Source organism: Solanum tuberosum, unplaced genomic scaffold (genome assembly GCF_000226075.1).
Source record: "Solanum tuberosum cultivar DM 1-3 516 R44 unplaced genomic scaffold, SolTub_3.0 scf00160, whole genome shotgun sequence".
Lineage (NCBI taxonomy): Eukaryota > Viridiplantae > Streptophyta > Magnoliopsida > Solanales > Solanaceae > Solanum > Solanum tuberosum.
The window spans coordinates 919,628-981,437 of NW_006239085.1; the positions used below are offsets into that span (position 1 = coordinate 919,628).

The 61,810-nt window shown below is 34.0% G+C and overlaps 4 protein-coding genes across 5 annotated transcripts; 1 reads left to right on the forward strand and 3 right to left on the reverse strand.

Annotated features, from left to right (window-relative positions):
- Positions 1-23,174: 23,174 nt before the first annotated feature.
- Positions 23,175-25,478, forward strand: LOC102582658 (probable receptor-like protein kinase At1g67000). Its single transcript, XM_006353760.2, has 3 exons — positions 23,175-23,647; positions 23,765-24,084; positions 24,162-25,478. Exons 1-3 carry the CDS (start codon positions 23,232-23,234, stop codon positions 25,355-25,357), a joined length of 1,932 nt encoding a protein of 643 aa, XP_006353822.1. The 5' UTR covers positions 23,175-23,231; the 3' UTR covers positions 25,358-25,478.
- Positions 25,479-25,945: 467 nt separating this feature from the next.
- LOC102605656 (probable serine/threonine-protein kinase At1g18390) lies at positions 25,946-39,887 on the reverse strand. Of its 2 annotated transcripts, XM_015311486.1 has the most exons (5): positions 39,834-39,887; positions 36,981-37,733; positions 27,696-27,728; positions 27,339-27,602; positions 25,946-27,233 (listed from the first exon to the last, which is right to left on the reverse strand). In XM_015311486.1, the coding sequence occupies exons 2-5, from the start codon at positions 37,723-37,725 to the stop codon at positions 26,308-26,310; spliced, it is 1,968 nt and encodes a 655-aa protein (XP_015166972.1). In that variant the 5' UTR covers positions 37,726-37,733; positions 39,834-39,887; the 3' UTR covers positions 25,946-26,307. The 2 variants fall into 2 exon arrangements, with proteins under 2 accessions (XP_015166972.1, XP_006353811.2); XM_006353749.2 differs by lacking the exons at positions 36,981-37,733; positions 39,834-39,887 and adding an exon at positions 27,957-29,773.
- On the reverse strand, positions 39,049-39,825 carry LOC107061713 (probable receptor-like protein kinase At1g67000). The gene has a single exon (XM_015311477.1). It carries the CDS (start codon positions 39,823-39,825, stop codon positions 39,049-39,051), a length of 777 nt encoding a protein of 258 aa, XP_015166963.1.
- Positions 39,888-43,261: 3,374 nt separating the features above from the next.
- On the reverse strand, positions 43,262-48,656 carry LOC102582992 (probable receptor-like protein kinase At1g67000). The gene is made up of 3 exons (XM_006353761.2): positions 47,767-48,656; positions 44,583-44,615; positions 43,262-44,485 (listed from the first exon to the last, which is right to left on the reverse strand). The coding sequence occupies exons 1-3, from the start codon at positions 48,515-48,517 to the stop codon at positions 43,335-43,337; spliced, it is 1,935 nt and encodes a 644-aa protein (XP_006353823.1). The 5' UTR covers positions 48,518-48,656; the 3' UTR covers positions 43,262-43,334.
- Positions 48,657-61,810: the final 13,154 nt, after the last annotated feature.

Consider the following 61,810-nt stretch of genomic DNA (forward strand, 5'->3'; position numbering starts at 1 on the left):
GATTCCTTTCTTTTTCATCTCATTCACGAATTCTTGTTTCTTAGATTCCATGTTTAGGTCTCAGATTTTTCTAGCTCAATTTCATCAATCTCATGGATCAGAACACAGACGCTCCTCAGATCCAAACTCAGCAAGTTGTTGATTCCAGCCAACCACTGTACATGCATCCATCAGAAAGAGCTGGATCTGCGATCATTCTGGTGCTCTTCGATGGAACTGGAACTGGTTATAGATCTTGGTGACGCGGTGTCCTTCACGCCCTATCTGTGAAAAACAAAGTAGGTTTCATCAATGGAAAGTTCAGAAACTGGTTGTAAATTCACCCACATTCGCTCAATGGGAACGTTGCGATGACATGGTCAGGTCGTGGATTCTCAATTCTCTGTTGAAGGACTTAGTTGACAGCTTGCAGTATGTCAACAACGCAAAGGAATTGTGGGAGGAACTGCAAGACAGGTATGACCAAATCAATGGTGCGAAACTCTATTAGCTCCAACAGGAGATCAATGATCTCGCCCAAGGAAATCTGGACATTACAGGGTACTATTCCATGCTTCGAGGACTCTGGAAAGATCTTAATACCCTGGATCCCAACACTCAATGCACTTGTCTGTGCGATTGTGGTGGTAAGACCAAAATGCATAAGGCGGAGCAGGATCGAAAGCTCATCCAGTTCCTGATGGGACTTAACGAGGTCTACACTATAGTGCGAGGTAGCATTCTTATGATGAACCCACTGCTAACTATGGCACAGGCTTTTTCTATTTTAGTGAAAGAGGAGAAACAACGAGAAGTCAAACCATCCACTCGCATGAGTTTAGCCTCTACCTCACTTAGTGCTAGTTCTAGAGCCTCTACCTCACTTAGTGCTAGTTCTGGAAATGGCAATTTCAGAACAAACTACTCTTACAACAATCACAGAAATGGAAACAACATCTACAGAGGTCCTTTCAATCATTTTCAGCATGTCAACAGGAACACTTATCCCATTCCTAATATTAACAAAGAAAATTTGTTTTGTGATTACTGTAAGAAGGTTGGACACACAGAAGACAAGTGCTATAGGTTGCATGGTTTTCCCCAAAACCTCAAGTTCACAAGGGGAACTGGACCACATTCAGGGAACTCAAAGCTTAACCAAAGACCAATATGATCATCTGGTGAGATTGCTTGAAAATGTTCAGGTGCAAGGACCATCTAGCAGCACCAAGGACACTCTGGATAACATTATGACTGAATTACTGAAATATATTGGATAGCTCAAAAATGACATGCAAAATGAGAGCGCACATTTATATACTGACAATGACACATTCAAACTGAGACATGTACATCTGAAATACTAAAATATCTGACCTAGCATGTGTTAATCATTTAATCTATTGGGAGTAGCATAATACCGAGTTGGACTAGGGTAGTCACCCATATAGTCCCAGAACTACAAGCCACGTAGGTTGGAAGTCCCCTCTGTGGGCATCATTTTAGTGATCACGCCAGCATGCCTCTACACCTTTGGCCGGGTGTATTGGGTCCTCTTGATGGGGCGTATACATCGGACTCCACATTTAGCTCACGTGGTTTTATTATCGGTTATTAGTAGCTCCCACAGTTCAGTCAGACTCCATTGCATTGACCACATTTCAGTATAATCAGTATTCAGCATCAACATGTCTAAATTTGGTCATTGCATTTTGTTAGCTCAGTATTCAGTATCTATATCATGTTCAGATTATACTCTTGCTTCATTGCTTGTTCAGTTATATGTTTATTTTAGCTTTACTCTATCCTGCGTGCTCAGTACCTTTCAAGTACTGACGCATACTCTGCGCCACATCTTCTTGTGATGTAGTTTTAGATTCTCAGCATCCAGATCACGCTTAGATCGGTCCCCGATCTCCAGTTCAGCAGCATCAGTGGTGAGTCCTCATTCTTCGAGGACAATAGTCATGTTATCTTTCAGTTTTCATTGTTTTAGTTTCAGTTTTGCTAGACTTAGCTGGGCATGTCCCAACACTTCTAGTCAGTTAGAGGTTGTTTTTAGACATAGTTAGATTCAGCTTAGTATTTGAGTTTGATGTTTCTTTTGTATTAAACTCTCAGATTTGATATTCAGTTTTAGATACGGGTATTCCCCATCATTTCAGATTTATTTATGATTAGCTTCTGCAATTAGTTTTCTTTCTTAGTTTATCTTTAGTATGCTCATGATTATGCCAGCAGGGTTAGTGTGGGGTCACTTGTGATTCTAGGTCCCGTGTCCACATCTCGAGGGTAGCTCGGGGGTGACAGTAATTCTTTTGCTGCTCGCAAATGCATTTCAGTAGCACAATGCATAAATCTGGATAAAAGATCACTTACAACATTGTTGTGCTTGTTGCCTTGCAATTTTCCATGTGAAATTTCTTAAGTATCTCTCTTGGATACTTCTTTTGGTAGATAAATTTCATCACGACCTTGTTTGATTTCCATTCCCTGAAAGTATGTCATTAGCCCCAGGTAAGTCATCTCAAAGACTTGCATCATTTCCTTCTTAAACTCTTCAACCAGCCATAATTGCTTGTTCAGTTATATGTTTATTTTAGCTTTACTCTATCCTGCGTGCTCAGTACCTTTCAAGTACTGACGCATACTCTGCGCCACATCTTCTTGTGATGTAGTTTTAGATTCTCAGCATCCAGATCACGCTTAGATCGGTCCCCGATCTCCAGTTCAGCAGCATCAGTGGTGAGTCCTCATTCTTCGAGGACAATAGTCATGTTATCTTTCAGTTTTCATTGTTTTAGTTTCAGGTTTGCTAGACTTAGCTGGGCATGTCCCAACACTTCTAGTCAGTTAGAGGTTGTTTTTAGACATAGTTAGATTCAGCTTAGTATTTGAGTTTGATGTTTCTTTTGTATTAAACTCTCAGATTTGATATTCAGTTTTAGATACGGGTATTCCCCATCATTTCAGATTTATTTATGATTAGCTTCTGCAATTAGTTTTCTTTCTTAGTTTATCTTTAGTATGCTCATGATTATGCCAGCAGGGTTAGTGTGGGGTCACTTGTGATTCTAGGTCCCGTGTCCACATCTCGAGGGTAGCTCGGGGGTGACAGTAATTCTTTTGCTGCTCGCAAATGCATTTCAGTAGCACAATGCATAAATCTGGATAAAAGATCACTTACAACATTGTTGTGCTTGTTGCCTTGCAATTTTCCATGTGAAATTTCTTAAGTATCTCTCTTGGATACTTCTTTTGGTAGATAAATTTCATCACGACCTTGTTTGATTTCCATTCCCTGAAAGTATGTCATTAGCCCCAGGTAAGTCATCTCAAAGACTTGCATCATTTCCTTCTTAAACTCTTCAACCAGCCATACATTGTTTCCTGTCACCAAGAGATCATCAACATAAAGGGAAACAATGAGAAGATCAGTTCCTTCATGTTTGACATAAAAAGTAACTTCAAATACACTTCGTACAAACCCCAAAGAGTTGGATCATCAATCCTGCTATACCAAGCTCTTGGATCTTGTTTTAAGCCATAAAGAGTTTTTTTTTTAAGCAGACACACTTTTTCTTCTTTTCCTTGCTGAAAGAAACCCTCGGGTTGCTCTACATAGATTTTTTCTAGTAGTACACCATTTTAAAAAGCAGATTTCACATCTAGCTAGAACACTTTCAATCCCTTTTGTGCTGCTATTGCTAGCAACAATCTAATGGTATCCAATTGGGCTACTGTAGCAAAGGTGTCCGAGTAATCAACACCAAATATTTAGGCATATCCTTTGACAACAAGTCTAGCCTTGTATTTATTGATAGAACCATCAGAATTGAGCTTGGTTCTAAACACTCATTTTACTCCAATGACCTTCCTATCTTTTGGTCGGTCAACTAACTCCTAAGTTTAGTTTTTCTTGATGATTAGCATCTCCTACTTCATGGAGTTTCTCCAATTTTTATCTTGAAGTGCTCCCTCATGCCCTGCAGGCTCACAAACTGTTACATTACTTTGTTGGTAGATGTTAGAGAGTAGTCTTGTATATCTAATTGAAAGATAATCAACTAACTCATTTTGTGAGTGATCAGATGCCTGCTCCTCTAAAACTTGGACTGAAAGTTTATTGTCCTTCTGGTCACATTTCTCTTCCTTAGAAAAGTGCACATCCCTACTGACAATCATCTTCTGTCTTTGTGGATTATAAACTTTGTAGGTTTTGGAGGATGAGCTATAACCCACAAATATTCCAAGAAGTGCCTTCTTGTCAAGTTTGTCTCTTTTAACCTGTGGCACATGAAAGAAACAAACACAACCAAATACTTTAATGAAGCTTAGTGATGGTTTGATTCCATTCCAAGCCTCAAAGGGAGTTTTATCCAGCAATGCTTTAGTAGGAAGCCGATTTTGGAGAAATATTGTTGTATTAGCTGCCTCAGCCCAAAAACTTTTCGGCAACTCTTTTTCATGCAACATGCACCGCGTCATTGCCACTATATATATGTTCCTCCTTTCACTAACTGCATTTTGTTGCCGAGTATATGGAGCAGTAAGCTGATGAGTAATACCTACTTCCTCACAAAATTTGTTAAATTCTTCAGAATTATAATCTTTTTCATTGTCAGACCACAGGGATTGGATTTTGCAACCACTTTGACTTTCCACCATCTTCTTGAACTTCGAGAAAATTCATGCCACTTCTGATATATATTTCATAAAATAAATCCAACAGAATCTTGTATAATCGTCAATAAATATAACATAGTATAGACTACCATTAAGAGATGGTGTTTTTGAGGTCCTGCAACATCTGTGTGAATCAACTGCAACCTTTCAGAAGTTCGCCATGATGCTTTAGGAAATGACTTCCTTTTTTGCTTACCATATTGACAAGCTTGAAAACTTGGTAAGTGATCAACTAGAGTTGGTAGTCCTCTTGTCATATCTTCCTTCATCAGCAATAATAATGCTTGTAGATGACAATGACCAAGTCTCTTGTGCCAGATTTCTGTTACACTTACCTTCATGGAAAAAGCTAGTTGCTCCTTCTTTGTTTGATCAAAAGAAAAACTCCTTCCTCTCATCTTCACCCTGAAAATTTCATTTCCAGTAGTGTCACTAATTTGACAGTGATAATCTTTGAATTAAACTTTGAATCTTTTTTCCATCAGATGTCCTACACTTAGAAAATTTTGATCAATTTCAAGAACATAAAGAACTTCTAAAATTTTCTTTGTGCATGTGCTTATCTTGATAACAATAGTTCCAATTCCTTTGATAGGAAGGTGATCTCCATTTCCTATCCAAACCTTGGAAATTTCAATGGGCTTCAACTCCTTGAATGGACTTCGTCATGTGTCCTGTGGTTAGTGCACCCACAATCAATTAACCAAGAATCTATTGAGAACTTACTTGGAAAGCATGTTGCAACAAAAAGATGATCCTCTTCTTCTTAATCAACAACTTGAGCATTTCCTTCCTGTTGTGGGGTCTTATTCTTGCAAATCACTGCTTCGTGTCCAAGCTGATTGCATTTCATGCATTTAGCATCAGGTCTCCTCCAACACTTGAATGGTGGATGACCTTTTCTTCCACAGTGGTGACAAGGGGAATAACTTTTCTTTGAGCTTCCTCTCTTACTTTTGTTGTTGGCTGATGTTTCTCCTTCACACAATGCTTGATTCTTTTTATTCTTCTTAATTTTGTTAACATGATGCTTACTGACAAGAGCCCCTTCTGTTGTAACCTCTTGTCTCATGAGTCTTCTTTGCTCTTGAGCTTTCAGGGAATTGAGGAACTCTGTCAAACTATTTTTTGATAAATCCTTAGTATTTTCTAAGGTCGTAATTGTTGCTTCATACCTTTCAGGAACTATTACAAGAATCTTCTCAACAATTCTTGATTCTGAAAATGTAGAGCCGAGTAGATTCACTTTATTTGCAATATTAGAAGTCTATCTGAATACTCCTTCACTGTTTTAGATTCCTTCATTTTTCGCAATTCAAACTCCCTAATTAAGTTTAAAACTTGCATACCTTTTATTCTATCATCTCTATAATACTCTTCCTTGAGATAATCCCATATTTCTTTAGCAGTTTTCTCAGACATTATTTGGGTGAAAACTGTTGACGATACAACAACAAATAAGCATTCCTTGGCCTTCAATTTCTTTGTCTTCTTTTCTTTGTGTGTTTTAATCTGAGCAATGGTAGGATTATTTGGTAAGGCTGGGATATCGTAATCCTCTTCCACAACTTCCCAGAGATCCAAAGCATCCAAGTACATCTCCATTCGTACTTCCCAAATCTGATAATTATCTCTATCAAAGATCGGTAGAGTAATTGGTAAGAAACTTACTTCAGCATCCATGGCTTCTCCAACTCGATCATAGACCCCTTAAGATGAAACTCTGATACCAACAGTGAGTTTATAATAAGAAAATGGAAGATAACAGAATAAAGGCAGTGTTTAGTCTGTAATAGAAAAGAAGGAAGGAGAATAGAAGGAATATAAAGTGAAGAAGAAGACTAGAAAAGCTTATGTAGAGAGTTAAATTAATTCTGTAGAAAAATAGATCCATAAACATAAAGGAAAGAAACTGAAATAGGTCATGGTCCTACTTTTAATTCATGGTGCTAACCATGGTAACTACCTCCTAAAATAACTGAAAAGAGAAATACAGGAAACTCAGAAATAGACACTGCAATCCTAAAACAACTAACTAATAATACCTTTCCTTTTGTTCTCTCTTTTCCTAATTCTAGTTTTAGTTCTGTATTGAGAATTTTTAATGCTAATCCTAAATTGTTGAACTTCACAAATAGTACTTTGAATAATGCTCATGATTTGAATGAGAACAACTCAATTGTTGTCACATATAATATTGTTAATGCCAACTTACAACACATTGAGACCTCACTTGATGAAACAATTCCATCAGATAGCCCAGAAATATCTAATTCCCCACATACCACCATTTATACTTTTTCTTGTTCACAACACCAACCTCTTGCACCTAGAAGAACAAGTAGGACACACGTTGTACCAAAATACCTCAATGAATATACCTATAATCTTCCCAACCTGCAGGCTGAGTCATCACTTTACCATCCTCCTAATATCACCAATGACCAATATGTTTCACTCACTAGTTTTGACACTGAGAGTCAGCAGCTAGTAAGAAACATTACTCATGATAGTGAGCCAAACTCATATGAGGAGGCAACCATGAGCTCTGCTTGGCAATCAACAATGTCACCTGAATTTGAAGCTTTGGATACTAGCAATACCTGAAGTTTAGTTCATTTACCTGCAGACAAGAGGACAATTGGATGCAAGTGAGTTTACAAGATTAAACATAAGGCTGATGGAACAGTGGAGAGAATCAAAGTTAGACTAGTAGTCAAGGGATACACTCAACAGTCTAGTATTGATTACATTGAGACATTCTCCAGTAGTCAAGATGACTACTGTTAGGGCTCTGATCAGTTTAGTTGTTAAGAAAGGTTGGGATCTATTTCAGTTGGATGTGAATAATGCATTCCTGTATGGTGTTGAGAATATAGTGTACAGTGAAGTTAGTTAGAGTTAGTTGCAACAGTGTCAAGTTAGTTAGTTGCTTTTCATTATTCTAGAATTGAGTAGATGCTTCCAGATTTTATTAATTAGAAATTGTATATAAATATCACAGTGTAACACTTATTAGTTAGTTTTTATTCAATGAAAGTTCTTCCCTCTTCTCTTTCAATTCAGTTTCTCTGTACACAAACTTGACCTCCATTAATGGAGGAACAGAGCAAATTAACAGATTCATGCTGCTGATTTTATCATGGTATCAGAGCGCAGTTGATTGTTCATGTTCTTCCTCCATCTTCAATTTACTTTGTGAGTTTTTTTTCCGCTGTAATTGTGAATTTTTGTTGTTGTCTTCATTAGTTGTTTGAAGAATCTTTTATACTCATTAGATCTGCAATTTTACTTTTGCGATCTTCATTTGATTCATCCTCGTTGTTGAGTTCCCTAGTTTATTAGAAAAATTGAATTCTCATTTTGTGATTGAATCACTTCGCGAACAAATCAAACACCATGGTTAATCTCCAAGCTGATCCTGCTTCTAGTTCGTCCACAGTTCGAATGGATTTTACCAGCCCTTTTTACTTACATCCTTTAGAGAATACAGGTTCCTCTCTTTTGCCTGCAGTTTTTTATGGCACTGGGTATAGATCTTAGAGAAGGTCTATTTTTAGAGCTCTTTTAGTCAAGAGTAAAACATGTTTCATTAACGGAACAATTGTGCGACGTACTCACACTGATCCCAGTTTCATGCAATGGGAGAGGTATGATGACATGGTCACCTCTTGGATTCTGAATTCCCTGTCCCCGTGATTGCGTGATGGCCTGCAGTATGTGAATAATGCCAAGGAACTTTGGGCAGAGTTGGAAGATAGATACGATCAGACAAATGGTTACAAGATGTATCAATTGCAAAAGGAGATCAATGATCTTGTCCAAGGCACTCTGGACATTACTGGATATTACACAAAGATGAAGAAGTTGTGGGAGGAAATGAGTACCATCGATGTTAATTCTCAGTGCACTTGTGTGTGTTTGTGGTGGTAAGACCAAAATGCACAAGGCTGAACAAGACAGGAGACTCATACATTTTTTGATGGGACTAAATGAAATGTACACAACTGTTAGAGGCAATATTCTCATGATGAACATACTTCCAAGCATGGCTCAAGCCTTTGTCATCCTATCCCAAGAAGAAAAACAAAGAGAGGTGAGACCTCACAATCATACAACTTTGGATTCTACCTCACTCAATGCCTATGGCCAAACCAACAGTAGTGTGGGATACAAAGGGTTCAGAACTAATTACAGCTCATCTAGAGGGGGTGGAACCAGCTCTGCAAATACAAACACCAATGCTATATTTAGGGGAAATCCCAGTACTAACAGGTCATCTTTGTTTTGCGATTACTGTAAAAAATCAGGGCACACAAAGGATAGATGCTACAAGCTTCATGGGTACCCATCCAATCCAAAGTTTCAAAAGGGAAAAGGCACAGGTTCTGCAGCAAATGTGTGTTCATCTTATATGAATGGGCATCAGTCTGAGGAGGAACCTGAAATCAAGAGGCAAATGCCATTAAACTTGTCCAAAGATCAATATGAACAATTGCATAATCTTTTAGGGACTCTGCAGGTTGGAAATGAAGCATCTAACTCAGACAACTCAAACATTATGTTGAATGGAACTGTGAATCTGGCAGGTATACTTGCTTGTTACTCCTATATTACTGATATTAGTGATCTTTCTTGTAAATGTGTCAAACTAAATGATGGCTCTTGGATCATAGACTCAGGAGCATCACACCACATGACTTACAACAAAGCCAACCTCACAAACATTAGATCACTTCCATACCCTTTCCTAATTTTACTACCTAATGGTTATAAGGTCAAAGTGATTGAAATTGGTGATGTTTGCTTAAGTCCAGCATTGACTCTTAACAAAGTATTGTTTGTTCCTAGCTTCAAGTTTAATCTGATCTCTGTTAATTGCCTAGCACTACAACTCAATGGTATAGTCAGCTTTAACAAATCTTCTTGTTTACTGCAAGGTCCTTCTCTAAAGAGCCCTCTAGAACTTGGTAGAGCCAAGAATGGTCTGTACTTCCTGTGTCCAAAGTGCCACAACTGTTATGCATCTTCTGCTGAAAATAATTCACATGTTGCTTGTCATCTTGTTCCTTCTGTAGCCAATGTTGACAGGAAGAAAAATCCTAATGTGTGCACCACATCTTTTGTAAAATGTTCTTCTATCAATAACTAAGTTTGCAATGCTGTTAATTCTCATTCTTGTCTTATTGATTCTTTTTCCTCATTTGCTAATACCTCCACCCATACTCATGATGATGAATTATTATGGCATGCTAGATTAGGACATGTACCTTTGTGAAAATGAAAAACATTTCAACCATACCTATAATTTTTTCTAATAAACAACATTTTACTTGCACCATATGTCCTATGGCTAGGCAAACTAGGATGCCCTTTCCAGAAAGTACCATTACTACGACTGAAGTGTTTGAGTTACTACACATTGACTTATGGGGACCATACCACATTCCCACTCATGACGGTTATCATTACTTTCTCACTATGGTAGATGACCATAGTAGATCCACTTGGACACAATTACTAAGATGTAAGAGTAGTGCTCTACAAACCATCAAAGCCTTCATATCCCTCATAGAAAATCAGTTCCAAACCAAGTTGAAAGCCATAATGGTCTGGAGTTCACTTAAGCTGAGGCCACTTGTTTCTTTAAATCCAAATGCATCATACACCAAAAAACTTGTCCTTATACACCTCAACAAAATGGGGTAGTGGAATAAGGAAACATAAGTACCTTCTTGAAACAGCAAGAGCTCTTTTGTTCCAGTCAAAGTTACCTATGAGGTACTGGGGGAATGTGTATTGACTACCACATACCTCATAAATAGATTGCCCTCTCAACTCCTTCAAAATAAATCCCCATATGAACTATTATACCACAAAAAACCCACATATTCTCATCTTAAAAGCTTTGGTTGTCTTTGTTTTCCCACTACCTTGAAGACTCATAAGGACAAATTTGAACCAAGAACCACACCTCACATCTTTATTGGCTACCCTTTCAACACAAAAGGTTACAAGGTTCTGAATTTAGCTACCAAAAAGGTTCATTTATCTAGAGATGTCATTTTTCATGAAAAAGTATTTTCATTTGTCATTGTTCATGTTGGCTCTAGTTTTAATACTATCTTACAGATGCTAATTCATGCCACTGATATAACTTGCCTGCATGGAAAAACAAACACTTTTGTTAATGATTATTTGCTGGATAATTTCACACCACATGAGATCACTAATGACCAAGTAACAACTAATACCAATCTGACCTCAACACCACCTGAAGTCACACATGAACCTACAACACAACATACTTCGTTTGATCCCAATACCTCTACAAACAATAATACTTTACCAGCACTTAGAAGAACCACTAGAACAATTCATACTCCTAATTACCTCAAAGAATACAACTACACCTTGCCTAACCTACACTCCCTTACATCTTTTATATCCCAACATGATCATGTTTGTTTCAACAGTTTTTGTTCTGATAGTCAGCAGTTAGTGAAAACCATTTCACATGAATATGAACCTAATTCATTTGAGGATGCAATCTTGCATCCTGCCTGGCAATAGGCCATGATACATGAGTTTGAAGCGTTGTATACTAATGACACTTGGGAAATGGTCATATTACCTGAAGGGAAGAAAGCTATTGGTTGCAAGTGGGTGTACAAAATCAAACATAAGGCTGATAGGAGTGTGGAGAGTTTCAAGGCTAGATTGGTAGTCAAAGGCTACACATAACAAGTTGGGATAGATTACACTAAAACCTTTTCACCTGTGGTTAAAATGACTACTATTAGAACCTTGATTTCTTTAGCTGTCAAGAAAGGTTGGAACCTATACCAATTGGATGTCAACAATGCATTCTTGCATGGTGATTTAAATGAGGAAGTGTACATGGCACTTACACAAGGTCTAGATGTAGGTTGTGACAACATAGTGTGCAAATTGAAAAAATCCTTATATGGATTGAAGCAGGCCAGCAGACAATGGTATGATAAGTTGGCACACAATCTTTGTTCAAAAGGATATTCAGATAGTGACTATTCACTGTTCTATAAAAGGAAAGGATGTTCCTTGGTTTTTGTTGCCATATATATGAATGATATAATTATGACTGGGACTGATATTGATGAGATCAACTCTTTAAAGGTCTTCCTGAATGATCAGTTCAAGATAAAGAATTTGGGTAAACTACACCACTTTATGGGCTGGAAATTTTATACAGGCATGATGGTGTTCTTGTTTCACAAAGAAAATTTACTTTTGATCTCTTGAAAGACTTTGATGCACTAAACTACAAGGCCACCACATCACCACTTGATTGCACTGAGAAGTTGAAGGCTACAAATGGCAAGCTCTTGTCTAATCCTACTCAATACAGGAAGTTGGTTGGTAAACTAAACTTTCTTACAAACACCGGAATGGACATAGCCTACAGTATACAACACTTAAGTCAATTCATGCAAACACCTAGGGAGACACATTTGAGAGCATCTTATCATGTACTGAGATACTTAAAGAAGGACCCTACAATGGGGATATTTATTTCAAACAAACTTGATCTCACTATTAGTGCTTATTGTGATTCAGACTGGGCTGCATGCTCTGATTCAAGGAAGTCTGTAAGTAGATACCTAGTGCTTATGGGTGATAGCCCTATCAGTTGGAAGTCTATGAAGCAAACCACAATATATTTGTCTTCTGCTGAAGCTGAATACAGAGATGTAAGACAAGTTGTGGGAGAATTAGTATGGTTTGAAAGGCTACTTGATGAATTAAATGTCAAATGCTCCTTACCAATACATTTCCACTGTGACAGTCAAGCAGCAGTCCATATTGCCAAGAATCCAGTCTTTCATGAGAGGACAAAGCACATAGAAATCGACTGCCACTTTGTTAGGACTAAACTCCAGCAAGGCTTGATCACACTCCATCACATCCCCACTGATTCACAGTTGGCAGATATCTTCACCAAAGTTTTAACTGGGGTTAAACATACTGCTCTATTGAACAAGTTGTTTGTAATTACCTCACCTCCAACTTGAGGGGGGTGTTGAGAATATAGTGTACAGTGAAGTTAGTTAGAGTTAGTTGCAACAGTGTCAAGTTAGTTAGTTGCTTTTCATTATTCTAGAATTGAGTAGATGCTTCCAGATTTTATTAATTAGAAATTGTATATAAGTATCACAGTGTAACACTTATTAGTTAGTTTTTGATTCAATGAAAGCTCTTCCCTCTTCTCTTTCAATTTAGTTTCTTTGTACACAAGCTTAACCTCCATTAATGGAGGAACAGAGCAAATTAGCAGATTCATGCTGCTGATTTTATCTTATGGAAATTTAAATAAAGAAGTAAACATGAACCTTCCACAGGGACTCCAAGTGAATGAAAAGGGACTTTTTTGCAAGCTCAATAAGTCCTTGTATGGGTTAAATCAAGGTAGTAGGCAATTGTATGAGAAGTTAGCAGAGGCATTGTATTCAAGAGGATACTCACACTCTACCAGTGATTACTCATTGTTCTACAAGAAGGATAAATCAACCAGAATTTATGTAGCATTGTATGTTGATAAAATAATTTTGACAGGAACTGACCTAGATGAAATCACATCCCTGAAGTCCTTTTTACATGACCAGTTCAAAATTAAAGACCTAGGAAAGCTTCATTACATCCTGGGATTGGAGATTCTCTACAAGCAGAATGGGGTACTCATCACACTGAAGAAGTTTACCACAGATCTAATCAAAGAATTTGATTGCTTACACCATAGTCCAACTACTTCTCCTCTTGATGTTGTGGTAAAATTTAAGTCTCATGAAGGAACACTGCTAGTTGATCCAACATACTATAGGAAATTAGTGGGAAAGTTAAATTTCCTTATAAATGCTATATTGTACATTTCATTTAGTGTACAACATCTCAGTCAAATTTTGCAAGCACCAAGAAAACTTCACTTGAAGGTTGCTTTCCACGTATTGAGGAATCTGAAGAACACTTCCACAATGGAGATTTATCTAACTAAAGATCCGAACTATGTCGTCACTGCTTATTGTGACTCTGACTGGGCTGCATCTCTCGATTCCAAAAGATCTGTAAGTGAATACAAAGTGCTCATGGGGAATCACCCTGTAAGTTGGAAATCAGAGAAACAAATCACTATCTCACTCTCCTTAGCAGAGGCAGAATGCAGCTCAGTAAGAAAAGTGGTTAGAGAATTAGTTTGGCTTGATGGATCGCTTTGTGAAATAGGTGAAGCACCTTACCAACCTATCTCAGTCTTTTGTGACTGTCAAGCAGCCATTCATATTGCAAAGAATCTTGTATTCCATGAAAGAACTAAGCAAATAAAGGTTGATTGTCATTTTTTCTAGAAAAACTACACGAAGGACTTGTGACTCTTCACCACATCCCCACTAATGAACAACTAGTTGATATTTTAACCAAGAGCCTCATTGGGCCCAAGCACTCGACTATTTTGCACAAGTTATCTGGAATCATCTCCCTTCCAACTTGAAGGGGGGGGGTGTTCAGATTAGTTAAACTTCAGCTTTCAATTAATTATATGTTTTTTGTTATAAAGAAATTAGTTAGCTCATTGGTTGAAAGGAAGTTAGTTAGGAAATCAGTTGCGTCTCAGCTGTCATGTTGATTAGAAGATATTTTCATTTTTGTACATACATGTATAAATATTGGAAAGAAGTGGAATAGAATTTAATTTTTCATTTCCCCAAATCAATCTCTCAATCGTCTCTTTCATACTTTCTCTCTCTAGCTCCATCAATGTAGTTTTTCAGTTGTTAGTCATCTAAGCATAACTTTCACATTGTGGATAGAAAGGAAATAGGGACACAAGTACTATAGCTTTGGATTGTGAGGAATCATGATGATAGAGAGGTTTGGATTCAAGTTGTTATTTTTCTTGGATAAATCTAAGTAGCGCTTGGAGAAAACTAGCTTAAAGATATGCTTTCAATACCCAAAGTTGCTTCTCTTAGTCTAGAAATTCTATAGACCTGATAGCATCCATGTCAGCCTACTTGTACTAAAGTTGATAGGCTTCAATACATAATCAAGAATATATTTATCACGAAAGGGGTGTCCAAATTTAAGCCCAAAAGAAAGAAGATTGGGCCACACGAAGCCCAATAAAAGAGTCCAGCAAGTTGAACGCTTAAAGTTAAAAGTTCTAAAAAGTTTACTAGTTTAAAGTTTTCCTAGTTTAAAAAGTTTGCTAGTTTAAAGTTTCCCTAGTTTAAAGTTCCATAAAAGTAGGATTTAAATCCTAACCTATTTGGGATAGGTTTTCCCTATATATAGGGGTTGATTTTATTATTTTAATACGGACATGATTAATATTATTTGAGAGGTTTCTCTTCTTTACACCTTTGTGTGTGGTGACTTTGGATTTATCTTACAACCTTATAAGAACGGTTCTTTAAGAGGTAAGACTAATTCTTAATTTGATATCTTTGGTTTCTATTCGTAAATTAAAGAGGTTGATTAGTCTTATACTAATTGTGGTCTCTAATTTCTTCGTAATATGGGTCTAGATCACTTTTGATCTAAGTTCTTGAATTAACTCTATTAGTATCACAATTAGTCTTAATTCGTTAATTTTGAATACTAAGATCAATTAAGGTTCTTAACACTTTATTTTGAAATTGGGGATTTTATTCTTGAATTTTACATATCTTTCAATTTTTGTCTTTAATCTTTATAATTTCGCTTCCACATTATTTTCTTGCTTATTCTAGTAACCCGATTCTTATCAAGTGGTATCAGAGCGGTTTTATCAAGGTTTCATTCTTGATAATCTTGGGAATTTCAAAACAAAAAGAAAAAAAATGTCTTTTTATAGTTGTTTAAAAGTTAAGCTACAAAGCAACAAAAAAAACAAGAAAAAGGGAAAAAAAGAAAATAAGAAACTCCGAATTTGTTTTGATTCCTGATTTTCTACCTCAAAGAAGAAATCAAGAAAAGGGGAATTTTGAAGTTTTGCATGTTTCACAAAGTTGTCTTTTTCTTGTCTCATCAATCCCAATTTATCTGGAAGTGATAAATTATTTTCTTTCTACATCTTACTTTTAAAAGGTTGTTACTAATAGGGTTTATACATAAATTCTGAAGGATTCATCCAAAGGTAGTAATTTGAGTGGGAAAAGGCAAGAGAGAGTGGGATTAATAGAGAAAAGAAAAGCCAAATTAATTGAGAGATATTTATTTCTTTGATATTGTTTGAGATGTTTGAAACAGGTAAGAAAATTGAAGCTACAACTCAAAACGACATTAATTGTGTTGATGTGTTGATCAAACGGTTGAAGGAGAAGAATGTCACTATAGCCAATTTAAGGAGAGAAACTATTTTTGATACAAGGTGTGGGATAAATGGTAAAATTTGCTCTATGATTATTGATAGTGAAAGTGGTACTAATGTGGTAAGTTCATACGTTGTGGACAAGTTTAAATTTACATGCATTAAACACACACTCCTTATAAGCGGCAATGGTTGAATGATTTTGGCGAGCGTAAGGTGACTAAGGAATGCAAGGTTTATTTCTCCATTGGGAGATATTCCGATAATGTTCTTTGTGATGTCATTCCAATGCAAGATTGTCACATCATGCTTGGGCGGCCATGACAATTTAATAGGAATGTAATTCATGATAGGAGAAGGAATAGAGTTTCTCTTGAGCTAAACGAAAGAAAATATACATTTTCCCCTTTAACTCCAACCCAAGTTTATGAAGATCAGAATCGCGTGAAAGATGCAATGAAGAAATTTGAGAGAGAAAAGAGTGAGAGGAGAAAGGGAGTGCATGCTGACATCCTAAGAGAGGAAAAAAGAGAAGTTGTGTTGTGTGAAGAGAATGGGATGTCAAGTGAGAAAAAAAGTGAGAATGAGAGAAAAGAAAACAGAGATGACCATGAGAGAAAAAAAAAGAAAAGGATGATAGTGAGGTCAAGAGAGAAAAACAAGGGAGTTTGAGTGAGGTTATCTCTTATTCTAACTCTAGCATTCCTACTTCTTCTTCTAGTTGTTTTGACTCTCTTGTATATACTCATGGAAAGTATGCATTGAAAAATCAAAGTCATTGGATGAACTTAATTCTAAAGTGGTTGATACTACAAATCCAATTGAGAAAGTGTATGTTGATGAGAACGATAAAGGTAAAGAGTATTATTTTGGATCTGTCGAAGATAAGGCGCATAACAAAAAGTTCAACAAGGCAATTGTGGATCTAACACCAATGAGAAATGAAAAACGAGGTGATGTTATTCCTTTGCTACATAAGACCAAGTATGGTCTGTATAATTGGTTCATTCACATTCTTGGTATTCCTACAACACCTAAAGTATTCTTGGAGGTAATAAACTACACTCTTAATTCTTATGTTGGTGACTTCATTGATTTTGAGGATGATGATATTTTGATGTATAATAAGTCACCAACTTCAATCAACAAGTTCAATAAGAGTAATTTAAGCTCTTTTAAAGTTGAGCATGACATAGTTGATTGTGGATTTCCTCTTGTTGAAAAGAGGTGTGATGTTTGTGTGTGAAAGATTGTGAATGAGTTAGTTCATTTTTCTATTGTTCTAGTGTTGAATCGAGTTTTGTGTGATAATTTGTTGGCATATGATACTTTCTATGGGATGAGACGTAATTCTTCAAGTCCTGATGAGTCTGAGCTTAATAAGGTGTTTTCTACTAATGAGGATGAGGTACATGACTATGAGCACTTCAATGCTTATGTGAGTGGGATGATTGAGGATGCTTGGATATATCATAAAAGTGTCTAATTTGACGCATGTTCTAGGGATCTTGTATCGTATTTTTCATGCCCATTGGAGTACTTTATTGATGGAACTAACTTGAAGTTGCATGTATCATTCGCAATGGCATCTAGACAAGGAATTCATTGTGTTTATATAAATAGGACAATTTTCTATTGGGATGATGATGTTCACATGCTTTATAAGAATGTATTTATACATGCCAGGATTAATTGGGTTAAGTGGACACATGGTCACTATCCTGTTTTGTTCCTACCATTGTTGCTTTCGAAAAATGGATGTTGTTTGCTAATGCATGTCTTCTTGATTTTGAGAGATTTAAATTCGAGGACGAATTGTTTTCAAGAAGAGGGGAATGATAGCATCCACATCAGCCTACTTGTACTAAAGTTGACAGGCTTCAATACAAAATCAAGAATATATTTATCACGAAAGAGGTGTCCAAATTCAAGCCCAAAAGAGAGAAGATTGGGCCACACGAAGCCCAATAAAAGAGTCCAGAAAGCTGAACGCTTAAAGTCAAAAGTTCATATTTTAAAAAGTTTACTAGTTTAAAGTTTTCCTAGTTTAAAAAGTTTCCTAGTTTAAAGTTTTCATGTTTTCCTAGCTTAAAGTTTCCTAGTTTAAAAGTTTCCTAGTTTAAAGTTTCCATAAAAGTAGGATTTAAATCCTATTCTATTTGGGATAGGTTTTCCCTATATATAGGGGTTGATTTTATCATTTTAATACGGACATGATTAATATTATTTGAGAGGTTTCTCTTCTTTACACCTTTGTGTGTGGTGACTATGGATTTATCTTACAACCTTATAAGAACGGTTTTTTAAGAGGTAAGACTAATTCTTAATTTGATATCTTTGGTTTCTATTAGTAAATTAAAGAAGGTGATTAGTCTTATACTAATTGTTGTCTCTAATTTCTTCGTAATATGGGTCTAGATCACTTTTGATATAAGGTCTTGAATTACCTCTATTAGTATCATAATTAGTCTTAATCCGTTAATTTTGAATACTAAGATCAATTAGGGTTCTTACCCCTTTATCTTGAAATTGGAGATTTTATTCTTGAATTTCACATATCTTACAATTTCTATCTTTAATCTTTATAATTTCGCTTCCGCATTATTTTCTTATTTATTCTGGTAACTCGATTCTTATCACGACATGTGGTAATATCTAAGGGTTCTGGAGAATAATGGTTTAGAATATCTCAGGTTTTAATCTTCCTAGGAAGGAACTATCATATTGGGCTGGGGTGAAGGACATTTGTGTGAGCAACTTATCTAAGACTTTTTGGAAATCTTTGAGAGATCCTTTTTGCCTCAATCACTTCAGCTCAATCATAGGGACAACAAACACCTCTCCATACCTCCTGAGAGAGATATCAAGTATTCATCCCAACTAGGATGAGGAATAGGTCCTCTATTTCCCATATAAGTCTAATGTCAAGCAATGACATCAACATTAGAATGAATGGCCACTCTTTTAGCCCTCTATATATAAGGCACCTCTTCATAGGAAAAGAATTACTCAATTTTATACAGCCAGATGACAGTTCATTTCTATTAAATATTGACAAAGAAACAAATAGATAACAAGGCTAAGTTGTTTTCTTTATTGAAATTGTCGTATAAATACATGAATTCATAAATTAAAAAGCTAAAGAAAATAAGTAAAATAAGCTAACATTATCTCCATTAACTAAAGACTAAAATATAGCAATTGATTAATCAGATTCCGCACAACACTGTAGCCTTATTTATCTGAACCTAATCCTATTTTGATGTTGTATATTGATACAATAGTAGGTGTAACTAATAACTAGCTTTTGAGGCACTACTTTCAACAATCCTCCTTGACTCGGGTGCAGCAATACCACTTTTTATCTAAGATACTCATATCTTGCTCTAGGTTAAGCCTTAGTTAAAATATCAGCATTCTGAAAATCATTTTCGCAGTGCTTTAAATGTATGTCTCCATTCTTTTGCATCTCCCTCAAGAAATAAAATTTGATCTTGAAATATTTTGTGTTTCCATGTGAAATAGGATTATTTGCAATTGAAATTGCAGCTTGATCATCAACAGAGCTTTCAGTGCTTTTCGTTTGCACCATGTACAAATCTAGCAGCTTCTGAATCAAAAGAGCTTGATTCATAGTTGATGCAGCTGCAATGTACTCCGCCTCAGCTCTAGATTGAGCCACAATATCTTGCTTCTTTGAACACCAAGAAAATATTCCAGAACCAAAATCAAAACTGTAACCTGAGGTGCTTCTCATATCATATGAGCTACCAGCCCAATCACTATGAAAAAATTCAAGAAACTGAAAATCTAATATTTTTTTGAACATTATACCAAAATTCACAGCACATTTAACATATTTATTCACATGTTTAGCTACTTGAAAATGAATTTTACTAGCATAATGCATATATCTTGAAAGTAAACTCACAACATAAAGAATATCTAGTCTCGTTGCAGTCAAGTGCATTAGGAAACCTATCAGGCTCCTACAAAGTCCTTCATCAACCTTTTCATCTCTATTTCTTTGCAAAGCTTCCCCTTTTGATTTATAGTTGTTGTAGATTTGCATTCTTACATTTTGAACTTTATGAGAATTTCGTTAGCGTATTACTGTTATCATATGAAGATCTCATGTCCATTTTGCTGAATTTCCATTCCAAGAAAGTAGAACATTTCACCAAGCTTTGATACCAATTTGTAGGAGAAAATACAGATATTGACAAAGAAAGAAAAGAACATATAACAAGGTTAAGTTGTTTCCTTTATTGAAATAATTGTAGGGTCCATCCCATGTTCTATTAGTCAACTTTTGTTGTTGAATAAATGATTCTCAATTGCTACAAGCAATTGTTAAAAAGTAATAGTGACATCAAATGATGAATTGAATGATTGACAACAAATATTGAATGGATGGTGCAATTTTCTATTGAAAATTGCAAGCAACCAACCTTTTTTTTTATTGACTCAAATAGTTGGAAATTTATCTATAAATAGAGCCTCCTCTTTTATAAATACACCAAAAACATTGAGAGAAAAAATATATAGAGAGAGAGAACTGTGAGGTTTTCATAGACTATATAAGAAAATAGTTTGTGAAGAAAAATAGAGTGTGAACGATATTTTAGTAAAGTGGTAAACAAAAAGAGTGTTATTCCTTTTGAGTGTGTCGTCTTCACTTTGAGTATTATACTTGTGACTATACAATGTAAAAATTCCTTACTATAGTGATATCAGTTACTTCTCTTAACCTGTGGTTTTTTCCTTATTTAAAAGGGTTTTCATGTAAAATTATTGGTGTCATTGTTTTCCCATTTTTTTTCATTATTTTGACCATATATAATTTTGTGTTAGTCCGCGTTTTCTCAACAAAGTAGTATCAGAGCATTGGTTTGCAATAGCTATATTTTTTGGGGAAAATGATGAAAGTCAACACAAGTAGAATGCTTACTTTGAATGACGTTAATTATGTCATTTGGAAGGGAAAATGAAAGATCTTCTCAATGTTAAGAATTTTTATCAACTGATTTTACCACTATAAACTTTGAAAATAAAACAGATGAAGAGTGGAATTTGTTGCACAGACAGAATTATGGATCTATTAGGCAATAAATTGACGATAATGTGTTTAATTATATTTTTGGGGAGACACATACTCAAATCTAATGAGAGCATCTTGAGAGTTTGTTTGCTCGGAGGACTGACAACAACAAAATATTCTTGATAAAACAAATGTTAAATCTAAAATATCTTGATGGTTCTCTAACGATAAATCACTTGAATAATTTTCAGGAGATTATGAATCAGTTATTTGCTATGGGGATCAAATTTGATGATAAATTCAAGGCTTGCTTCTACTTGGTTCCCTACCAGACTCTTGGGAAACATTCAGAAATTTATTATCAAATTTTGCTCTGATGGTGTGATCATTATGAATTTTGCCAAGAGTAGTGTCTTGAACGAAGAGATAAGAAGAAAATCTCATGGTTCTTTTTCGTCAGCTATCCTGTTAAACTAGTTCCAGGGGAGAAATAAAACTCGTGATTCTCAAAATAGGAAACATAACAGAAGTAAATTTAGAGGCAGACTTAAGGATATTGAGTTCTATCATGGTGGCATGAAAGGGCACACAAAGAAGTTTTGCCAGAAGTTGAAGAGGGAGAACAAAGACAAAGAGGAAAATAAAGAAGAATGAGGGACAACATTCATATAATCGATGATGAGTGATGTCGCATCTGATTTTACTGGTAAAGGTTATCAATCGCACCATTGAGTTCAACCATCATATCTTAATAACTAGCATTACGTTGCTCCAGTAGCTTGTACATTTTTAGGAGCTTTGCTTGCTGAACATTTAAATCCTCAAATAACTTAATGAGCTATGAAGCTTGATTGAAACCAACAACACTCGTAGCCTTATTTTTTGTCATGAAGATTTGTTTTTGAGTCAATGCTCTGATACCAAATAATATCAAATTATTGGATCGAATTCAAAAGAGGAACAATGAAGGAAACAAGAGAGAAAAGAGAAGGAATTTAGAGAAGAGAAAATTTCAATTATCATTCAAATTATATGATTTGCAATGGATACGATGTCTCTTATACTAAGCTAGTCACGTGTTACGTTGCTGAAAATTAGAATTATAAATAAATGAAATGAAATAATCAAACAGAAAACATGGCTAACTACCAGACTATTTTTCCCACCAGAATTGTGTCCTTTCCTTTCTAGTCAATTTGCACTATTTGCTAGAATTAGTTGTTTCAGTTATATATACATCAAATATACTAATTATATATATATATATATATATATATATTATTTTAAAAAAATATTACAGATATTAGAATCACAATTTCTAGGCTATATTAGTATAAATAAAAATGATATTAAAAGAGGGTGTCTTATCTAATGATATTATATTAAAGACTACTTATTATATATATTTAATCATAAAAAGCTTCACGTAACATACATTTATCATCTTAAAGGACTCTTAATTCCCCTGGTGATGACTTGTCAAATGATAAATAACGTAAATACTAATATTTAATAGAAGATGTATATGATTTAATCAAACCTATGCATTTATGTTAAATTCTTATATAAATTAATATCAAGAATGTGCCTAATTCTCACCATCATTGGATAAAATAATAGAGGATAACTACAAAGTAAGATATGTAGAATTTTCTTCTGCATTCAAATCAGAGTCATTTAATCATTTTTGTATATTCTTTTTGGTACTGTTACATACTATATATCACATGTTTGGACCTAATAACATAAAATTTTAATCTTTACTTTAATTACCAAACCAAGTTTTGTTGTCAAAATTTTGCAGGTTCATGGATTGTCTAATCATTTCACATACAATAAAGAAGTTATTTGAGTAGATTGACTGTTCATATATTTCAAATTGTATTTTTTTTTGTTAAAAAGTTTGTGATACTCATTACAATGTGATTTGATATAACTCATACATTATTAAAAGTAGGATGAACCTTTCAAAAAAAAAAAAAATACATTTGTAATCCAGGTCAAAGTCTTGGTTAAGAGAGCTGTTAGGTGTTGACAAATGACAACAATGGGCACATTAAAGAAATGTTTATTCAGAGAGGTGTTTTCTTACTTGATTCACCTGATCTTTCCATTGACTTTGATTTGGATTTGGATTTAGCTCTTTAATGATATGGAGAAAGTGTATTTTGATATGTAACTTTGAAAGATCATATAATTGTTGTCATGTTATTCTTATATGACCTTACAAGTTTTTTCCTCCTAATCTTAGTCATCTGCACCATTCCATCATGTTACAGCTATTCGTTTGAAGGCGAGAGTGTAAATTGTGAAGATGCTTATAACTGTGGAAGCATACATGGTGTTAAGTACCCGTTCTGGGGAGGTGGTTCGCGATCAAGTTTATGTGGCAACCATGATTTATATCTACAGTGCCAAGATAATCAGACAACTTTGTCTGTTCTTTACGTCTATGGAAAACTCATTGGCTATAGACCTTCTGAATTTCATGTACTGTCAATTAACCAGTCCTCACTCAAGATGAGAATGGTTCATGATAATCACTGGAAAAATGTTTGTCCAGAATCTTCTTCACTCTACAGTCTCTACAAGTACAACACCACCTTAATCAATGGTCTCAGGTACGTAGTGGCTCGGGGTATTACCGTATATGAATATGTGTAATAACAAAAAGTACAAGTATAGTTAGATATATTTCTCTTTCAAACGGCCTCCCACTATTTTAATTGTCACTGCAGCTACGTCGCAGGGACTAGATTTATAAACATACACTATGGCTGCAGTTCTGTGGTCCTGTCCAGTGTACAGGTGCAGAGCAATATTAGTTGTTTTATAAATGGAACAATCAACACTGGTGTGTTCTTTAGCGATGAATTTGTAACAAATGTCCTAGGATGTTCCTTTAGCATACTAGTACCTCTTGTTTCCACTGCTTATAACAAATTGTGGGACGCAACTCTTACGCTGCAAGAGGCTGTGGATGAGGGGTTTGAAGTGGATTATAGTGATGCCTCATATGGGACTCAAGCAAACACTAATAAGATTCATTTAGCAACAGGTATGCTCATTTTTAATAAAACAATTTGTAGCTTAGCTACATGAAGTTCCATTAATTCCTCTTGTAATATAATATAGGAATATCAATTGCTGGAATTGGGATGTTAATCTGCTTAGGAATCTGGTACACACAATATAGAGAATCATTCTACAAGTGCATACAATTAATTAGCGGCAAAACAGAAGATCAAAGTCTAGAGGCCTTACTTAAGCAATATGGATCTCTGGCACCAAGGAGATACAGCTATTGGGAAATCAAGAAAATGACACATGGATTCAAAGATAAGCTTGGTGAAGGAGGTTATGGAGGAGTCTACAAAGGTGAACTTTCTGACGGCCGTGCAGTTGCAGTGAAGATTTTAAAAGCATCTAAAGGTGATGGTGAAGAATTTATCAATGAAGTTGCAAGCATCAGCCAGACTTCGCATGTCAATGTCGTGTCTCTTTTAGGATACTGTCTTGATGGGAGCAAAAGAGCTCTAATTTATGACTTCATGCCAAATGGATCCTTAGAGAAATACATATACGGTGATGGTTCTCTCTTGGGACTGAACAAATTGTATCAAATTGCAGTTGGAATTGCTAAAGGATTGGAGTATCTTCACCGTGGATGCAATACAAGAATTTTGCATTTTGACATAAAGCCTCATAACATACTCCTTGATGAAGAATTCTGTCCTAAGATATCAGATTTTGGTTTGGCAAAACTATGCACCAGAAAAGAAAGCATTGTTTCCATGTTAGGAGCACGAGGGACGATTGGTTATATTGCTCCCGAAGTAATCAGTAGGAGTTTTGGAGGAGTGTCACACAAGTCTGATGTCTATAGTTATGGAATGATGGTTCTAGAAATGGTCGGAGGAAGAAAGAATGTCAAGGAAGAAGTGAGCCATACAAGTGAGATATATTTTCCTTACTGGGCATATCAGCACATTCAGCTAGACGATGACCTGAAGCTACGTGGGATTATAGACATAGAAGAAGAAGAAGAAACTGCTAGAAAGATGATATTAGTTGGTCTGTGGTGCATCCAAACTGATCCAGCACAAAGGCCATCAATGAGTAAGGTTATTGACATGCTAGAGGGAAGCCTCGTCTTAGAAATCCCACCAAAACCTTTATTATGTACTCCTTATTGTTCAGGAAGACATTCTTTGAACACACAGGCAATGCCACTGAACGCCTCCGTAATTTCTCCATCCAGTTCATCACTTTGTTCTACTGAAGAATTAGCAACTTTCATAGGCACAGCTGCCAAAGACGGAACTTTCTAGAAGTAATGAACTTGAATTTGTGTCTTTCATTTTGAGTTTGATTGGAATAATTCACCGTGAAGGATAGTATTTCAGTGTATTGTACTTGGTTGAACCGAAGGAAATGTATATAATTTATGAAGACTTGTCTTTAAATCTCTTCAGAATTTGAACTGCTTCTCCATCAAGAATAGACACAGTTCTTATTATATATATGTAATATGGAGAGTTTCATTTGAATATTTAGAACAGGCTCTCAATTCTTGTGTGCCACAAAAGCACAAAACCAGGTTGTATGGATAATGAGATGAATGAGTTGCTCTACTTCTTCAGTTTACCAGATCAACAATGGTCTCAGACTTCTCACCTCATCACATTGGGAAAAAAAAAAGGGAAGATAGCATTCAGATGTACTCTTGAGCTATATTATGCGGACTCCTCAAAAATGTTGACGCACGCGTATCAGATCCTTCAAAAATACACTACTTTTAGAGGATCCGAAACACACTCGTCGATATTATTGAAGAGTTCGAGCAGCATAGCTCTTGATGAAAGAGCATTGTGCTGGAAAGCCACTCTTGGTTAAAGAAAATTAAAGATAAATCAGCATAAAGGATTGAGCACGTACAATCTTTCTTGCTTAAGAGCACTGAACTTCTATGTTACATTCGAAATCAGTCAGTTGTCATACTACACTATACGGATAATGTTCTCTTGAAACTAATCCTATTCTTCCATTGCTACGCACTAAATTAAACATGTACTGCTACAAAAATAAATCAGCAGATCACTTGAGAAGATCGAAAAGATAAAAGAAGACTTGAGAAGTTCAAATTGAATCATTAAACGTGTTGCACTGACATATGTACATCCTCTTTAACAGAGAAAACCAAGGTAATCAAAGTGTGTAATTCAGGTTTTGGAAACCAACATGGAAGGCGTTTGAGTGCACCACCTTAGAGAACCAAATGCTAGGTACTACCATTGGGTGTTGTTAAACTACTACTCCATTTTGCAGTAACCGAATCAGGTGAAACTAATGATGTGTTATTCTTCGACAAGCCTGCATCATCGTCATCAGGATGACCCTTGTCTGTTTTCCCAGTTTTATTCATTCTCTGAATTCTCAGTAGAGCCTCCACAACTTCCTGCATAGATGGCCTCATATCCCCGTCGTTCTGTAGACATTGGAATGCTAACTCTGCCATTGCAGTTATCATTGACCTTATATTATCATCAGTGTCAAACCCGATATTTGAATCCACCAACTCATGTAATAAATTGCTCTGAATCTTGTTGATGGCCATATTTGACAAATTAATTTCATGTCGGTGCCTACAGATATCAACAGCAGGCAGTGATGATATAAGCTCAACTAATACCACTCCGAAACTATAAACATCACTTTTGTCAGTGAGCTGATAGCACTCGTGGTACTCAGGATCAACATATCCAGGAGTACCCTGTGGAGCTGTTGAGACATGAGTAAGATGCGTTGGGAAAAGCCGAGACAAGCCAAAATCTGCTACTTTAACACAGAAATTATTGTCCAGAAGGATATTATTAGTTTTTACATCACGGTGGATGACGTCTGAAGCATGGAGATAGGCAAGTGCGTTTGCTGTTTCTATGGCAATTTTCATTCGTGTATTCCATGAAGGCGATCCACGCCGTGAATCTCCACCGTGTAGATGATCAGCAACTGTGCCATTTGGAATGTATTCATAAACAAGTAGAAGCTCACTGGAATGGCGAGATGTGCATCCGTAAAGAGTGACAAGGTTTGGATGATGCAACCGTGTTAGGATATCAATTTCATTCATGAATTGCTCTACTCTCTTGCAGTTGTTTTCATACAAACGTTTAACAGCAACGACACGTCCATCACGAAGTTTACCTATAAGCATATCATATTCAACCAAATGCTTAATGAATCAATCAGGTGTGTGAGTTGAGTGACACATTATCAGTAAGAATTTCAATTTTAGATCAGTTTACTTACCTTTATATACTGTGCCATATCCACCATCTCCAAGCTCTTTCTTGGAATCAAAATTGTTAGTGGCTTCCTCCAGTTCATTGTAGTCAAAGAGGTGAACTCCCATAGCTATATTAGCCTTTTCAGGATCCTTCATGGAGGAAGGATAGGAAAGAATGTTTCTGGTGATCAATGACGAACCAGCATAACTTTTTCTGTTCTGTCTACGACGATGGATAAGGAAAATTACACCTGCCATCAAAGCGGTAAATGCAGCCGTACCAAAACCTGCAAGAAGAAATGTGTATTGGAATTTCAGTATTCTTGAGAAAAGAGGATAATAAGACAAATCAGGGTGGAACATATTCAAAGGACAATCACCTATGCCAATCTTTACTCCGATTCTGCTTCTTCCTGAAATGAAAACATGACAGGTGATCAACTGATACCGAACAATTGTAATGTATCACAGTAAAGCATAACTAATTAGCTGCTATCAGTATCACCTCAATCGGAAACGTTATTCCCTTAACATGATCAATAAATAACAGAATGGTTTACCTTTTTTATCTAGGAATTAAGGAGATATTCTCTACTCAATGTCAAACATGGATTTAAACTTATAATAGTTTCTAAATTTACCATGAAAGCATGTTCTTGGTTGGGTTTGGTCTTTGCAAATGCACAAAAAATCATTACTTTGAGCACCACAACGCCCTCCACTATTCCGACAATCTCTACAATTACTCCCATCCCACTGCAGAAAGAATCCCTTTTGTAATACTTGTGTGTAATTCATTTTTAGCAATCTATCTATGGAATCAGTCTCAACAAGGGCATAAACAGGATCCTGACACGATTCGACTGAATAGTTATAGTGCTCCAGAAGCTCAGTATGAAAAACCGCGAAAGAATGGTGAGTGGCATTACGGGCACAATTGACATCATATGTCTCCCTTTCATAAGGTAGAGTGCAGTCATAGAAGAAAAAGAGATCTGCAGTGTTAAGTCCCAAAGAAAATGAAGTACCCCTTGTGCTAAAATTATGTCTTGGTACTGGACATTTGTTTTCTTCATCAAACACGTCTGCTTTCGCTAGCAGAATCGAGTAGTTTGTGTAATATACTTCCTTAATGATAAACTCCTCTTCAGAAATATGAACAAATGGCTTATGTTTGTTGCAAGTGACATTATAAGCTGGTAAGCCACAGTAGGATGGCTGTTTCTCAGGAATCCAAAAAGGGTATGATATGTTCACTCCATCACCACAATTCTGTGTAACGCAAGCACTAGAATTGAGGTAAATAGAAAGAGTGTCATCTGTTAAGGTGAAGAAAAGAATCGCGACTACAAGAACAGAAACAGATTTCTTTACCATGAATAGGCTTTGAAGATTCATATGATGTTTAAAACAAGAAGAAAAGACAAAGGGATAATTTGTATATAGAGGAAAGGTTTGGTATCATAGTTGTATACAATTTGTGTAATTCATTCTAAACAATTGTTTATATATTCATTTATATAAGTTAAAATAATTGAGAGTTTGACAAAGTTGCCAAAGGAAAGACAAGTTAAGTTTCAAAACTTGAAGCAACTATAAAGAAAAAGTGGTTGTCATTTTGTACATTTTATCATTGATTTGACTCCTAGTCCTCCAATAGAATGATCCAATTTGAGTTGTCGTTACACTGCATTTTTGTCAAGTCTTTAAGGCCAAGTAATCCATCCATTGTGATGGTGTGATATGTATTCCTCAAATTAAAGTTGATTAATCAGAATAATCATTTTCATTTTGTGATGGTGTGATACGTATTCCTCAAATTAAAGTTGATTAATCAGAATAATCATTTTCATTTTTCGATAGGTGGAATTTCTCGGCACGAACATAGACTAATCTTAGTGGAGTCCTTTTAGTCATATATCAATTACATTGGTTGGGTTCGGCTATACGAATCATTATATTCATTCCACTCCATTTTATCTAATTTATCCTTTTAAGTCACCTATGTTACGCACTAAATGAAGTGGATGAAAGCTTGAATCTTGAAAAGCAAAACATACCAAAAATACATTTTTATGTTATAAACGAAAACTTATTTTTATTAATACCAAGAATAGAAAAGCCCGAGTCGTGAAGTCAGCTTAAAATATGATGGAAAATACGGAAATTCAGGTGTGAAAAGTAGAATATAATTGCATTATGTAAAAGCAAAAAACAAAAAAACAAAAATAAGACGCAAGTCTTATTGTAAGATGACGTCAAAGCCAACTACTACCTTTTAAGTAAGTCAAGTTATAGTGTGAAGAGAATATTTTTCATGGATCTTGAAAATTAAAACAAGCTGATAATTTATTTACCGTCTAATGTTTGGTAATAAATAAAAACAATATCAGAACACCATAGAGTGAGAGGGGGTGGGGAAAGGGGCCTCAGGGGTAGGATGGTCGAGGAATAGGAATTGGGGTGGGGGGTAAAGCGCAGTTTCAATTAGAGGCCTAAAATATAAACAAACTTCGCATACACATTCGTTCAAATTTTAAGATAAGAGTTAGAACCATAGAATCTCAAGAAGTTGATGACTTGGTATACCCCCATTTTAATATGTTTGTTGTAATGCTTGAAACTAAAATTTAAAAACAAATAAAAAAAAATTGTAATTCATTTTGTTCAACACTTTTCACTATTATTTTTTATTTTTAACAAAGTACAAAAGATGTTAAAGTGAGTAAAATAATATATTTTTAAAATATTATACTTTTAATCATAAATAATAATTTTTTTCTATAAAACATTTAACACATAATTTATCCTTGATAAAAATTTGGGACCCCAAAATTTGGAGGCCTAAGGCATAAGACTTATTTTACAAAGCATAGAGCCGCCCCTGCAACCAATATAAAATGTCACTTATGAAACTTATTTTCCCTATACTTTCATTAAAAAAATCATTTTTCGAGAAACAATATTTTCTAAAAAACTTATTCAATGAAACATGAAAAAAAAATAAAAAAAATTCCTCCTTACAAGAAAAGGGAGTTTGGAAATTTGAGATTTGAGCAATGTGGGGATAAAATGATTTGAGTTTAGATTGAGTGTAGGACCAATTAGGTTTCTAAAGTTGGAGTTGGTTGAACCGAAAGTGAAGAAATGAAGGGGAGTACTCGAGTTTATTATATTTTGTCACGATGTTCACATTTGCTTTAAAAACTCACTACCTAATGGAAATCGAAGAGTTAATATATAAAAGGTCATTCAGGTATAGAAAATTTATGCAGTAATGTTATTGGATTTTATTTTGTATCAATAAAATCATTCGTTTTTTATCTTTTAAAATTACTCAATAAAAGTTGCCATTAAGAAAATCATACATAGTAAAAGCCAATGATTGTATGTCATGCAAATATGCACCTCACGAATAAATAAAATCAAAGAAAAATGGGGTCGTTTGGTTGGGAACAAGTTATCCCAGAATTAGTTATCATAAGATTAGCTATCTTAGGATAACTTATCCCACCATGTATATGGGATAAGTTATCTCATCACTATGATATAAATTGTGAGATAAGTTATCCCAAACATGGCAACCAAACAAGATACAAAAATTTTATTCCATCACTATTTTCTTATGCCATTACTATTTGTTTTTATCCCGCACACCAAACGAGTGTAAGTTTACCTACCAACATGGCTAATCTATAGTCTAAAAGTAATAGACAAAATAATAAAGGAGATCTTTTCTCCAAGTATTATGTTTTACCATTTGTTAATTAAGTCCGCACGGATGCCATGGCTTTATCCTTGAGTTTCTCCATTGTTTCCTCCAAATTTTTTTTCTTCAATGGCTTTCTCATGCTTAGTATTTTGGCTTTAAGGATTCATATATATATTAACAATAAATAAGAGAACTCATTCAAATCCCATGATTAGAGGAGATTGTAATTCTAGGAAATTTTATCACATTAATATTTAGTTGTTGTCTTTTATGTGTATGTTGCCTAGAATGTCATCTGTCTAAAATAAAATTTTAGATTTTCTCTTTATTGTATACAAATGTGTATATAGTACGACGAAAATAAGAAAAGAACGATAGATTTCTTTTAAGTAAGACCCTGTTTCAATTGGTTTAAAAAAAATAGTTTTTATAAAGTAACTTTTTAAAGTCAAAAAGTAACATAAGAGAGTTTTACTTTTTACTTTTTACTTTTTACTTATTTTAACTCATTTTAAACTTATTTTAAGTTATTTTTAAATTTTTTCATACACTCTCATAAGCTAAAATGACTTAAAAGTAGGATTGATCAACTTTTAAGTCAATCCAAACATGCTCTAAGTTTGTCACTTTATTCAACATGACCACAAAACTTTTCTGAAGCAACAACCATTATTTCTCTCTTTCTTCTTTCCCTGAATCCATTTTTTTGTTCTTTTTGAATGGATTAATCAAACTTAAATCCAGTGCTTTCAGCTATTTCTATAATCCAATCGAATAACTTTGTACCACAATTCTTAGTCTAACGGGACAATTTTGTTTTTTACACTGATATATTTTTTGACGAAATGAATTATCCTTTATGATCACAACTAATGTGGAGACGCATATTGGAGCAAGAAACGCAGTTGGACATCTTATTAGCGGATTGGTCAAATCATCACCAACTGATCCAACGTACGACACAGATCACCGAAAATCACAAAGTTTGAAGTTGGTTTATTCATTTAATGATCATGCATTTAATGCAAAGATTCAATCGCTGGCAACAACTAGGGAGATATGGGAAGTTACTTCAAAAAATCTCTATGATGAATCGGATGAGACTCATTTATATTAACTGAATCAGTAGTTTTTCACCACCAAGAAAAATAGTCGATCTTTGTCTACCTATTATAAATGTAGCATGTCAGAAGTTCTAATAATGAGAAGTCAAAGAAAAATTTCAGTCTACAGAGATTTTGAGATTTATGAGCAGCATCTATAGACTATAGGATGGAACCACGGACTATAGATGAGGTTCGTAGACCAACTTCAAAAGCAGAAATTTTGGACTAAGAGTTCAGACCCAAACCATGGGTCGTAACTTCTATTACGGATTGTGGATTGGTTCATACATCAAAGTCCTGAAATATGGATATTAGCCTGAGTTTTATGAATAGGTTCTACGGCTCGTAAAAGGGACTATAGGTCGTAGATGCACCCCATAAATGAAACTTCAGAGCCCAGTATTATTGCCTAACTTCCACGGACGTGATCTACCGTAAATGAAACCATAGACCATAGATAGTCTCGTGGAAGCTGTTGAACTCAGCTTTTAGTAAGGGTCATGTTGGTCTTTTTCACTCTTTTAATCCTTATACTATGTTGTTTTAGTCTATCCTATGTGAGATTAAAGAAAAATCAGTCGACCAAAGCCTCTCCTCTCACGCATAACTCCTAGAATCTAAAATCAGTACGTTCAAGGTTACTCTTAAGCAAGAACTAAGATTCTTCATCGTCAAGCTTCAGTTCAAGATTCAAGATGATTTCTTCTCTCCAGGTATGTGAGGATTTTTTATATTCATAAATGGGTATCCTTTCACCCATTGAGTCCCAAAGAAATTCTAATTTTGCAATTCACCATTTCTATAACAGATAGGATTTTATGAAAAACATGATTCTTCATTATTCTCTGTCTTCCTCATGAATAGTTTACATTATGTGTTTCCACCTATTAAATCAGTATTGTATATGGTAATGTTATGAAACCTTAGTGTATAGATAATGCACATATCAGATTATTAGTTTTTAAAATTTAAGATACTTTTAGATAAAATGTCTCTTAGATATTATTAGTTTTTATCAGAATTCGTGAGCCTTAGTTGTTATAGTTTATCAGTATAATTCAGTGTTTTTAGTCGAATTGCTTAATCAACATATTTTCTTTAGGAGTTTTACTTAGCACCGAGTGGACCTAGGAATGAAGGCTCACCCATTAATTGATGACTAAGACCTTTAGTAGGAATTCTAAGCCACATAAATATGTGCCACCGTAGGATTATAAGGATAACCCCCCAAACCAAGATGACTCCTTAGTCTATTTATAAACATTAGCTTAGTGGTACTACAATAGCTCAAATCAACCTCTATACCTTGACAAGGTATATTGGACCTTTTTTATGGGAATTATACATCAAGCTCCATGTTGTAGCTCATGGTTATATGTCGGTTTATAGTATCTTTCACAGTTTAATCTCATATGTTGCATGACCTTGTAGCTAGTTATAATAGTTTCAGTATGTTTTAGTTGCATGTTTTACCACTTGGTCAGTGCATCATTTCATGTTATTCAGTACAACATTTCAGATTCAGCATGTCCACGTATTATGTTTATCATGCATATCCTACATACTCGACACATTTAAAGTACCAACCACATACTCTCGCGCTATATTGTTTGATAATATAGATTTGGGCGTTCAGGACTCAGGCCACGATTAGTACAACTTCAGATCAACTCAGTAGTTTTATTGGTGTATCCTCATCTTTCGAGGATGAACTTTATATTTCATTCAGTTGTTATGATTTTAGTTTTCAGACAGTTTAGAATTAACTAGGGGCTTGTCCTAGAAACTCATCATAGTAGAGGCTTTCAGACAGTCACATTAGCTTCAGCTTATGCTTACTCATATACAAATTGTTTTGAGTTTAATAAACCCATTTCAAAATTTGTTGCCGGAATCATATTTCAGTTCTATGTATGTATATCTTAGTGTTATGCTAGAATATGGGTTAGTTTGGGGTCATTTGTTGCTCTAAGCACCGTGTTATAATTAAGGAATCATCTCGGATTGTGAGAATAACGAACTCATAGTGATTTTTTCAGGAAATTGACCATCAGACAGCTTCATATATAACAGAGATCGGTGGAAGGGATTGTACATTTACATTCCATGATGTCCAGACTTTAAGTTCACACATTTTTAGTAGACTTGATCTGGAATTTGATTTAGTGATTATGCAAAGAGATCCTAAATTGAATTTGAAAAGTTGTTATGTGTATGTTAGTAGAGAAGCACAACAAAGACAAATCGTGAAAAGATCTAGACCATTCCGTGAATGTTCAACCATATGATGATTCAATATGATATACGAAGAGACGAAGCATTCCATCATCAGGAAAAATTTAAAAAAAAACTTTGTTTGCAATCATTATGGTGTAAAAGGCATACCAAATAATGTTGTTATGCGATTATTGGATATCCAATATGATGAGATTCATCCCATCATATGACTAGAGACTCTAATAACTTACAAACTAGTCATCCATCCTCCTAACAAGTTATTTTTATAGCTTAAAAATACTTGTAATATAGTGTGGGAAGGATCTGCTGAGTTGTCTAGTACTTTGACATTTGATACTGTTTTGGTGGCGCACTCACTCCAAAATAATTTATTGTCTGTAAGTCAAATTACTTTCCCTTAATTGTACCGTAACTTTTTGACCTTATTTTGTATCTTCTAACACCTTTTTACCTACCCTCTTGGTTATGGTGTTAAACAGGGAAAGCTATATTATCTGGAGTTGACTGAGAATGGAGAACATAAATTTGGGTATGCATGTCATACAAGTGGTGTTCAGAAGGCTAAAGAAAAATACGATTGTGGCATAGGAGACTAGGACACATCTCTTTTGGTTATCTTAAGTCACTTGGATCAAGTTTGTTTTCTACTTTAGCTATTTCAAATTTTCAATGTAATAGTTGTGAACTAGCAAAAAGTTTGAATTCTAATCAACATTGAGATGTGTTTCTCAAATTAATGAATGATAGTTTAGATGCATTTTCACAATCCCAATAATTTAAATATGAAACTCAAAAAAATGAATGATTTAAAATATGTTTTTGACACTTACCTCTAAATAAATTAAAATAAAAAAGGTTAATATAATATCCCAAACCTCAATAAAAGTAAAGTGTTATGGAGCAAATTTTTGGGAAAATTTCTAAAATTTATCCTTTTTCTTCCTAGATTTTTCTAGCTTTTTGTTGTTTACATATTTTGTTGGAAAGTTGGTCCAACACGGTTTGAGTAGGAGAAAAGCAAACATGAATTGCTGTGAAACTTCGCCACCGATGTTAAGACTTTAAGATGAGGGGTGTGCACTATTTGGATTAAACCAAAAAATCAAATCGAATTCTAATTTGGATTGGTTTTTTGGATTTTTGGTTTGGTTTTGGATTTTATAATTTTACTTTGTTTGGTTTTTTGGTTTGGTTTCGGATTTAGAAAAATGAAAATATAAAAAAACCGAATTATATATATATATGTTTAGAATTAAGTTGGGGTTAACCACTTTTGTCCCTTTTTAGTTATTTTCATTATGGTTTAGTTTAATTTTTATGTTTGGACATCTATAATTCATATACTTTTAAGTATTGTGTTTTACGTTTTACTTGTGATTTATATTAAAAATTATATTTAAGAAATTCAATATAATATATATATTTTATTTTATTTTTAAAATTGCAAATATAACTTTGTTATGTTTCTAATTATTGACATAACCGATTAACCGAACCGAAAAAACCCAAACCAAAAAGAGAAAAACCAAACCAAATTTATTTTGGTTTAGACGACGCATTAATGTTGATATGAATTTTATTTATTTTTACTTCATATAATTGATATATAGTTATATGAAATTTCTTTTTATCTTACAAATATATAGGACCCAAATTATGTGTATTCAAAACTGTAAAATACGAATTCACTTATGAGATAAAAGTAATCTCACGCAATTATTGAGCAGCAAAATAAATAATTTCCGTCCAGATACTGATAGGACTAATTTTCAGACAAAGTCAAAATTCTAAAGTCAGCTTAGGGATCGTTTGGTAGAATATATTTGTAAAAAAGGAAAATGGTCAAGAATATTCCTAATCTATTGGAAATGGTTCATAAATATTCTTCTTCCATCTTTTGGTCTAAAATTACCCTCCAACATTGTTTTTGGTTCAAAAATATCCCTCCTTTCACTTTTTGGTCTAAAAATAATATCAATCCAAATTTAATTTAATTTTTTTTTACTAATTAGGTAGTATCAAATATTAATTGAAATTAATACATAATGAGTATTTTTTATAAAATATAAAAATTTAGGATAATTTTTTAATGTTTTTTTTTTTGAATGTTTTAAAATTTCCAAATATTAGAACTTGGCCCAAATACTAATTTTTTCTGGGAACTTGAAAATATATTTGTCAAGTTATATGACCAAACACCACTTCCCAATTTTTTTCCAAATTTTTAGAAAGTATTCTTGGTGCCAAACGGAACAATCCCGTAATAGTTGACGTGTGATCTCTGTTAATGACTGTCCTAGTTAACACCTAAGGCCTGAAAGGGATTGAGAGGAAAAAGTCCTTCATTCTTTGTGTCAACCATTTGATCATAAATAAATAATACACCAACCAAAAGTTTAACTTCGACAGTGATGGACAATAGCTAAACTAAAGTTCTCAGTTCTTACCATAAACAAGACTTTTGACTTTCATACCCTAAGAACTTCAAATAATTTACATTATCATATTACCTAAACTATAAATTAGATATCTGAAAATAAGGTCGATCTTCTGGTAAATTAAATCTACTAAATTAGTCTAGTCATGTAAATGAGTTAAAAATTGCGTACTTTGGGATTCGCAGGTATCAAACTTTATGGTGCCATCATTGCAGAAGCACAACGACTCATGTTTTGAATTGTCGTAACCGCAACGCCCTTCTGATGCCTCACACTTTCCGCACTCCTTTGCGATCTGCCAGTCTAGTACGAATCCCTCACCAATCGCCGCACCAACTCCTCTCATCAACCCACCCTCCATCACCGGCACCACCACTTTCTTCTCACAAATTCCATACCACTTCAAATCTTCCGGCTCATGATCCCCAACATAAAAATATGAATAGTTTCCTCTTGATGTTAAGCAATCTAACCGATCAGCAGAATCTGGAAGGGAAACGGTACAGTTGTAGTAGAAATTAAGGTACAAATCAAGCTTCGAATATTCCAATGGAAAGTCGTCATCCAGAGTAAGGTTATGATGTACTCTCGGGCATCCTCTGTGATCAACACCATCAATATCCACCAGGGTAAGGGAGAGGTTATTGTAATCAATCTTCGTAACATTGAAAGAGTCATCAGAAATGTACAGAATTGAATTCAATTGAGAGCAATTGATCCCAAATCCTGGATAACCACAGTATTGTGGAGAGGTGGAGTGGTAGTTGTCAAGTCTCCAAAAAGGATATGAAATATTGAGTCCATTATCGCAAAAAGATGAAGGGCAATAACCAAATGGCGTAGTATTATCAGCTCTACTGGAGTTGATTATGAACAGAAGAAGAAGAGAGATGAAGAAAAATTGAGTTGGACACATTGTTAGATGTTAACCACTTTTGTCCCTTTTTAGTTATTTTCATTATGGTTTAGTTTAATTTTTATGTTTGGACATCTATAATTCATATACTTTTAAGTATTGTGTTTTACGTTTTACTTGTGATTTATATTAAAAATTATATTTAAGAAATTCAATATAATATATATATTTTATTTTATTTTTAAAATTGCAAATATAACTTTGTTATGTTTCTAATTATTGACATAACCGATTAACCGAACCGAAAAAACCCAAACCAAAAAGAGAAAAACCAAACCAAATTTATTTTGGTTTAGACGACGCATTAATGTTGATATGAATTTTATTTATTTTTACTTCATATAATTGATATATAGTTATATGAAATTTCTTTTTATCTTACAAATATATAGGACCCAAATTATGTGTATTCAAAACTGTAAAATACGAATTCACTTATGAGATAAAAGTAATCTCACGCAATTATTGAGCAGCAAAATAAATAATTTCCGTCCAGATACTGATAGGACTAATTTTCAGACAAAGTCAAAATTCTAAAGTCAGCTTAGGGATCGTTTGGTAGAATATATTTGTAAAAAAGGAAAATGGTCAAGAATATTCCTAATCTATTGGAAATGGTTCATAAATATTCTTCTTCCATCTTTTGGTCTAAAATTACCCTCCAACATTGTTTTTGGTTCAAAAATATCCCTCCTTTCACTTTTTGGTCTAAAAATAATATCAATCCAAATTTAATTTAATTTTTTTTTACTAATTAGGTAGTATCAAATATTAATTGAAATTAATACATAATGAGTATTTTTTATAAAATATAAAAATTTAGGATAATTTTTTAATGTTTTTTTTTTTGAATGTTTTAAAATTTCCAAATATTAGAACTTGGCCCAAATACTAATTTTTTCTGGGAACTTGAAAATATATTTGTCAAGTTATATGACCAAACACCACTTCCCAATTTTTTTCCAAATTTTTAGAAAGTATTCTTGGTGCCAAACGGAACAATCCCGTAATAGTTGACGTGTGATCTCTGTTAATGACTGTCCTAGTTAACACCTAAGGCCTGAAAGGGATTGAGAGGAAAAAGTCCTTCATTCTTTGTGTCAACCATTTGATCATAAATAAATAATACACCAACCAAAAGTTTAACTTCGACAGTGATGGACAATAGCTAAACTAAAGTTCTCAGTTCTTACCATAAACAAGACTTTTGACTTTCATACCCTAAGAACTTCAAATAATTTACATTATCATATTACCTAAACTATAAATTAGATATCTGAAAATAAGGTCGATCTTCTGGTAAATTAAATCTACTAAATTAGTCTAGTCATGTAAATGAGTTAAAAATTGCGTACTTTGGGATTCGCAGGTATCAAACTTTATGGTGCCATCATTGCAGAAGCACAACGACTCGTGTTTTGAATTGTCGTAACCGCAACGCCCTTCTGATGCCTCACACTTTCCGCACTCCTTTGCGATCTGCCAGTCTAGTACGAATCCCTCACCAATCGCCGCACCAACTCCTCTCATCAACCCACCCTCCATCACCGGCACCACCACTTTCTTCTCACAAATTCCATACCACTTCAAATCTTCCGGCTCATGATCCCCAACATAAAAATATGAATAGTTTCCTCTTGATGTTAAGCAATCTAACCGATCAGCAGAATCTGGAAGGGAAACGGTACAGTTGTAGTAGAAATTAAGGTACAAATCAAGCTTCGAATATTCCAATGGAAAGTCGTCATCCAGAGTAAGGTTATGATGTACTCTCGGGCATCCTCTGTGATCAACACCATCAATATCCACCAGGGTAAGGGAGAGGTTATTGTAATCAATCTTCGTAACATTGAAAGAGTCATCAGAAATGTACAGAATTGAATTCAATTGAGAGCAATTGATCCCAAATCCTGGATAACCACAGTATTGTGGAGAGGTGGAGTGGTAGTTGTCAAGTCTCCAAAAAGGATATGAAATATTGAGTCCATTATCGCAAAAAGATGAAGGGCAATAACCAAATGGCGTAGTATTATCAGCTCTACTGGAGTTGATTATGAACAGAAGAAGAAGAGAGATGAAGAAAAATTGAGTTGGACACATTGTTAGATGATGTTTGAAAAATTGCAAATTGATTGTGGTTTACATGTAGTTGTACTACCAAAATAATATAATTATATATTTTTTTTATATTTGACTTGGTCGTCATGGAGGAATTAAGAAAAAGCCTAAAATAGTTATTTATATTTGGGTTAAGAATGAAATCATTCTTAGATTTTTACATGGAGCAGTAATAGTCATGTATGTTGCATTCTTAGATTTAATATTTTATTTTGTCCACAATTTTATGTATGGAATATTCAATCATTTTTAAATATATTTAATAGAAATATAATTGTACGAGAGAGAACGTTAGAAGAAGAACACGTTGTTCTGTTTGGTAGATATATTATTGCAACTAAACTAAGAATACCTTGACATATGATGTTGCAAGAAAGAAAAGATTTATACTATTATACGTGAAAATGACGTGATGAACCTCTCGATGATAACTGCAATAACAATTCTTTTAAACAAAACAAGGTGTTTATCTTCTCACCTTCTCTCATATGCGGTTATTATCTTTACTAAATGTATAAAAATATGATTGAACATTCTATACATAAATTGTGGAGAAATTCATGTTGAAAATAGGCAAAAGTTTGGGAGAGGATTAAAAGTACACCACTATTGCAAACGTGAGGGACTATTACTACTCCATGTACAAAACTCAAAAACGATTTTGCGTCTTAACCCAAAAATAAGGGACTATTTTTAAAAAAAATCTCCAGAGGAATTTGTAGGAAACTTCGAATTTGGTTGTTAAATTTCTCTTCCATACCTTATAGTCAAGACAGTCACATATTGGAATTAGATAATTTGGTGCGATTGTGATTTATGTGTTGGAATATAGAGACGTAAAATGGAGAAGAAAGTGACAGGCACTTGATAGGCATGTGGAAAATATTTATATACTATCAAACTGGAGAAGACTAGTATTTTGTAATTAATTGTATTTGAACATGACTTTTTTTTTTTTTTAAAAAAAAGAAACTTAAAAAGTTTTGTGAGTGTAAATCACTAATATTTCCCATGTGCTATATTAATAACTGAACTTCAATATTTACAAATAATTAACAATTTTGAAATTCAATATATGAAATACTAAAGTAATTTTTAATGTCCAAATTACATTTGAATCAAGTTAATTAAACAAGAAAAAAATGGAAGTCAACATCTAGCAGGGAAAGAGTTGAAACTTGAATTCCAAGAGAAGAAAAATCAAAAGCAAGAAATTGCAAGGGGGTTTCCTTTGTTATGAGAAAATACTTTAAAACATTGTACTATCGAAAGAAGACTAGGAATTTCTGAATGGTCACTAAAATATTGAGAATATTCGATTATCGAATAATAAAGTAACTCAATTGTTTATTTTTTTTTAGAGATACTAAATATTTAATAAATTTCATTGTTTTCTAGTTAGCATGTCACTAAGTTTCATTTTAAAAATAAATAAGCCTTTTTTACTCATCAAATTCGTGTTTTATATTCAATCAAACATCCGGTTAAAGAGTGGGGCACATTCATATGAATCAAATCATATTTTCTGCGGAAAAAGTTCAAAAATGACCTATTAAAAAGAATTTAAAAATATCCTTCTCCCATCAATTGATTTAAAATGCCCTTAACGTTTAATACTCCTTCCTTCACAGAAATTTAACGTGGAATTTAACTAAACAATTTTCGCTAGTCCACATAATTTTTTTATCAAATAAAAAGACCCCACCCAACCCGAAACGTTTCACTGCCAATTTAAGCCCTTTATCTGTTCTTCTTCCTCTACTTTCTTTCTTCAAACACAACAACTGCAATCCAAAAACAACAGAATTTTTATGAACCCCACGTATTTGGATTGAAGAGTTGTTGTTATTGTTGTACTAGTTATGGAAAGGGTTGTGCAACCACATGATAGTTGTAGTGAATGACTATCCACTTCAGAGGCGGCTCAACATAATTCGAAGTCTTAAGTCGAAATTTTAATTAGAGGCCTAAAATGTAAATAATTTTTTTTTGTATTGATTTATTTTTCTAAATTTTTAGATGTAAATTATTACTTAATATCATTTTTATAAATGATTTTTTCAAATATTTTTCTTAAATTATTATTTTTAGGTAAGATTTTATCAATTTAACATTGGAAAACATCCTTTAATTATCGAGTCAATTATTATATGAAGTGTTAACATAATTCTATAAGTAATAAGGTGATAAACTTTAAATAAAGATAAGAGTTAGAATCATAGAATCTGATTCAAAAGGTTGATAACTTGGTATACCCTATTTTAATATGAAAATTTACGAAGAAATAAAAAATAATTTGTAATTCTCTTTGTTCAACACTTTTCGACTATTGACTCATATTTTTGACAGAGTATTACTTTAACTATCAAAGATTTGAAAAAAGGGAGTACAAAAAAAGTTAAAAAGGATAAATAATGTAAGTGTTAGCGAAGAATATATAAGAATGAATGCAAATAATATTTTCTTGACTTCTTCTATTACAATGGGGTTAAGAAGATTAAAATAATTAATATATATCGAGAGACATATCAAAGCATAAGCTTGCAAATTTTTGTAAGTTCAACCACGGTAAAATCTTCTTATTTCAAATTTTAGATATACGATTTGAAAGCAAGCAATTAAAATATTTGACTGATCATAAGTACTCCTTCTATCCCTACTTACCTGTTCAATTTTCTTTTTTTACTTGTCTAATTTTAACAAATCAAGAAAGGATAATTTTTTGTAGAATTTCTTGAAAATTTTAAATTTTAAATTCATTCAATTCATAATTAATAGGAATAAAATAATAAACTCACTATGTCAATCATTATTTTTTTAATAGAATGTGTCAATTTGAAAATGAACAAGTAATTAGGAACAGAGGTAGTATGAAGTTTGCAATAATTCTAAATTCAGAAGAGACTGCAGTAGTTTTAATCCTTTTCAGAAGTGATTCAGTCAGAGATCATAGTATCACAATAGTAGAAGCCAAGAGAATACGACTCCCATATTCTTAAAACTCATGTTCAAAATATCATTATTTCCTCCATTTAAAATTGAGAAAAAGTTGAAGAAAAGAGTTTGGTATAGACGATGGTCAAGCAAAAGATCAAATTCCAATGAAGATTGGGTTGGGTTGAGTGTTTTTATTTGATAAAAAAATATGTGGATCAATAAAAATTGACCACTTGTTTAGCTAAATTCCTCATCATATTTCTGTTATCGAAAGAGCATTTTTAATCTAAAGAAAACGTTTAAATTAATAAATGAAAGAAGAACATTTCGAAACCATTTCTAATAGGTAAGAACATTTTTGAGCCTTCTCTGTATTTTCTAGTAAGTCACTACATGTTTAACCAAAGTGTACATTTACTGAACCAAATCATGTTTTCTATAGAAAAGGACCAAACTGTATTCAAAATGGCTCATATTTGACTTCTGTTAATCTTTGGTCATGAATATTACTCTTATATATATATATATGTTATAACCCAATATTGTCCACAAACTTACTCTTCAAATTGTACAATTGTTGAGTCTGTAGACTCGAGCGTCGAACTCAAAGTAGAAAATAAGAGTGGCTTTGTTGGTCGCTCCAATGTCGATCCTTCTGATCGTGAAGGAGAACATATGAAAGGTTTTGGTGGCATTTGCATGGCCTCTAAGCTACCTTCTAACATTTCAATTACCTTACCAATGGCTGGCCTTTGCAGGGGATCTGTTTGGATGCACCACAAGCCAACTAATATCATTTTCTTTGCAATCTCCTCTTCTTCATTTGTCATCGTATCTCTTATAATTAGTTCTTCATCTAACAAAATTCGTTGATAAGCCCAACGCGGAAAGTATATTTCACTATTATGGCTTCTTTCAGCACTGTAGTTCTTTCTTCCGCCAACCATTTCAAGAACCATCATTCCGTAGCTGTAAACATCAGATTTGTGGGACACTCCTCCAAAGTTTCTACTGAACACCTCTGGAGCTATGTAACCAATGGTTCCTCGGGGTTCTAGTGTGGACATTATGCTCTCTTTTCGAGTAGATAGTTTTGCTAAACCGAAATCAGATATCTTAGGACAAAAGTCCTCATCCAGAAGAATGTTGTGAGGTTTTATGTCAAAATGCAAAATTCGGGAGTTGCATCCTCTATGCAAATATTCCAATCCTCGAGCTATCCCAAGTGCAATTTTGTATAACATTTCCCATCCCATGTTAGAATCTTGGTTGTATATGTGTTTATCAAGAGATCCATTTGGCATGAATTCATAAATAAGAGCTTTCTCCTTACGATTCAAACAGAATCCCAACAGAGTAACAATGTTGACATGAGAAGTTCGACTGATGCTTGCAACTTCGTTAATGAATTCTTCTCCATTCCCCTTTGTTTCTTTTAAGATCTTCACAGCAACAGGATGACCATTAAGGTTACCTTTGTAGACCCCTCCGTAACCTCCTTCTCCAAGTTTCTCCTTAAAGGAATTTGTCATTTTCTTGATGTCTGAATAGCTATACGCCGTTGATGCTAGGGATCCATACTGCCTCTGGAAGGCCTCTACATTATGATCTTCTCTTTTTGAAATTTTATTTTTTTTCCTTGATCGGAAGCAGCAAGTCAAAACGCAGGCTAAAACTATTGCAGTCCCTATTGCGGCTATGAATCCTATATAAGGAAACAAGAAGAAATGCTTATTGGAATTTTCTTAAGAAAAGGAAGATAATAAGATAAATTAAGGTGAACAAATTCAAACAATAATCACCTATTACAATCTTCATTCCGGGTCTGTTTCTTCCTGAAATTGAGACATAAAGGGGAGGTGATAATCTGATACCAAATAATAATAATAATGCATCTCAATAAAGTACAAGTAATCCATCACCTATGCCTGAAAATGGATATAGTTTCTAGATTTACCATGAAGACATATTCTTGGTTGGGGTTTGGTCTTTGCAAATGCACATAAATTCATTACTTTGAACACCACTTTGCCCTCCACTATTCTGATAATCTCTACAATTAGTCCCATCCCACTGCAGAAAGAATCCCGTTTGCAGAACTTGTGTGTCGTAATTCATTTTTAGCAATCTATCTAGAGAATGAGCCTCAACAAGGGCATAAACAGGATACTGACACGATTCGACTGAATAGTTATAGTGCTCTAGAAGCTCAGTATGAAAAACCGCAAAAGAATGGGTAGTGGCATTTCAGGCACAATTGACAGCCTCTGTCTCCCTTTCATAAGGTTAAGAGAGATGCAGTGTTATGCTCCAAGAAAAATGGAGTACCACTTATGCTAAAATTATGTCTTGGTACTGGACATGTGTTGTCTTCATCAAACACGTCTGCTTTGGCTAGCAGAATAGAGTTGTTTGTGTAAAATGCTTCCTTAATGATAAATTCCTCTTCAGAATTATGAAGAAATGGCTTATGTTTGTTGCAGGTGACATTATAAGCTGGTAAGCCACAGTAGGATGGTATGATATATTCACTAATCACTCCATTACGGCAATCATGTGTAATGCAGGGTGAAGAAAAGAACGTCAATGACAAGAACAGAAACAGATTTCTCAACCATGAATAGGCTTTGAAAGTTCATATATATGATGTCTAAAACAAGAAGAAAGGACAAAGGGAGTATGAGAAACCGGACAAAGATATTGGTATAAGGAAATTAAGGTTTGGAATCATACTTGAACACAATTCATCAAATATTTCGGCCAAACACGTATGCAGACCCTTAAATTTGACCCTATATTTCATTTTGGAACTTCAACTAAACCCTTCAACTCCAATTCTCATGTTCCATTTAGACACTTCTAAGTGACGTGGCAAAGGTGAGAGTAAACCCAAAAAAAAAGTATTTTTTCTTAAACAAATAAAAAATAAAAAGTAACTCGCAACTCTATTTTTTATGTACCACTTAAACACAAAATATTGATTTTATGATTTCTTTATTTTTATATATGTTCTTCAACTGCAGTTTGTATTTTAAAAATCGGTATTCGTCGGTTAATTATTGTAAAAAAAAAAAATTGACGGATGATCATAGATTTTTTTTTAAACAGCAAAGGGTCAAATATACCCCTGTAGTATAGGAAATAGTTTAAATATACCCCTAGTTATACTATTGGGCTAAATATACCCCTCCCATTATACTTTTGGGCTAAATATACCCTTCTGACTAACAGAGCACACGTGGACGGTTTAGATTAAATGAACTATTCAATTCAAAATAAATCAAATTTTGATATAACCCGCCCCGTTCCAATAATTTAATCCGACCTAATTATAACATTGACCCACCCAATGAAGGTATGAGAAATCAATTTCATGTTATAGAAAGGGAGAAAACTAAAGAGGAGATCTATTTAGTGAATCAATTGCAATTCAGGTTGTGTTGATAATTGACTCTTCCATGTTATCTCACAGGCTTTTTCCTCGTTTTTCTTTGTCAAGATATTAAGACTGCTCACTTGTTCATTGATCTCAAAATCTCCCTTAAATGAGGTGTTTATTAATTAGCAAATAATAGTTGACAACAACATCATGACTGAGCCAAGAATTTCTCAAGTGTTTACTGACTTGCTTACTGTTAACTGAGGCTAATATTAAACAAGATATTGTATGTTGAAGCAATGGATTCATTTGTCGATTTTCTGTTCAGTTTCCTAACTTTTCCTATTGCATCAATGATCAAAGCTCTAAAAGAGGTTTCTGGATAGGATGCATAGAAACTTGTAGAGAAGTGTAACGGATTTGGAGTTACAATGGCTTTCTTTTTCTTCTTACCAAAACAGATTACTCAACCCTGGTGTTGCACCAAGACATGAGTGCCAGAATGAGTTGCTTCCAATTTTTGTGGAACTTCCCGATCATAAACTTGGGTGGGTCAAATGTTATAATTAGGTCGGGTTAAACTATTGGGACGGGGTGGGTTATATTTGAATTTAATTTAATTTATTTTAAATTGAATAGTTCATTTAATCTTAGCCGTTCACATGTCCTCTGTTAGTCATAAAGGTATATTTAACTTGAAAGTATAACGAAAGGGGTATATTTAGTCCGAAAGTATAACTAGGGGTATATTTAAATTTCCTATACTGCAGGGATATATTTGGTCCTTTGCCCTTTTTTAAAATAACAATTTCTTTTCTAGAGTTTCTCTGTATTTTTGTGTGAAAAACAATCGACGAAAGTGCGTCGATTTTCTTTCTTAAAAAATCAATGACAACTCATACAGTTACATTATCATTGACTTGCCTCCTGTCCTCCAAACTAATAGAGAGTTTGACAAAGTTGCCAAAGGAAGACAAGTGGAGTTTGAAAATTGTAAAGAAATTATTGGTTAATGAGACGACTTCATACAGTCACATTATCATTGACTTGAAGTCTTGATTCCTGTCCTCCAATAGGATGAAAAGAATATCAAATTGTTTGTTTGGATGATGAGGAAGTGATTAATGAAAGAAATTTTTGGCATTCAGTTAATTGAATATGAATATACATATAGAGAGAGACAAGGAGAAGAATAAATACTCCCATAATTTGACACAATAATGAGAATGTATTTGTTACAGTTTTAATATATGAAAATTGTAATTCTAATTTTGTATCTAGCTAGTTTACTGTGATTTAGCTTTGACATGTCAGCTCTTGATAAGCAAAATATGGGCCTTTTAAACTCAAGTTTTTACCCAAGATTATGCTTACTGTATAATTATTATATCAATTTTGCTGTTAATTGATGGATTGAATGCTCGTTCCATGTTTGGCTGTCAATTGACGACAATACATAAGTGCTTAGTTTGAGAGTATTTCCTGCTTTAATTTTTGTGGCTAGCCTATCTATCTGAAAATAACGTAGATATTCTGATAAATTAAATCTACTAAATTAGTCTAGTGATGAATTATATTTTGTTTTAAAAATTGTTAAAATTGCGTACCTTGGGATTCGCAGGTATCAAACTTTATGGTGCCATCATTGCAGAAGCACAACGACTCGTGTTTTGAATTGTCGTAACCGCAACGCCCTTCTGATGCCTCACACTTTCCGCACTCCTTTGCGATCTGCCAGTCTAGTACGAATCCCTCACCAATCGCCGCACCAACTCCTCTCATCAACCCATCCTCCATCACCGGCACCACCACTTTCTTCTCACAAATTCCATACCACTTCAAATCTTCCGGCTCATGATCCCCAACATAAAAATATGAATAGTTTCCTCTTGATGTTAAGCAATCTAACCGATCAGCAGAATCTGGAAGGGAAACGGTACAGTTGTAGTAGAAATTAAGGTATAAATCAAGCTTCGAATATTCCAATGGAAAGTCGTCATCCAGAGTAAGGTTATGATGTACTCTCGGGCATCCTCTGTGATCAACACCATCAATATCCACCAGGGTAAGGGAGAGGTTATTGTAATCAATCTTCGTAACATTGAAAGAGTCATCAGAAATGTACAGAATTGAATTCAATTGAGAGCAATTGATCCCAAATCCTGGATAACCACAGTATTGTGGAGAGGTGGAGTGGTAGTTGTCAAGTCTCCAAAAAGGATATGAAATATTGAGTCCATTATCGCAAAAAGATGAAGGGCAATAACCAAATGGCGTAGTATTATCAGCTCTACTGGAGTTGATGACGAACAAAAGAAGAAGAAGTAGAGAGATGAAGAATACTTGACTTGGACACATTGTTAGGAGTTGATGTTTGAAGAATTGCAAACTAATTGTGGTTTACTTGTGTATTCAACCAAATACTGTATTATATTTCTTATATTTGACTTGGTCACGGAGGAATTTGGAAGATAGAGTAGAAGAAAGTGACAGGCACCCCGCCGGACTTTCAAAAATGAAAAGTATCTCATAAATTAGGACAGAGATAATAGAAATTAAGGTTCATATCAAGCTCCGAATATTGCAATGGCAAGTCGCCATCTAGAGTAAGATAAGGGAGTAGCCACTGTCATTAAACTCCCTTACAGAATTGAATTGATTTGAGAGCAATTGATCCCAAATCCTGGATAACCACAGTATTGTGGAGAGGTGGAGTGGTAGTTGTCAAGTCTCCAAAAAGGATATGAAATATTGAGTCCATTATCGCAAAAAGATGAAGGGCAATAACCAAATGGCGTAGTATTATCAGCTCTACTGGAGTTGATGACGAACAAAAGAAGAAGAAGTAGAGAGATGAAGAATACTTGACTTGGACACATTGTTAGGAGTTGATGTTTGAAGAATTGCAAACTAATTGTGGTTTACTTGTGTATTCAACCAAATACTGTATTATATTTCTTATATTTGACTTGGTCACGGAGGAATTTGGAAGATAGAGTAGAAGAAAGTGACAGGCACCCCGCCGGACTTTCAAAAATGAAAAGTATCTCATAAATTAGGACAGAGATAATAGAAATTAAGGTTCATATCAAGCTCCGAATATTGCAATGGCAAGTCGCCATCTAGAGTAAGATAAGGGAGTAGCCACTGTCATTAAACTCCCTTACAGAATTGAATTGATTTGAGAGCAATTGATCCCAAATCCTGGATAACCACAGTACTGCTGAAAGGTGGAGTTCTGTCAATATGAAATATCAAGTCCATTATTGCAGACACATGAAGGGAAATACGCAAATGACGTATTATTATGAAGAAGGAGAATAATTGACTGGGACACATTGTTAGATGATAATTGAACTGTTGTATTCCAGGTGTTTTGATGATCCTCACAAATGCATGGACCCGGTCCCTAACAGAGTACTTTCGTCCAGGTTCAAAATGTTGTACAACTGTAAAGCTGTCTCATCATGTGGTCGGTGGAAAGGTCAGCGTACTTCACCAATATGAATGGATGAGGTTGTTTGTTCAGTGATCAATAACCCTTGTTGGTGATTGATATATTCAACAATAACAAACAACTACTAGAATTCATTCAAAAAGAGACTGAGTGAGTCTTTTCAAGAACTCAAGCATCAAAAAACATATATGGCAAGGGACCCAGCTTATAGACTTAAGAAGAACAATCTTGAAGTGTTGTTGTTTTTGAATGTTTGTATTGTGCTGAAATTGTAGGATTCGTTTCATAGTCATAAAGAAACATTTCAAAACCTTTTGGTGTGTATTGATTATAAGAACACGGTCAGAGTTGATTGTGTGTCTTATGTATTGAAGTCTATATTAATTAGAAGTAGTTAATATAGTGCACAATGGAAGCATCGCTTTGGCTCAGTAAGTAATAAAGGTATTACTTAGTGTGAGATTAAGAGTTTAGTGTCTTTTTTTTTTTTTTGACTAAGAGTTTAGTCTCATTGTTGTATTTGGAGTTTGTATTCACTTTTGCTTGTGATTACTGAAAGCAGTTGAAAATCTTGTATGACAGGTCATGATTTTACTTCCTTGAGTAAGGAGGTTTCCACGTAAAACTCTTTGTTCCCAACTTGTTTTTTCTTACTTCTTTACTGCTTTCTATCTGTATGTTTGACCTGGTAAGCAGGTGTAATGCGGAAGCTAGCAAAACAAACCTTGTAAGACCAGGAGTAAGAAGATAAACGAGAAATATACCAAAACAAACAGATTTAACGTGATTCGGTCAATCGACCTACGTCCACAAAGGAGATGAGCAATCCACTATAAATATGAGAGTACAAAATATAGAGAGAAACAACCTCAAACTATTCACTCGGAATACAAGTAGGTTCACAAATTCTCCCCATAACCGCAACTCTCAAAACCCTAGAACTACATAGTGAATGCTAATTAAGTTAGAAGGAACAAACCTATATTTATAGAGTCCTAAAACCCTTCCTACAAGAAAAGGACTAGTCAAAATATTAAAACCTTATCCTAAAAGGAAAACTTATTTATGGTAAGAAATCAGGGCAAATAAACCCCAACAAATCTCCCTCTTGGCCTGAATTTCAGACAAAATAAATTTGTCCACCTTCTTCACATAATCTTTAGGATCTTGCATCTCTTCTCCATAATCTCCATTAAATCTACATCTCGACACAGAGAACCTCTCTGAAACAATTTCTCCAACAAAAATCTTCATTATTATCAAAAAGGTTGCGGTTTAGAACTACACCCGCCAAGATGAACACCAATCTCTACATCTCGACACAGAGAACCCTTTTTTCTTCTCTCTTATCTCTTGTTGAAAGCTCTCTCAAAAACTTCTCTTATGTCCGAATGTCTTTCAAAGACAATACTAAATGAGCAATCTAAATTATTCTCTCAAGACCATCCTCTATTTATAGAGTTGTGCTTTTCCTTACAAAGCCAAAACCAACTCCAAATAGGATTACTATTCCAATCCTTTTCCTAATAGAATTGGAAACCAAATAAAAAGAATAATTCCAATCCTTTTTCAAGTAGGATCAGGCCATGAGCCTTTGGCTGGAACATGGGCAATAGCCCAACACAAGGGACCCAACTTATAGACTGAAGAAGAGCAATCTTGAAGTGTTGTTGTTTTTGAATGTTTGTATTGTGCTGAAATTGTAGGATTCGTTTCATAGTCATAAAAGAAACGTTTCAAAACCTTTTGGTGTGTATTGATCATAAGAACACGGTCAGAGTTGATTGTGTGTCTTATGTATTGAAGTCTATATTAATTAGAAGTAGTTAATATAGTGCGCAATGGAAGCATTGCTTTGGCTTAGTAAGCAATAGAGGTATTACTTAGTGTGAGATTAAGAGTTTAGTCTTCTTCTTTTTTTGACTAAGAGTTTAGTCTCATTGTTGTGTTTGGAGTCTGTATTCACTTTTGCTTGTGATTACTGAAAGCAGTTGAAAATCTTGTATGACAGGTCGTGATTTTACTTCCTTGAGCAAGGAGGTTTCCACGTAAAAGTCTTTGTTCCTAACTTGACTGTTTTACTTCTTTACTGCTTTCTATCTATATGTTTGACCTGGTACTACAACACACTGGTGGATACATACATTCTAACAATTGGTATCACAATTTGGATTTTCTACTTGACTAACATCAAGAAAGGATCCTGTAGGGATGGTTGTTTTACTCAAAAAATAAAAGAAAAGAAATGAATAAGTTTTCAAAAAATCGATTAAACTTATGATTGAAGAGAAATCTAATTTCCAAAATGAACAGAGTCGCCACTAAATTTTTAAAAGAAATTAAGAAAACTTATAATTATTTCAAAAGATTTAAATAGATAAAATCAATTGAAAATAAAAAGGTTCGAGTTCAATGTACATTACAAGAAGGTGTTAGGCCCTCGAAATGTCCGCTAACTTGCGGTTGACTGACGATTTGACTAAATTTGACTAATTTTAGAAAAATTAAATTAAGTAATAAAATCCATATTTAATGGGAAGGGAAATAAACTAAAGAGAAAATTTTAAGGTAATTAATTCATATGTTGTAAGACAACTAAAATAAAATGAAATTAAGTAGTAAATAAGAATATGAATATTTTTGGGAATTAATTAAGTTAACACCAAATCACATAAAAAGGGTTAGAGAGTTAATACAAACAAATAAATAATGGCAATAACCAGAAAATGACCAAATTTGGGCCAAATCTATTGGACCCTTGGTCCACACTTGTCCTAAATTTTATAAGTGGGCCTGCTGAAAGTTCAAATGGATTTCAGCCCGTTTGTGTCTTTTTCAACCTGCTGCCTAATCACATAGGATTGCTGCACAAAAGAATTGGGCTTTAGGTTCATTTTCGCCCCAAAGACCTGTATATGACTGTTATACAACCCGTTTTTAGGACCTTTAAAACCTGCATTTCTAGTTTCAAACTTGTATTCCCGTATTTCAACATTTCCCCCCGTATACCAGTGTATACGACTGTATACAACGTGTATACAACCCATTTTCAAGCTTTCCGAAACCTGAAAATCCAATATCTAGCCCTTGTTTGTTGTTCTCAATCTGTACACCTGCTTCCTCAGTTCCATTTCCGAACTTTGACTCATTTAAAGTCGACCATACAAGAGGCAAAATTAGGCCTCCATGGCTCAACTCGATATGCAAGGAGGGAGGGAGTCCACGAGGAATTCGGATGCGATTCATAACAAAAGAAAAGAAAGAAATGAATTAGTAAATGAAACTTTTAAAGCAACTTATAAAGAAAACACACAAAAATATGACAGAATCATAAAAAAAGAAAGACAATCAGTGACTAATCCATAGCAACCAATTGATGAATACACACATTAAGAATCACATAAATCAATAGAGAAGAACAAACATTAAGAAAATAAGAAACCAACTCACTAGTCAAATAAAATTAAAGACAACACATGAATAATACTCAAAGATTAGCACCAAAACATAAACGACCAACATGACCCAAACCTTTAGTTCAATTAAATTGAAAACTAAATAATGACAGAGGCATCAAAGAGTATGTTGTAAGAAAGTTATTTGGATATAGCAGGGAAATCTGAATCATATTACCATGCCACTTAAAATAGTAAGAAACCAACTTAGACAACCATTGCATTAGCCCTTTTTGAAAGATGAAACAGGGCATTCATGAAGCTATTTTAGAGTCTCGAAATTTATCATCTCTTGGCAACTCGAAATTCAAATAATTCATGCTCGTTTGACATTAAAAAGCATGCTCGTTTGACATTAAAAAGCTCAGATAAACCTCAAAACAAGCAAACTCTTGAAAGGAATAACAACTTCATGATTCAACAGACTGGTATAGCAAAGTGTGATGTAATAAGAAACACATTTGACAATATTCAATTAAGCATACAAGAAGAAAAATAACAAGCAAGCTCGATCCAAGAAGCGGAGAAACCACAACACTAAGTGCAAAATCGCGAATACTCGAATTGACATTAAGATTGAATCATTCCAGAAATAATATGTATAGCCTATTAAGATTACCCATGTTCAACCATGAATAATAGTGACACAACCAGAAAGTAGTGAGATATATCATAAATAGAAGATGATGAAGAGAAAACTATGGAGAGAACATTACCTTTTTTGGGGCAACGACTGGGACTCGATCTTCTGAGAATGATTCCACCACCACGTGAAAGAGTCCTCCGACGAAAACTTTCAACTAAAGAGAATAGGAAACTCAAAACCGTAGTTTGAGACTAGAAAATCTTAATCTAATTACTGTATTTGTGATCCCCTTTATATATATATATATATATTTATTTTTTTTTCGTCTGTTTTTCCCTAACCCCTTCACTAAACGTAAATGGAGGTTTATATAGGGGGAGATTAGGGTTGAAAAAGGGGGGAAATTGGGTGAAGAAATGGGATGAAATTCAAATTTGAAATTCAAATTTCCTAAGAGATTAGGCTGTTGTTGGAATTTTGTACGAATCTTGTACAATTCTTCAACGGAAACAAGAGGAGAGCCGCTTGATTTGAGCAAAGGATAAGCGAAGAAGGAGATGGGGACACACGGACGATTCAAGAATATTCTCGTACGAACGGATAATGAGAGAGAGAATATTCTTGGTTTGGGTCACGCTGCTGGAGTTTCTGCTCACTTTGTCGCTGGAATTTTTGGGTTTTCTAGAAGAAGAACGTACAGGGGTTGTCTGGTGTATTGCTGGAAATAAAATAAAATGGGTTGGGTATTTGTTGAATTGGAAATTAGAAAGATGGGTTGATGGGTCTTAATGTATTGTTGAGGAAAATTGGAAAAGAATATGGGTTGGAACAATTGGCCCATTTTTTGGGTCTTACAAAAGATAAGGGAGGCGTTAGAAATGGCTAAAATCGCAAATAAATAATAGCCGAATGTTTGATTATAGCCAAATTGAAATTTGTCGGTGAATTCGGCCTATATTTAAACATGACAGATTTTCATAAATTAATTAAGGAGCTTCTTAATCTTAACGAAATAAAATAATTAACTTGATTATAAATTAATTATTAAAAAAAAATATAAACTATTATATAACTAAACTAATTAACCCAATATTTAATTAAAACTAAAATCCTTTTTGAGACGATTTTCGAATATTTATAAAATGTGCTAATTATATATAAATTTATATAAGAAAACATATTTATTATTTAAAAATTATAAAAAGTAACTAAAATTACTTTAAAATAACTTGAAAAAATAATTTGAATTTTATAAAGCTAATTATTTCAAATCGTTCGAAATTAAAGAAGCTCGAAAGTTAATTTATATGTGGAGGTCCAAAATTGGGTGTCAACAACTGCCTCGTTTGACTTGGATTGATGAAAGAAATTCGAGGTAAATGAAATTGACGAATCCAATCTTGACTGACCGCATTTCCATCTCTCAGAAAAGGGAATTGGTACGGACTTTAGGATTTATGGCCGAACCCCAGAAATGGGTTTCCTACATATCTCAGGCTTTATGAGAATTCAGGCCACTTGTAGTTCGATATGCTTGATTTAACGCATGATTCTGAAAGAACTCAAAGGTCATCCCGATATCGAATTATGAAGAGACCAGGACGCTTGGGAATAAGATTTAAGAGCGAATGTTGGAGTACAGCTGAGTTTTCAACATTGATCCCACTTACATATCCTTACACCTTAGGAATCATACTGTTTGTTGTTCGACTCAATCGGTTCAAAAGGAAATCTATTATGCTAGATAACCTTTGGTTCTGGAGGAGTGAAAAATAAGTCGAGTATGAAAAAGAGGCTTGCAACCTCTTAGCCATGAACATGGGATGCTTCACACCCATAGTTAAGAACTTGCACGAACATAATTTCCAAAGCTCTTGGCGCATTGTCACTCAGATTGGTATTGTAACACTCCGAAAATCTAACGACCTAAGCTAGATCCTAAATGATGACTAATTTCTTAATGAGAGTATAAATGATGTTTAAAGACCTAATTTAATGTAACTAAATTGATAAGAAAGTGTTAATGCATAAACATCCAGAAACGACCATAACGTCCGGAAACTAGTGCGTTGAAATAGTGAGGTGCTAGGTCTTGTGAATTGACTTTAGAGTGTCGTAGGTGGACTAAAGTTTGTAAAAGGGTTTAAAAATGTAAAAAATCATGTTTAGGGTCCAAACGTCCAGGTACGACTCCCTAAGGACCACCTAAGGGGTCCTTGAGGAGGACCCAAACTTGGAACCAAAAAGAATGTAGAAGCTGTCCAAAACAGGTTGGAATCACAAGGGGCAAACCACTAGGCGTAGGTTGACTCACTCCCCGTGGAAAGGGATTCGTGAGTCCACACTTAGAATCCTCCAAGTGGCCTCCAAAATGACCCCCTCAGTCCCAAACCACGAGTATGCAGTACGGTCCGTAGACCGACTCAGGCTCCGTGGAAGGGTATAGTGAGTTGAGACTTAGTCTCCTCACCAAGACCCTCGTCTGCATCCTCTCAGTACCAAACCATGAGTGGCCAGTACGGCCCGTGGTTCAATCCATGCCCCGTGGACGGGGACCTTGTGGATGGCACTCGAGCTCACTGCCTCCATATGGTTTAAGTGGGGGTAGTTTAATAATTTACTAATTAATTGCTTAAGGGTTAAAAATGGTTATAAATAGCTATATTAGGTACATTAGGGTATTATTAAGTAATAAGAAGTCTTCCACCTTGTAACTCCAAAATCATAAAATCAAAACTCATTTCTCTCTAAACTCTCTCTCTCTAAAGACTCTAGCAGAAGAAGATTTCATTGGAGCTAGGATATCAAGGTTTCTTCCCAAATTGCTTGAAGTTTCTCCATTGATTCTCAAGGAATCAAATAAGGTATGGTTGCTCTTCACTCTTGGAATATTTTTCCCAAGAGGCCCTCTCAAAATTGGATTTCTAAGTTTCCCAAATTCTAGGTTTTCTCTCAATTTCGTGGGTCACTTTCCAAATGTGTTTTCTTTGATTTATAATGATTAATTATGGCTGTATATTATAGTTTGTGGATGAATTAATGTAGTGTTGTTGGTTTTTGAACAAATCCCCACAAGACCCATGAATCCCCCTTCTTTCTCACTTTAAACCCTAGTATGACTTTAATGGTGAATGAAGGATGAAAATCTAATATGTAATGGTGGAATTCGTTATGGTATTATGACATTGCTCTATACGATGAATGATTATTATTGAATTAGGGTTTAATCTTGATGTGATCCTTGAAGGCTATGAATGAAAATTATCAAATTGATGAATGTTCATATATTGAATTGTTGATCCACTTATGGTGGAGGTGCTACTTGATTATGAATTGTAGTGATTGAGTTATGTTTCCTCTTCCCTACAACCCCATGTGTTTACAAGTATGCTATGATATGAACATGAGTGTTAAGCTATGATTATTGTAGTGTTGGTATGATGAATAGACACTACTAAAAAACTGCTAAAAAAGACGGAAGTAAAAGCGACGGACGGTGTCGCTTTTTAGACACACTGTCCGTCGCTTTTTAATTAAAATAATTTTTTTTAAAAGCGAGGGATGGCATCGCTTAGTCCGTCACTTTTTTTCGCGGATTTTTGCTAATTAATTATTTTATATAGATAGCGACGCAGTCCGTCGCTTTTTATTAAAAATAATTATTATTAATTTAAAAAAAGCCACGCCGTCCGTCGCTTTTTATTAATTTTAATTGTTTAATTATTTTTTAAATTAGCGACGGACAACATCTTTATGTCTGTCGCTTCTTGGTTCAAAATATCTGGTCAAATATTTAAGAAAGCGGCGGACAATGTCTCTTAGTCCGTCGCTTTTTGGTCAAAATGTTGGTCAAACATTTTTTTTAAAAAGCGATGGACATAAAGACGCTGTCCGTCGCTTTTTTAAAAATATCTGCACTAGCAGACGCGATTTTCCCCATTTCTCCATATAAAAAACAAAATTGAGAAATATTTTGATTTAATTTTATTTAAATCGTCTTCCGGAGGACGGTTTTGTGTAAAATAAAAAAATAAAAAATTACAATACCGACTTCCGGATGTCGGTAAAATTAAATAGTATGTAATAAATTAATATTTTCAATTAACTTTAAATAAAATCATCCTCCGAATGACGGTTTTATATAAGTTAAAAAATAATTTAATAGAAAATTCCGACCTCCCGATGTCAATATTATTTAATTAACATGATTACTTTTTATTTATCTTAAAATTTAATGTGATACCGACCTCATGAAGTCGGTATTTTTTATTATATCTAATTGCTTTTAATAAAAGCGACATCCGGAGGTCGGTTTGTTTAAAATATTCCGATTAATCATAGTTCTGCTATTGTGCACAATATTTAAAGTGTAACAATTTTGTATACTTTTATAAATAAAAAGTTAGAATTCGTGGAATAAATAAATAAAATAAATCTATAATTCATATTTAGAGTATGAAACTACGTTGATATGAATTAGGAGATAATTATACTTATATTTATAGAGTATTGTACAAATTCTATCAGTCCGTCGTCTAATCATGAACTTAATATCTCATGTCATGATGTTGTAGAGGTGAAGAGCTAACATATAATGCATTCGAGTGTGAAATGCGAGATAGTATTTTATATACGTTCGATCTTGAATGGATGTCAAGTGTAGTGATCAGCTCCTAATTATGATGACATGTAAAGGATACTTCATCGGAGTATGAAATACGTTGATTAATTATACATTCCTCAAGTAGTTTAACAAATCAATTCTTATATACTAGTGCGGTGAGTTTATATTAAAATAAATTAATAAATACCGACCTAAAGAGGTCGGTATATTTAAATAATTATTTTATTTAGATAATATCGACTTCACGATGTCGGTATGTTGACAGCCAATTTTGACAGACCTATAACCCTTTTGAAAGTGCTATTTGGTTAAATACGTGTTTTTTTAAAAATATTCTGAGTTTAAATTTTTAATTGATTTTGTCTAAAAATTATATATTTTAGTATGCATGCTTTATAATATTATTAAAATAATTTTAAAATTATAAGTAAAACTCGAAATAATTATTTTATTCAAATGTTTTAAAATTTAAGTGATTTTTATTATATAAAATGTTATAATATTTGTAGTATTTTAATTGGATAGCATTTCTTTAATTTTTCTCGAAATCATTTAATTTTTAGCTCATTCTGATCTAATTCCTTTCAATTCTAGCCTTTTACTTATCCAATTCATTGCAATTCTAGCCACCTCAATCCAATTTCAATTTTCAATTATAGCCTCTTAAATCAATTTTAGTTGTAATTTTAGCCATTCATTCATTGCAATTATAACCCTTTTTGTCCAAATCTTGAAACATTAGTTTAAATCCGAACCGTCCATCCCTTAAGTGAATCCTAGATCAAATCCTAGCCGCTCATCTGAACTAATCCAATGGCTCTGATTAAATCTACCTAACCTTCCTATTTTTGGTCTAAAAAAAGACCAAACCCTTTTTTGAAAACTCATTCTTTTCTTCTCTAGCAGCGCCGCAGCCCCCTCCATCAGTGAGAACCAGCGAGAGCTCCACTATCGCCGGTGAGTTCTCCCTCTCGCTCCTCCCGTCGCCCTCCTCCCTTCGCTTTCCTCTTCTCGTCTCTTCTCTCCTTGCTCCTTCCCGTCTCTTCTCTCCAGTGAGAATGGCGAGACAAATCGCCGCCTCCCTCTCGTCTCTCCAATCAGTGAAAGCTCGCTGCTCTCTCTCTCTCCCTCAACTGCTCCGGCCAGCGAGCTCCAAGCAATCAGCAGCTGGCGATGAGAGCAGCAACATCTCCGGCCAACAACAACCAGTGCGAGAGACAGCTCCGACGAGCTACAGGCGAAACATCAGCGCACCAGCAGCAACGACAACAACGTACCAACGAGATCCTCGCATCTCCATTCCTCCCATCTCCTACGAAATTCGAGTTCAAAGACGGATCTCAACAGATCCGTCCTAGTAAGTTTTAATCCAAAAGTTTCTTTTAGCTTTTCATTACATCTATGGCTATTATGAGATGAATATTTCGAGAATTTGAGCTTTTATGTTCTGTTTGATCTCGTTACATCATTATTGCATATTCCGACAAAATTTTAATGTTGGGATTAGTTTGAATTAGGGTATCTTAGGATTTGTTTGAAATTCGGTATTTCTTGAGTTAATTAGTTTGATTTGGAATTGTAAGATTAGATTGAACTAGGGTATTTAAGGAGTTGTTTGAAATTTAGGATTTTAGCACTAGTTAGATTTTGGCATTTTAGGGCTAGTTTGAATTTGTGATTTTAAGACTAGTTTGAATTTTGAATTTAGGACTAGTTTGAATTATTATTTAGATTTTAGGACTACTAATAGTTTGAATTTGGATATTTTGCACTATAGTTTGATTTTTGAATTCTAGGAGTACTTTCAATTTGTGATTTTAAGACTAGTTTGAATTTGGAATTTAGGACTAATAGTTTGAATTATATTTGATATTTTAGGACTAATTAATAGTTTGAAGTTGGGACACTAGCTAGCTAGTTTGAATTTAGAATTTTAGGGATTTGAATTACAACTTAATTAGAACTTATAATTAATTATAACTTGAATTTACTATAAATTGAACTTAATTAGGAATATGAACTTGAAATTAGAACTTGAACTTGGAACTAATTAGCTTGAATATATAACTAATTAAGTTTAGAAATTAGAGATGAACTTGAATTGAAACTTGAACTTATTTAAACTTGAGAATATATATAAACTAATATTCTTGGATATGAAGTTTATATTTAACTAATTTAAGAACTTTTCGTGCTAGGCAACTGAGGAAGCTCAACATGTAAAAAAGTTGATACAAGTTTATTTTGCTTCTTTCATCAAAGTTGGAGATAAGGTTGGTGCTTCTAAATTTCTCAAGTTCAAGTACAATTGTTTTGAATAATGTGTTTGTGTCCATCTAGTATTAATACTTAACTTTAATTTTCTGATAATTTTTTTGTGTCCGTCGAGTGTTTGTTAAGCATAAGTACCAACACTAGTTGATCCTATTGATGACAAAATTGATTTTCTTGCAAGATCGATTTGTGTCCATCTAGTGTTGACACTTAGCTTTAAAAAGTTGTTAAAGTTATAAAGTTGTTAAGTTGTTTAAAGAAGTTAAAATAAATATTGTGGGTTAGTTAGTGAATTTAGTTGTCGGAATTAAGTCAAAACTAAACTAGTTAAAGTGAAAAAGTTGTTAAGTTGTTTAAATAAGTTAAAATAAATAATGTGGGTTAGTTAGTGAATTTAGTTGTCGGAATTAAGTCAAAACTAAACTAGTTAAAGTTGTTATGTTGTTTATATAAGTTAAAATAAATAATGTCGGTTTAGTTAGTGAATTTAGTTGTTGGAATTAAGTCAAAACTAAACTAGTTAAAGTTGTTATGTTGTTTATATAAGTTAAAATAAATAATGTCGGTTTAGTTAGTGAATTTAGTTGTTGGAATTAAGTCAAAACTAAACTAGTTAAAGTTGTTATGTTGTTTATATAAGTTAAAATAAATAATGTCGGTTTAGTTAGTGAATTTAGTTGTTGGAATTAAGTCAAAACTAAACTAGTTAAAGTTGTTATGTTGTTTATATAAGTTAAAATAAATAATGTCGGTTTAGTTAGTGAATTTAGTTGTTGGAATTAAGTCAAAACTAAACTAGTTAAAGTTGTTATGTTGTTTATATAAGTTAAAATAAATAATGTCGGTTTAGTTAGTGAATTTAGTTGTTGGAATTAAGTCAAAACTAAACTAGTTAAAGTTGTTATGTTGTTTATATAAGTTAAAATAAATAATGTCGGTTTAGTTAGTGAATTTAGTTGTTGGAATTAAGTCAAAACTAAACTAGTTAAAGTTGTTATGTTGTTTATATAAGTTAAAATAAATAATGTCGGTTTAGTTAGTGAATTTAGTTGTTGGAATTAAGTCAAAACTAAACTAGTTAAAGTTGTTATGTTGTTTATATAAGTTAAAATAAATAATGTCGGTTTAGTTAGTGAATTTAGGTGTTCGAATTAAGTCAAAACTAAACTAGTTAAAGTTGTTATGTTGTTTATATAAGTTAAAATAAATAATGTCGGGTTTGTTTTTGTAATTTTTTGTTTGGAATAAGTTAAAA

What these genes read in the sequence shown, in the direction of transcription:
- LOC102582992 (XM_006353761.2), bottom strand. Translation starts at nt 48,517, where the DNA reads ATGTGTCCAAGTCAAGTATTCTTCATCTCTCTACTTCTTCTTCTTTTG. An exon ending in TGATACCTGCGAATCCCAAG is followed by an intron (nt 44,616 to 47,766) that starts GTACGCAATTTT and finishes TCTCAATTTCAG; the next exon opens with GAAGAAACAGACCCGGAATG. An exon ending in CGGAATGAAGATTGTAATAG is followed by an intron (nt 44,486 to 44,582) that starts GTGATTATTGTT and finishes TTCCTTATATAG; the next exon opens with GATTCATAGCCGCAATAGGG.
- LOC102582658 (XM_006353760.2), top strand. Translation starts at nt 23,232, where the DNA reads ATGTTATTCTTATATGACCTTACAAGTTTTTTCCTCCTAATCTTAGTC. An exon ending in ACCTTAATCAATGGTCTCAG is followed by an intron (nt 23,648 to 23,764) that starts GTACGTAGTGGC and finishes TTGTCACTGCAG; the next exon opens with CTACGTCGCAGGGACTAGAT. An exon ending in TAAGATTCATTTAGCAACAG is followed by an intron (nt 24,085 to 24,161) that starts GTATGCTCATTT and finishes AATATAATATAG; the next exon opens with GAATATCAATTGCTGGAATT.
- LOC107061713 (XM_015311477.1), bottom strand. Translation starts at nt 39,825, where the DNA reads ATGTGTCCAACTCAATTTTTCTTCATCTCTCTTCTTCTTCTGTTCATA.
- LOC102605656 (XM_006353749.2), bottom strand. Translation starts at nt 28,713, where the DNA reads ATGAATCTTCAAAGCCTATTCATGGTAAAGAAATCTGTTTCTGTTCTT. An exon ending in ACCAAGAACATGCTTTCATG is followed by an intron (nt 27,729 to 27,956) that starts GTAAATTTAGAA and finishes TTTTCATTTCAG; the next exon opens with GAAGAAGCAGAATCGGAGTA. An exon ending in ATATGGCACAGTATATAAAG is followed by an intron (nt 27,234 to 27,338) that starts GTAAGTAAACTG and finishes ATATGCTTATAG; the next exon opens with GTAAACTTCGTGATGGACGT.